The sequence below is a fragment of the Lycorma delicatula genome, chromosome 4, assembly GCF_047948215.1.
Source record: "Lycorma delicatula isolate Av1 chromosome 4, ASM4794821v1, whole genome shotgun sequence".
NCBI lineage: Eukaryota > Metazoa > Arthropoda > Insecta > Hemiptera > Fulgoridae > Lycorma > Lycorma delicatula.
The window spans coordinates 68,090,174-68,162,262 of record NC_134458.1 but is presented as its reverse complement, the minus strand read 5'-3'; the positions used below and the strand labels follow the sequence as shown (position 1 = coordinate 68,162,262).

The 72,089-nt window shown below is 30.3% G+C and overlaps 1 protein-coding gene across 2 annotated transcripts; it reads left to right on the top strand.

Moving 5' to 3' along the window:
• The first annotated feature begins 20,956 nt into the window (after positions 1-20,956).
• LOC142323502 (uncharacterized) lies at positions 20,957-58,831 on the top strand. Of its 2 annotated transcripts, none has more exons than XM_075363240.1 (4): positions 20,957-21,096; positions 34,090-34,308; positions 45,350-45,624; positions 54,011-58,831. In XM_075363240.1, exons 2-4 carry the CDS (start codon positions 34,095-34,097, stop codon positions 54,242-54,244), a joined length of 723 nt encoding a protein of 240 aa, XP_075219355.1. In that variant the 5' UTR covers positions 20,957-21,096; positions 34,090-34,094; the 3' UTR covers positions 54,245-58,831. The 2 variants fall into 2 exon arrangements, with proteins under 2 accessions (XP_075219355.1, XP_075219354.1); XM_075363239.1 differs by having other exon boundaries at positions 20,982-21,024.
• Positions 58,832-72,089: the final 13,258 nt, after the last annotated feature.

Genomic DNA, 72,089 nt, shown 5'->3' with positions numbered 1-72,089 from the left:
TTCAAAAAGGATTGTTTAAAAATATTGAAAAAAGTATAACTTTTATGAAAGTAATGAAAAAAAATTGTTTCTCATTTTGGATCGGGAATATAATATGGGTCCAAAAGCTGATTTAAATATTAATAGCTCTTTAAGTGACAAAAATTAAAAAAAAAAATTGGTTAAAAGTTAAGACCTTCGCCAAAAAAAAGAGTATATATTTATTTCTTTATGGTGGGGAATGAATTTAAAAAAAATGTTTTCTAAAAATATCCATTCATAGGTTAATGAAAAATTTGCTAAAGTTTTCTTTAAAACTTCACCCTTTCTATAAAAGCTAAAATAAGAAAAGAAAAGTTTCAAAAAAATATTTTTTGCATTTTATGTTCGGAGTATGTAAAAAGATTGTTGACATTTCTTCATAGCTCTATAAGTATATAAACTTTCAAAAACTGTTTGAAAAACAACCAAAGGGAGATAGAATAAAAAAAAAAAATATATATAAATTACAATTTTTGTGGGGTGATATATATGCATTGTAAGTAAAAAATTTGTTTTAATAAAGTTTTCTCTAAAATGGCTTTGAAGAAAAATCAAAATCGATATTTTCACGATATCTCCCACTCCCTTAACGAATTGTGAAAAAAGATGTAATTAATGTCCTATGTAGAGAAATATTTGAGCCAGAATTGAAGAAAATCGGTTCGGTCAATCCTGAGATAGGATAAAAGCAGTGCGACACATATACGTCCATACGTACGCAAGTACGCAAATACTTAGGTACGTACATATGTTAAAGATGTGAAAACTTCTTTAGGCGCGTTGTGTCAGAATTTTTTGTACATACGAATTACAAGGGAACAAAGGAAAAAAATCGCTGACTCTTAATAAAAATCTGTAACGTAATGCAAGACGCCATTATATATATGAAAAATTTTTCCAATCGAATTAATATTTAACGATAAAAATCGAGAGTTACACTTACAAAGTAATAAGTGCAATATTACATCACGGAGTTTTGATTCGTAAAGGTACTAGTTTTATTATTACTAGTTTTTATTATTTATACTAGTTTTATTAAAGAAGGAAAAATATGGTATGAAGTGAATATCAACAAAAATCAATTCAATTTGAAATACAATTATAAGACTCTTACTGGTCCTAATTCATTTATTTGTAATACATATCACATTTACAGAAATAATACAATTCTTATGATTATTCGATATTTACTAAATGAAGTTAGGCCGGTAAGATTTTTGTAACAAATTAAAATTGCTTATTATATGAAACGCTTAAACATTGTTTATCTATTATTACACGTATTTTGAAGTGAAAACTTAATAATAAACTCAATAATATTTATTGAGTTTGGATAACATATGTGAAGATTTTCAACACCTAATTTATATGCATTAAAAAGTCATTTACCTTGAAAATATTGTCGGTAAAGATTTCTGTTTATTGTTAAAAAATTACTTTATACAAAATATTTTGGTCCTGCAATTCTGTGGGGGCGAATTTCGCTCGCGCTAGTATCTCGAGAATGGTGGCATCTAGACGCATGGAACTAGGACCTATCGTTCCGGGTGATCGCAAAGTTAAGCCTTTCGAAATCACGTTAAAAATGCCCAAGGACGCACCGTTTTCGAGATACCTTTTTTTATTTAACGAAAAATATGTCTGAGAAATCCCGTTTCTTATGTAAAATATGAATAAAATAACATCGGCTGTCAATAATTAGCTATCACAACTATAAAAAATTAAAAATCCACAACACCCGCTTTCGCTGAAAGTAATGATATGACTGATTGATGCAGAAAATCATAAATTTTGAACAATAATTTTGAAGTTTTAATCGTAGATAATGATCATTGCATATATTAAATAATGATCAATAATATACACACATATCGCTGAAAGTAATGATGACCTACATCATCATCATCATACATTTTAAATTAATCATGCTTGCAGTTAAAAATGTTTTACTATGAATTTTTCAGTAAATCAACTGTTTCAACATGTGAATACACATTCATCGTTGAAAGTAGCCGTTCTTTAATGCATTCGAATAAACCCGTGAAAAGAGACGTGGAGGTTTAATAGCCAATTTCTTTGTTGGTTCTTTGTCGTAAGTTTGGGGGCATCTCAAACCCGTGTTTTACTACGCATTTTGTAGTAAATCCACTCTTTCAGCGTGAAAATTTAACTACAAAAAGGGGATAATCGTGGAAAATACACGTTGAAATTGTGCGTCAAATTGGTTGTAGGGGTCAAAGGTTGAAGTGGCTATTAAATGTAAACATTATATGCTACTTACAATATATATTAATTCGAAACGATTGCAATCTCGAACAAGTTATCAATTCGACCGTGCGGTCTTAAGCACACATCTTTTTTTTATCTAAAAGTAGTTGGTCCCTAAAACGTAAAAATTTTCAAAAAACTGATACCCCATTTTTAACATGATCACCGTACTTTAATATATTAATATTAAAGTAATATACTAATATTCTAATATAGTAATATACTAATATTCCCCTTTAATATACTAATATTAATATACTAATATTCGCCGGGAAAGTAAAGACAATTTAGACATTGTTTTATTCAATCCAGGACCTGTTTTACTTAAATTCTTCGGATCAAAACCACATAAAATTATCAAATTTAAGTTCCAAGAATTTCAGTATGGATTTATTTTACCCTTGGAACAAAAATTAAGGAAAATTTTTTGTAAGCTGTAACTCGAAAAAATAACGATTCCGGATCAGTTTTTATATACAATGATTTTTTGATTTTTTTATTTTCTCTTGTAGAATATGTATTGAAATATTTTCAGTTTCTTCGTAAAATACTTTGTACTTACTTTTTTATTGTTGAACTAGAATTTTTTCCCTTTATTATCCGTTAACAAAAGTTTAGAAGTAGAATATTGAGACACAAAACTTTCCATTATAACATAGAACAAACTACTGAAAATAATTTCAGTTAATTCACTAAAACATTCAATAACAACAATTCACTGTGTGTGTAAATACACACTCAGTTACACTAATTACTTTCATTTTAATTGAATAATGTTATTTAAAACATAAATTTAGTTAATCCACCGAAATTACGTTTTCTTTCATTAGCAAATAACACTTAAAGAAGAAACCACCACCATGACTTATGCTGTTACTTTAATGAAGCCTTGTAATAAATTAATACAGTTGTAATTTGTCTCACTAGGTAGCTCTAGTGTACATGTACACAAAAAAAAACAATTTATGACAATGACCATTTCTTGCTAATGTGCACCACTCCTACCTTCCTAACATACGAATATCAGTTATAGACTTACACTGGGGTTGTTAAATGTTTATTTTAATCTTTATAACTTGTCCTCGAAAACTAAAGAAAAGAATTATAAACGTTCCTTCTCTTGTTTCGAATTGTCACTATACTATTTTTTTCTATAAACACTGGTGAGGACTAACAAACTGTCAGTCGGTACAACGTCACATTACAGCACTAACACAATCGCACATGCTGCAGTAAAATCTCATTACTACAAACAACAGCTACAAGTAGGATAGCTCTTACGTTGAATATATTATAAATATCTTAACTTTTTTTTTATTTGTGACCGATTAAAGATTCTAGCTTTCGTAAATAACGCTTCTCTCTTCTTTATGCCTTTTTTAGGTAGATTTCACAAGAAAACTACCGATTGTAATGCGTAACATGATACGACTTCCAGAAAATTTCGACATATCTTCGCGTTTCACATCCCGCAAACCCCAAAACCACCGTCAGCTCAAACGTTTATATATAAATAAACTATATATATACAAAATTAAATATGCAAAAGTTAATTAAACTTTAGTATATACAAAGTTTTTATATAAATATTTCTCTTTTTTTGTATTTTTTTTTTTTTGTTTGTTATTGGTTCTTTTATATTTTTATTATTTGAGAATGATTTTTTTTATTTTGTCTTTTGATTTTAAAATTATTGCTTTATTTTTGTTTTTATTATTTTCTTTTTGGTTTTTTTTTTTATTTGTTTATATTTTTATTTTGGGTTGGTTTATTTTTATTTTTTTAGTTCGATGTGATTTTTAAATTGTTATTCTTCATGGTTTTTTTGAATCGATTTTTTAGATTTTGTTATTATAATTATAGTATATTGGATAGTGTATTTGAATATTTTATTTCTGGAGGTTTATTAGGTTTTTTAAGGTGACTTGGTTTTTTTTATAAGTATACTTTAAGTATCCTTTGCAAATTTTTTTTTTTGTTCAGGTAGCTTAATTTTAAAGCTTAACATTAAACATGCTACTATGATTTTTTTCACTTTCTTGTGGACAAGATAACTGCAGTAATTTTGTGCAAATCACTTTCAAATTTTCGTTAACGGCCAAAATCGGACCATGGAAATGGAAATGGCGTGGGTTTTTCGAAAAAATAAAATATCCCTAAACTTTTTTTATTAGTAAATATTGAATTCGTTTAAAGTTTTTACTTTTCCTTGAATAAGGGCCTAAAATTTATCTAAGTAAGGTTTTTTGATATCACCAACCATTGGCCCAGGGGGTGGAAAAAATGGGGTTTTGAAAACAAAATTTTTACCTCCCTTAATAGGCACAGTATCGAATCGGTTTAAAGTGGTCGTTAGTTCTATAAACATTACTTTTGTTTGAAACAATTTTCGATATAACCAACTCTTACGGCAAGGGATGACGAAAATGTTGCTGGATTGTAAGATGGGGCTTGTCGTATGCTAAATATCTGAAACTTTTTTTCACATGCAAACATTGTCGTATGATGTAAATATGAAGTTTTTCTTAACTTTAAGGTGGACATTTTTTTTATCCCCTCCAAAAAACCCAAATGTTTTGGATTTTGGGCTTTTTTGAACACTTTTGGTCAAGTCGATTGCAATCAAAAGGGGAGGTGCACAATTAGATGTTTACAACAGTCCTAAATCTAAAATTTCAACATTCTACATCTAATCGTTTTTGAGTTATGCGAGATACACTCGCACATACGTACGTACAGACGTTACGCCGAAAATAGTCAAAATGGATTCAAGGATGGTCAAATAGAAATTTCAGTTGAAATCTGAAAACTGAAATTTTTCGCGTTCACAATTCTTCCTTTACTTCGTACAAGGATACAAAACTCGAGATTTATAAATAACAGTTAATTATTTTAATTGACCCCAAATTATCTTTATTGGTAACTGGTCCCTCGTTATTGAATTCACTACTGTAACAATTCGATTTCGCAGATCTTGAAGAGTAGCAGGCTTAATTGGTACACCCCCCCGGATTAGTTTAGTGGTTAACTCGTCATCGCAAATCAGCTGATTTCGAAGTAGAGAGTTCTAGGGCTCAAATTCTAGCAAAGGCACCTTTTGACGGATTTGAATACTAGATAGTGGATACCAGTGTTCTTTGGTGGTTGTGATTCAATTAACCACACATCTCAGGAATGATCGACCTGAGACTGTACAAGACTACACTTCATTTACATTCATACATATCATCCTCATTCATCTACTGAGGTAATACCTTACGGTAGTTCCGGAGGCTAAACAGAAAAAAGTTATTAACCCTGAAGTAAAAGGTTTTATATATATAAATATTTTTTGCTTATATTGCAATGTATATATATATATTTTTTTTTGACATATTACAAAATAGAATTATAAACGAGTGTTCAGGTTTAAAGTAATAAAAAATATTATTACATTTGCTATTTAAAAATGAAAGAGATAAAATATTTAATTTAATAGAACGTAATAACATTAAAAATGCCTATCTTATAAAAATAAAATTTATAAAAAAATCTTTGGAAACCTATTTTTTAAGTAAGTGAATCCAAGCCCACTTCGATTCATTGCTGTCATGAAGTTTTTCATAAGCCCTAGCTTTATATGGAGTGGAGGAAAATAAGCTTTTTTTGAATTAACAAGTGATGCATTAACAACATTATTCTTTTCCTGTTTGGTTTGACCACGTTTTCTGTATATAATGATTTTTTTGGTCTCTGCTGTCTTACTCGCAAAGAAAACAACAGTATTTGATATTATCAAATTGAAGACCTAGCAACAGAGCAGTTACTTTCAAGACAGATATTCCACTGAAATTCTTCATACTTTATTTAGAAGAAGTTTCATGTTCACATAAGTTTCTTCTAGATAAATAGTGTAAGCTAGAGGTACTGATGGAAACTCATTCCCAGTGTGCAGAAGCACGGTTTTCAGACTGGTTTCAGACGAATCTATAAACAAACACCAGTTCCCCATTTTGTACTCATGACCATATGATTTCATTAGACAAAACATTATCGCAAAAAAACAAATCCTTCTTCAAATTCAAAACAATTCTTGAAGTCATTATACCTATTTCTAGCAGCATATTTTGTTTTGTGGTGGAGGAGGTTTCAACCTTTAATCATGAACCAAAATGTTCTACCTCATTTTTGATAAATTCAGATCTCATGCAAGGTCATTGAAGTCCTTTTGTGTTAATAAGTGGTTCACCAGACAAACATGAAGCTTCATAGTTTGGATCATCCCAACCCTGTAAGGGAATACCCACCTTGTGGCGCTTTGTTTCAAAATTTGAGGCAATTTAACAACATACCACCAAAAATATTGTTCGCAACAACAAAATTTAGTCCTAGTTCCCTTAATGAACTCAACTGAGCCCTTACATCATCATTACACTCTGCTAGATCTTTATGTTGTTGATCATTGATATGTATGATAATTTCTGGTAGTTTAGGCACAAGCCATTGTACACTGTGAGCCACAGGCCTCATGGCAGATGATAAATTTGGGTATGAAATAGTGTGTTTTGATTTTGAATTAATGCCCAGAATATTATTAGTCAGATAAAAGTAACAACTGGTGGCATGATTTTTTGGTTCCCACCAAATCATTAAAACAGCAAAATTCATGTACTGAGAACCCTTTGACCAGCTTGTAAGAAGCCACAAATAATACAGCAAATTTGAGGGGCCCATTGTTTGTCTTGGTCACCCACCAACTTTGCAGCCAAAATAACGTTCATAAAATTTTTGATGGGAGGAGTATAACTATGTTTCTGAAATTTAAGTGTTACCCCACTACAAATGCAGCAAAACCTGTCTGGGAGTTTAACCAATTTCTAGGCATTTTGCAAAAGACAATTTTACAAACACTACAAAAAATATTCACTACACATCTTGAATTCAAAAGATATGTAAATTAGAATACGTCATAACTGATCTTTATAACGTCATAACACATCTTTATACGGAACTATATTATATCAGCACATATACATGAAAGATGTGCAGATGTCAACAGAATGAACACTGAACACAGACTGGCTATGGCTTGAACCAGTAACTCATACATTATAATCAAAACAGATGTTGCTTGTGACTTCACTTTGACCACTAAGTCTGTAAGAAAGCCATCTTCTGACTCATTTTAGAATTGCATCATTCAGCAGTTATGACTAATTGTATTGTTCTATGCCATTGCACACCTTTTTTAATAACAAACTAATCATTTTTAAATGCTTAAATAACAAATTTTTTTTATTTATTTACATATTATAAATGCGTAATACCATAACATAATTACAGGGTGTAACTTGAAAACTAAGGGTGATAGAAAATTCTGTTAACATTTTTAAATTCATTGATAAAAATACATATAGAAAAACCCCTTCTACTTGCTCTGGGACAAAATTTTATATACCAGTGTTTTTAAACTATAAATTAGGTTAAATTTATTAAATGTTTGTAATTAGTAGAATGTTTATAATTTGAGTAGTAAATCTGATTCTAAACTGATTTAATTATTATTTGCTTATGTATTGTAAGTAAAAATGATCTGTAATAATGGTCTATGTAATTGTACTATATAAAGGAATTGAGGACAAAATGTTTCAAATTTTGTGATATGATGCGGGTCCTTAGTAACACCAACTGGGGGGCCGATCGGTCATGTCTGTTACGTTTTTACTACCCCCTTGTTCGTTCCCGTTTGGATTATGGTTGTGTCGCCTATTCTTCAGCTCGTCAAACCGTACTTAAAATGCTGGACGGTGTGCATCATGCTTTTCTTCGGCTTGCCACAGGTGCGTTTAGATCGAACCCTATCGCAAGCTTACTTGTAGACAGTGGCGAGCCATCACTTTGGGATAGACGAGACCAGCTTTTGTTGTCTTATTTTGCCGTCTCAGCGGCAGCCGCATCATCCAGCTTTCAACCCAGTTCTTAAGAATGCTAATTTGAGGAAGTATGAGGACCGTCCACGTTGTACTGCGCCTGTGGGTGTCCGTACACGACGTCTGCTACAGCGTATGAGTGTTGACACTCCTTCGTTCTTTCCATCACGTCCGTGCTCGAACCCCCCGTGGAGAATAAACCATGTAAATTTTACGTTTGATCTTACAACGTACGATAAACGTTCCACGCCAGCTATTATTTTCCGGCAGATGTTTCAGTTTCTCCTCGCCAAGTCGAACCCAGGCGTGGTGGTATACACTGATGGGTCGAAGCATGACGGTAACGTTGGTTGTGCTTTTGTTGCCAATGAACAGACTTATATGTTTGGCCAAACAAGTACTTGACAAGGTAGGCCTTTAAATGTATTCATTTAAATATAGTATTTTTTATTTAATTAAATGATTCTAACTAAAACGCGCGCGCATACCTTATTTCATTCGCACGGGTGTGGCGGTACTAGCGGCGACTTAAAATATCATTTATTTAATTCTACCGCTCACCTGTGACGTTACAACATAGTTAGTGCCAGAGCTAAACAGAAAAAGACTTCAGTACGACTACACTAGTTGTACATCAGTGGTACACTAGCAGTTCTTGTGGTGAGAAGGGATACTAATGACACACTAACCCGCTTAGTCACTAGTTTATTTAGAATATATTTTAGAGTGGGGTGCGATTTTGCATACATTTTTTTGGAAATATTATTTTTTTAAGTAGCAAATGCGCCTAAGAAAAATAAGACCTTAATTAGGCGAAATCTCGAGATACTGAGTGTGACCTAGTTGTACAGCCTTACCCCCTTGACATTTTAAGTTGAAAATTGAACGGCATCAGTGCCCCATATATAGAAGTAAACCAAACACATACAAGTACATTCGAAGATCCGGAAAATTTCCACCCGGTTTTTTGGGTTCCTTAGGTGTCAAAACGTAAAAATCCGGTGAAAACCGCATATGCCCAAATTGGACAGATTGCCATACTTTCCCTCTATAGTATAGGTCTACTGCAGCGCTAGGCAGGAAAGTAAAAGTACATGTAAACATACCTCCGGAAACGCTGCGTTAACGAGTTAACGGCTAGCAAAAAATTTCGCTCATATTTCATCTCCTCCAGTGAAATGAAGCCATACATTAATTCTTGGGACGCAAAAATGTAAGCTATTTGATGGTTTCATATGAAATTCAATCTGAAAAATTGAAAAAAATGAGTCCGAGAACTGTAACTTCTGTAGTTATTTTTAGAAAAACGCAAAAAAAGGTAGTTGAAGAACGGACTTTCTTAGTCTAACTTTTAACATCTTTTTTAAATTGCCAATAAAACTTGTACGAAATTTAATTCTAAAGAGAATAGTATAAATAAAGCAAACAGAAAGCGAGCAACAGTTAAATAACATTAACTTTTATTTAGAGCAATACAAAGCTAAATTTAACGGAAAAATGATTTTTAACGTAAAAAATTGATAAAATCCTCACGTTTGTGGATTGCTCGTGTTGCTTTAGTTCATCGGGGCTGTTCTTTAACGGCACAAAAGCATCAGTAATACGGTCAAGTAACTTCTATCGGGTATTTACTTTCAATTTATAAACATTACACTTCATCCAACCCCATACTCAAAACTCCATTGGCGTAAGATCTGGTGATCTGGGTGGCGAGGGTTGTGTACTGTCTCGATCAATCAATTTATCTGGGAATTGCTGATTTAAGTAGGCGGAAAAAATACGAGAGAAATGTGGAGACGATTTGAAAAAAGTCACGCGTTCAGATGAATTATTAACATATAATCAATTTCACAAACAATCTCCGAATGAAAAAAGGCTTTAAAGCGGGTGATAAGGTTACAATAAGAATAAATCAACCGGATGAGTATACTGTTCCGGGTGATAGTTTTTTACGTGTTTGTGGGAAGATTGTAGGCGAAAACGGTAAAAGTTAACAACATCAGAATTGGTTAATTTTGCGGGCGTCTTTCTATTTGACGAGTCACAAAATATAATAAACGGGAAAGAAGTGGCCAGAACGGAAAATGTAGGTGTGACCTCTAAAATGAAAAACGCAATTTCAATGACAAATTCTTTAATTCCATTACCTGAATTAGCTGGATGGGTTAAGGGTACAAATAAACTTGATACGAACTATGATAGTAATTTTAGTTTTTGTATACCATTATCGATGTTGATCGGTTTCGCTGAAGCCTGTAAAAAAATAATCGTAAACAATAGGCAGGAGTTTTATTCTTGAAACGTAGTTGAGATGATGTGAAACCGATACTGGCTAGAGTTTCATATCATAAATCTACGCTAGAAATTACAGAAATCGCACGGGTTATACCGTATTTAAAGGCGGGGTCTCAATATCTATTGGATTGCTCGAGAAAGAGAAAGGAAAAGTTGCGTATGCCGTTTAGAATTTAGGAACTTTCTCGAAAATCCAACAGTTCCTCAAACAAATTTTTGTGGCGTGGAACGTGAAAACATCATCAAAATTAGACAAACCGCGTTACGTTACTGTGGGTTTTCAAACCGATAGGATAAATAAAGCTACGAGGGACGCGTCAGAATTTGATTCGTGTAATGTAAACAAATATTGAAGTATTCATAAATTCAAATCATTATCCGTACAAAGATTTAGAAGGGAATCGAACGATGATGTATAAGATGTTTATAGACTTTCAAAAATCATATTATAAAAAGATCGATTCGACGTACACGTTTTCAGATTATAAAAATAAATATCCGTTGTTCGTGATTGATTGTTTGAGACAAGATGAATCGGTTAAAATAGGCGTTATTGTTTTGAAAATTAAAACTGAAACAGAAAGAGAACTTTACACCTAATACAATAGCGGATTGTTTATTAATTTATGAAAATATAGTTTCTTACTCACCATTAACAGTGACAAAGTAGTAAAATACGAGACAAACGAAGAGTCATAGGCTGTAACCTGAGTAGCTGTTAGATAATTTTAACATATTTTTTTGCGTTTGCAGTTAAATTTCACGACGAAAGAGTAGATTCAATGAAAATATAATAGTAAAACACCGCTGATTTTTTTGATGAGAAATTATTATTTAATATACCGAAAATCCCTGAAAAAAATACGTCCACATACGACATCATTTTGACCTTTGATCCCTTGACAAAATTTATTGTTCTTTGTTGTAATTTTTGGGGTCATTTCAAACCCGTGTTTTACTATATATTTTACAGTGAATGCACTCTTTCAGCGTGAAAATTTAACGAAAAACAGGAAGTAATAGGGGAGGGGTGGTCTCCCTTTAATTTTTCAGCTTTCTGATGACGGGGGTGAAGGTCGAATTGATGCCTTATGTGGACATATTATACTACTGCTACAATCTTCGCTGATGCAGCTTTGAAACCCCGGGTCAAAGAAATATTTTCATCTTCTGATAAGATAAATAATTTAATCCTTCACCCTTTTCTTTATTTACATCAAGCAGAAAACCGATTACATAAATATTTAAATGATTTCGTTGAAAAAAATTAAGTTTTTTATACGTAGCGCTGATAGACCTATGCTCTACATAATTTTTGTGATTACGCATATTCATTAACTCAGCGATTTTACAACGCGCAGCACTTGATTCTACTTTTCAGGTTGCTCTGAGGTAGCATTAAAATTTCTGTAGTAATTATTAGAAGAAAAAAGAAGCTTTTTATTCACTTCATTTAAGTATTTACAGATACTAAAAAATATTTATGTATATTTTACAGAAAATACTCTTCGGGACGATAAGTACTCCGAACGTTGTAAACACCAAAAAATTTTAATTTTTTTTTCACAAGAAGCGAATTTTTTTACTAAAAAACGGCGAGAAAAAGTAAATATTTTTTTTTATTCACTTCACCCATTAAGCGTAATAAATTCCAACATACACACTTATGTAAGCGATTTTCCCGGAATCGATATTCTGTTGAGTTAGAAAAATAAATGTGTCTAGAAAAATAAATGTGTCTAAACGGGTCACTTTTAGAACGATAGTAATTCTTTTCCAGTATTATTAAGCTTTTCATTGCAATTTTCATCTCAACCACTTCTTATGCAATCAATTTAACTAAAATTCAAGATCACAACTACATAACCCACCAACCAGAGTTTTTTAAATTTAAATTTGAATTTTTATTTAAATTTTTCTCAGAAATTACGTTTTTATCATGAATATTAAAAAAAGCATGGAGCGCCCTTCATTGTATTACATAGAAAATTATGAATAGAATGATTATAAAATATAATGAAATACAATAAAGGGCGCCCCATGCGCCGTTTTATTATTCGTGATATAAATGGAAAAGAAATTTTGGATCTCATAGGTTATACGACCTTCCATGGGTTATCTGTCCAAGATAACCAAATAACTATATATATATATATATATATATATATATAATAAATAAATCTAAAAGTATAAATATAATCTAACCAAACTTACCTACGCTCGCTTCGCTCGATAGTCATGGTTAGCAAGAGAAGCAAGCGTAGTTTGGTGGGTTTTATTATATATATATATTATTTGGTTATCTCATAACCGTACTTGGACAAATATTTATGGACAGATAAATATTGGATATTTATAGCGGGGATAGTATAACTCATGAGACCCGAAATTTTGTTAATAAATTCCTTCAATATGCATTATTATAAATAAATGTTCACATAAAAGTACAATCACTACAGTCAGTAGAAAACAGATGTAAAGATCATCATTATCAACAAAAAACGTTATTTGAATTTATTCAAAGAGTTTATTATAAATATTTATTCTTGATTTAATATGAAAGTAAAATAATTTTTATTTTCTTTATGCATCTTTAAACAAAAGCGCATTTTAAATTTAAAATAATTTTTTTTTTTTTTTTTTTTTTGAGAACACTATTTGAGATTTGCTGTAGATGTATTATAACAAATTGTGAAAATATTTAATGGCCACCATTTTGACAGGGTTGTCGTAGTCCGAAATTTTTACCCCAAAATTCTTGTTTTTTTTAGAGCATGGGTGTTTGGTAATCTAATACCGAAATATAAATCGTTTTGAGGTTGGAGCATTTGCTAAATTTTATTTTATACGAGTATATTTATTTTTTAGTTTTGATTGTTGAACAGTTATGTAAGAGGTACTGTAGATTATTTCTTTAATTATCTCTAAAAAAAAGCATTAAATGACCGCCATTTTAATTAGACTTCACGTAGCCTGATTGCTTTACATCAACATTTTTGTTTTTCAATCCCCTGTAAAATTATGTGTCATAATCCTATTGCTGAATTTAACTTTTCTATGTTTAACTGCTGAAAGGTTATTTCAGGATTGCCGTATTTTGTTAAGATTATGTATAATAGTCCCCATAGAATTAACAATATATTTTATGGAAAGGTTACTTTTATACGAATGTGATTGCTGCAGCGATTTTTTAATTTCTTAAATGAGTAAAGATTTAAAATTTTATAATTAATCGATTTCATATAATTTGTTTTATAAAAACACAAATGTTAAAAGACAGACTCGATAGAAGCATGCTCGGCTATTAAACCGAAAGGTCTTTGGTTTGATTCCCGGCTAGGTTTTAAAGAAAATTTAAAATAAATAAATTTGTTGTATGTAAGTTGTGAAATTACAATACTTTAGTTAGGCCCGACTGATGACGCCTCTGAGTAGGATCCTGGTGCGTTAAGCCTCGCGGCTACACTAGTATTCCAACCATACAAGTGAAATTTGTTCTATGTAAGTTGGGAAATTACAATAGTTTATTTAGGCTCGACTGTCGACGCTACCACTGCTACACCTTTGACTATGTTCCTGGTGCGTTAAGCCTCGCGGCTACACGCGTGACACAGAGGGTAGAATTTCTCCGTTGTGTCATATTTTTAAGCGACGACGTGCAGCAACTCCTTGTTCCTGAAGTTCATCTTCAATTTCCTCTTACGTGCAGTTTAAACAACCCTGCAAACTACTAAACTCCTTGAAGTATTCAGGGAATTATGAAGAGCAACTTTAATGTCCAAGACTCCGATCTTCTTGGCTTTGAGTAGCCGTAACGATTGAACGTCGTTGACAGTTTCTACAAACAGTCACACAGCAGTTTTTCTTGTCTCTTAAACCGGTCCTCCAGCAGCTTTGTAATGCCACGAGCTATCACGAAAGGGCTGACTTCGAGAAATCGCCGTATTTTCTCGTGGTAACTAAATATTTTGGTATTGATCCGCTATTATTCGGCCAAAACTTAATAGTTTCCTTTTTTCCAGATCTCTGCACTTTTCCGTATCATTGAACTTTAGCTCTTCCTATTCGCTTGCGAACACAGAGGCTCTTCAAGATAAGGGTTTTTACGTGGCCCTCTGCCACGGAAGTTGTGGAACTAGAAGATTCCATTAAGCTATATTTTGTCAATCAATCGCAAGGTGAGAGAGGACAGACGGTTGAGCGTGCCCCAGATTATTGATCCTGCCAGGGTTCTCCCAGTCAGCCGCCTCCCACAGATTTACCCCTGGCCGGGAGTCAGTTACTGCCCGACCCGCGATACTGACATCCCACGCTCGCACGAAGCAGTAACGGCTCCGATACTCTTACCTATGGGATAATCTCTGCCAAGGGCCAAAGTAACTGACTCAGACTGGGCGGCACAAGACTTTGGCTGAGCAAGAAGCCCACCCTCGATCCGGCTTCAGAACCGGAAAGAGGAATGAGAACTTCGCCCAGCATCGGTAAAAACAGATTACGATCATGCCTCCCGCCACCGCTGCAAGCAGCAAAAACGAGAAGTGCAACCGCAACCTGGTTGGACAGCTCGAAACCACTGATCCCGTATTCCACTGGGAGCTCCTAAGAAAACTATTGCCCCGTTGGCCTACATAGTGAAAGTACCAAAGTATCATGTCGTTGCCCTCCCTTGACATGAGCGTAGATGTTACTGTACGGACGTGGGACTGGAAATTATCCGAAGCATTATTATTATTTGTTTATTTTTATTGTATTTTAGGGGCAATGACTACTGTTGTCATTATACCCTTTCTACATCAAAAAAAATAAAAATAAAATATTACTTTCACACCTGGATAAAAACTAATAGTGAGACTTAAGTCAGAAGATTATCTTGTCAAAATAAATCAGCTAAAAAAAACTTGTTGAAGGTTATAAAACCCCTAAATATACACAAGATGACAAGGATGTAAAGGGACCTTACCACTTAAAAACTAACACACTAAAAACACTCTAAAAAAGCTTTTTAAACACTTGAAACACACAAGCTGTTTCTAATGGAATGTTTTCAAAACTTTCAAATGTTGCAATGTCAAACGAATATTAAAAAATCATATTTTCATTATAAAATTTCTAAAAGCTCATAGAAAGGATCTTATTCTTTAATGCTCGCCTAGGTTTACCTTTAGGCTATCTCTTTTACTTTGTGCTATGGCAGACCATGGAGAAATTCTATGAACACAATGTAAGTTTACATTTGTTATTTATTGACTTTAGACAAGCCTTTGACAGGCTGAGTAAAGTTAAAATATTAAATGCCCTACAGAGTTACTGTATTCCCAAAAGATTGGTGAAGCTGGTGAGAATGATCATGTCCAGTAGCGTAGCTGTGGTATTGAGCAATGGAAGAATGAGTACAGAGTTGGACATAGTGAAGGAAGTCAGGCAGGGGTTGTGCTCTCAGTTATGCTCTTTAACCTCGTGTTTCAGAAGGCAGTGGAGAACATTGATATCAGAGGAAGTATCATAAACACAATGATACAAGTACAGGTGTATGCAAATGATGTTGTCCTGGTAGCAAGAAATGAAGGAACCTTGAAGGAGATATTTGTACAAATAGAGGAGACAGAAAAATTGGCTGGAAATAAAGGAAGGAAAAAACTAAATATCTGAAGATGAACAGTGCAAGAACAGGAGATGAGGGAAATGAAATGAAAATTGGAACATGCACCTTCAAAAACGTCAGAAATTTCAAGTACCTGGGAATGGAAATTATAGTAACAATAAAGTACCCATGAAAATTAAAAGAAAAATTATGCATGGCAACTGTGCAAACTTCACCAATTCTAATAAGATCTAAAATTATCACACAAGGTAATAAAATGAAAATCTATAATACATTAATTCTACCAATTGTGACCTATGGCTGCAAAGCATGGCCTAAAACATGGGAGACATTAAGGCTTTGAAGGTGTTCAAATGGAAAATAATAAGGAGAATATATGGACTTGCTTTTGAAGAAAGAACATGGAGGATAAGAAGGAATGAGAAGATAGAGGGAATACCGCAAAGAAAATATAGAGTAAGGGTAATAAAGTCACGAAGAATTGGTTGGCTGGATCACTTGGAAAGAATAACAGAATAGAGATTGCAATGAGGAATAATGCATGGAGGAACAGACAGGACTAGGAGAAGAGGCGAGCCAAGAACACACTGGGTCCAGGCTCTGACATCAATGGGGATGAGACAATGGAAAGAGGCACTGAGAGATAGGGAAAATTGGAGGCAAATTGAGAAGGAGGCCAAAGCCCACGCCGAATTGTAGTGCCAGGATAAGAAGAATAGAAATTATATGAGTTTCTATTGCTTAATATTATATAATTATGTACTACATTTAAGCAAAAAATTATTAATATATAGAATAACCAATAAATCTGAAATAGAACACAGCAAGAAAAATTATAAATTTAACCTATTGTGACAGGGCCATGTAAATGTCACAATTGGTTAAAATTAATTTATCAATATATAAATTATATAATGGCATAATGATATTGAACCTGAAATAAACAATATATGATATATGAAAACACAACCAATTAGGGAACCTAATGGGTTGTTTTATCTTAATATAAAATTTATGATACAGAAACATACACAAAAGTCCCTTCAGGGAATCCCTATTAACTGACTCAATTGGAGCCAAGAACTCTACTGCAATTTTATCTTAATGCAGCTTAAACAGTTGCCATTAATAATGATAATAAAATAAGGAAAATGTAGTAAATATTTACAATTATTATTTTTAAGACCTTGCAATGTATAAAATCAAACAGAACCTACAATGTATCTGTAAAGAATCCTTAATTAGCTTTGTAAATATCCACTAATTAAAATAAAATACTTAGGTAGAGAGCATTAATTTGGAAAAAAATTTTATACAATCACTAAGTGAGATACATATTTAGAGATAATAATTTTCTATCGTATGAAAAAAACAAAATTATGATGTACTAATTAAAATAAAATGAAAATTGAATAAGATACTTCCTAGACACCTGTGCATTGATGAAATACAGTTCAATTAACAAAACAACCTGTTAACTGATATTCTAAAACAGCAAGAAGATTGCAGTACTAACATGGTAAGAATATAACTTTATTGTATAAATAACAAACATTTATCATAACATACATCTTTGTACAGGGTATGCTTAAACCTCATAACTATCCCAGATGGAAAGAAAATCACTGTTTCCATACAAAAGGAATTATTATAAAGTGATACAAGGGCTTATTGACATTGATATTTCTAGTACTGATATCAGGATTACATATATGTGACTAATAGAAGCTGTAAACTATTTGAATATTGTCAACCATGCATGCTGTTACCAACAGCTAAATGTATAAAAAACTCACTAATGAAATTGGAGTAGATATATTCAATGAGAATCTTTTTTTATAATAAAATAAATGTTAAGGAATTTACAAATGCTTTTATTGAATTGTGGTTGTAATACACGATAATCATTTTGAATCTAATTTACAAACATTCTAATTTCTTTATAGAAATCTTATTTATATCACATCTGACATTAGATTTAAGAATAAATGTAGTACAGTTATTATTATTTTAGATTTTGTTATTTTTATTTTAGATTATTTTTTCACTATGTTCATTAGTTCCGTACTATTTAGGACTGACACATACATTCCTCTATATTTTGTTTTAATTTTTTGATATAGCAGAATTTCTTAGTTTTGCTAGGTTCCCTTACATTACACGTTTCATGATAGGTTAATGCAGCATATGAAGGTTTTCATGTACTAGTCTACTGCACTTGTCTTCCATTAGACAGGACTTTCCCGCTTCCCTGTTTAGATTAGGTATCTTCAAGGAAGCTGGGGGTGGCTGTAATAAGGGGTGAGAAGAGGCCATTGAAAAAATTATCAATAATAAAAATCCCTAGTTTAGAAATTTTATAGCTTCATGTAGGCTGGCAAAGGCTATAAGAAGAGGCTATCCCCCTCCCAAAAAATGATTATTTTTAATAATTACTTGGTGGAAAAAAAAATGTAAATAACAAGGCAACAAAGTTAATAAAAGCTAAAAATTAAATTAAATTTATAATAATAAAAGTAAATGAAAATTTATTAATAAAATATAAGGTTTTAATTATAAATAACAAAACAAAATAGTTTAATTTTACTCTTAATGTTAAATTCAATTCAATGTTAAAAATTAATTTTAGTTAATAGCAAAAATAGTTTAAAAAAATTAAACTACTACAAAAAAAAAGTTGTAGAGATGCAAAAAAAGATTGATATCAATATGAAGCATTATTATTTGTTAAATAATATGAAATTAAAAATAATAACATCCAATAAATATATAAAAAAAACAAAAAAACACACAAATTGTGATTCATAAGTCAATTTATATTTGACACTTGGTTTTAACAAAATAAATTGTTTCATTCATTGAAAATAATCTGCCCAGCCTGTATTCCATTACATAATCCTTTAAAATTGGCTTTGCACAGTTTGCTCAACACCTGTTCGTGTGGTAATTTGCTTAGGATAAAAATAGACACCTCCCATTTTTCTAATGGTTTTGGTTCAAGCACACAGTCACTTGGATCTACAAATCTAGAGACCCAAGGGGATAAGGGAAAAATGTGATAAAATCTAGAACAGAACAGCTCAGTAAAATACAAATTAATAGAATTAAAAAATATTAATATTTACAGTATATTTTAACACAAGAAAATAATAGTTATATGAAATAACAGTGTATCAAATATATCGTTTGAAATAAACTAATAAAATCAGTGCAAAACATAATAATAATAATTTTGCAGAATTTAAATTATTTATTTGCCTATGGCAAAGTTTTAATGGTTACACTTTTGTTGGGGTAGTCATCCTGGAGGGTACTCCTGAATTTTTCACTGTTGAATGGTAGGAAAGAGGGAAGGACAGTACTTGCTTGAAATGAGGTCATGACAATGCACATTTGAATAAATAATAAAATTTTTATTCTGACTGGAACATAAGAGATACATTACTTAGATCATGTCAGTATAAAATAAATTATAAGATAAAAAAAAAACATCTTTTTAAAGTTCATATTAATTAATTATTTAAATATAAACAAATGAAATAATATTAAGACATATGATATCTCTTCATCTATGAAAGTGAATGAAAGTGCAAGAGTGCCAAATGACTAGCCAAACAGGCTAAGTTATGAATTGTGATTTGGCAATGTTATGCCTAGTTGAGTGGTAGTGGTGACTAATTGTGACTGCAGTTGATGCCTGCAACAAAGTTAGATTCTCTCCTATCAAAAGTTAGCGTTAAACTCCAAAAAAAGATAGTGCCCATTTAATTTAGAATATTGTTTTTTTTTTATGAACATTTTTTTCCATATTTTACACCACATTTATTTACAAGTTGAGCTTCAGCAAAAGACACATCATAGTCAAATGCAAGTGGTTAGTTAGGTTTATGACTTACTGAATAGGTATTGTATATCTGATCTTTCGTATCAATAAACATTTTAAAATAATAGGAAAGGTAATTAAAAAAGCTGATAATGTTTGTCTTTAGTGTTTTACCAGTTGTAAGCTCAATATCAATACTGAAAAGTTATTGTGAACATAAAGATGTATTTGATTTTTTGGGGTATTCATGAAAGTCACTAAGGATAAATTCTCTGGAACATACCAGCTTACTTATTACTTTCACTGATGCAGATACTGTTGTTTCTTGATAAATTAATGGTAGTAAACTTTGTTATCATCTCATCAGTAACAAACAAGCTCAAAGTATCTATAGTATTTCTAACATTTCTTACTGCTTATTTTACTCAAAATTACTTTGTTTACCTTTTTGCACATGTAAATTTTGAATATTTCTAATCTTATTTCATCTTCCTTCTTTAATGTTCATTTTTCACATCACATAATTTTTTACTCATACCACAGGACAGAAGGAATTAATTTTTTCTACCTACTGAAATTCTGCTTAGGATTACTCTATAAAATTTTATACAGCTATATAAAGTAAAATTTTTAGTATAGTTATGTGCTCATTTTTATGTTTTTTTAATGGCTAACATTTCTTAAAGAACTTTGAAAAGTAAATTATAGTGTTTATACAAAGAAAATTTACGCCGTAACAAATTTAAATCGTAACATAATAAAATTTCCAAGTAGTACGTGCTTGCAAAAACAGTTTTTGAAAGGTGACGTGTGATGCTTTTGTATTTCTAATCGTGATTTTATGCTGTCTTCCGTAATCTAACTCTATGGAATAATTTTGAAACACGCAGTTGTTTATCGATTGATTTCATTTAAATGAATGAACAAATTTTCATTTTTTCATACTGTGTTTTTTTTTTAATAATGAGTTAAATGTAGGTAATAAGTAATTGAACTTTTTATTCATTTCATTGTCATTTATACGTTGAAATTTTGTTTGTTAACATTTTCGTGTTGGCTACATTGATACTTTTCACTGATGTGGTTCTTCTGCTTGTATCTATTAGGTATGTTATTATGAAATGTGTATTGTTGTGAGTTGTTCCTCTTGGTTATTTTTGAGGAAAGTGTTATTTATGGTGAGTATGTTTTATTACACTTTAAAAGAATATAAATTGTGTTGTGGTTATTGTCTAAAATTAAAACATTATTTTCGACTTGTCAGCAAATTGGTTTTGTAAATTTTTATTTTTATAGATTTTTCAGGTTAAAAAACTTTTCTACTGTTTTTTCACATCTGTAGGTAATTATGGTGTACTAGTTAAATTGTGTATGTATTATATTGCTTTAGTAGTATATTATATGCTTTAATATTGATAGAATTGCTATAGTTAGAAAGGCCATTTTCTGCATACATTCTTTGAAATTTGATTTTGTTTAGGGTATTATATCTGTTATCTATTTTTATAGATTTATTAAGAGTTTTATTAACTTTTCAGTTTTGTTAGTTATACAATGTATAAAAACTGTAGAAGCAAGTTTTTTATTGTGATTGCAGTGTCAGGTTATTTTGAGTATGAAGTCATATGAATTGGCTGTGTTACCAGCCCTAGCTGTAGGCTTTTTCCTTTTGAAGTGTAATGAATAAACATCTGTAGTGTAACAAATTGAATAGTAAATAGCTCATTAACTTAGCTATAGTTAACTAATTGTGCATGTGTTTTATTATTTAATGGCCAAATCTATGTATGCATAATTTATTGAACTAATTTGCAGTCGTAGAAATATTGAAATTGTGAGGAAACACATACAGCATGCATTTGTGCATGATTATTGATATTTTCCAGTGATACTGTTTGGCCCATACATTGCTGGAAAAACTATAACTACCCATCTAAAGACATATTTACATAATATTTCTCATGGCTTTCTATTTTTGAAAACAGATTTTGACCAATTTTTTTTTATAACTGTCATTTTGATGCTGTTCTGTTGAAGAAGAAAACTTTCTTAATTTTTTTTCATTATCCATTATCCATCTTTGCATGTGTAGTGATAATTTTATTTTTTAGAAACATCTTTTCTGCTTACAATAACAACCTCTTTTCCCAAAATCTTAATTTAAGTAAAAGATTTTATTTATTAGTTTTTCATTTAATTGATTTTTGATTTGTTATGTATTTGGATTGTACAAAATATAGCTGCTTACTACTGGGGGAAAAGAAATATATTATTTAATTCTGTTTTATGGAAATGGAAACTGGGCAAAATGTTTTTGAGTTAAAGATGCGTAAATTAGAGATGTTATAAAATTTAAATCCTGTTAGTCTGATATTGTATGTTCAGATAACAGATAACAAATTCAGCAAGATGACAAATTTTAATCTCTCTGTTCACAGACTTGACTTCAAATTATTATTTTTTTCTATATTTGCAACTTTATTGGGAATTAGGCTACCATAAGTGATTAGGGGGAAAAAGCTGTTCAGGCCTGTAGATTCTCAGTCTGCTCTGGAGGTGGGCCACTGCTGCAGATCAATTGGGTTAACACTGGCCAGTTTCCTATCTTGCATCTTAGCTACTGAACAGTAAAGTTTTAAGTCTTAGCTTAAACTCAGCTTAAATTGTCTTAGTTAAGTATTTTTGCAAGTGTAAAGTTAGGCTTTTGTATGTAGATGCACCCCCTCTAATTTGTTAATATTTTTTTATTAAGTTTTATTATAACTGCAATAGTATCCTAAGAATGCAGGCAGCTGTCACTTTTTTTCAGTTAACTGTTGTGTTCATTGTAATTTGTTTATTTCTTTATCACTGTCAATGCTGCATTCAGTTAAATAATTCCTGCACTTGTGATTGTTGTTGTAATCGTATTTTAGATGTTGAATTTAACGTTGTTGATGCTAAATTAGCATCCTGTGTATTAATATCTAATAAGTCTTTTTCTTTTAAATATATTCAATCTGTTTATTGTATTAATAAGATAATTTAAAAGTAATTATTATGTTAAAACACTTTTTGAGTGCAATTACGTCATCTGTGAATTTGTCCAAAAAATGCTGGGCATCATTCAAACAAATAGTTCAGTTTGTCTGAAAACATTGTGTTATGTTAAAACTATATTCTTCGCTTACTTTATTATGGTTAATAATTCTTTTTTGTCAAAAATTAAAATATTTTTTATGTGACTCCTGTCTCATTAAGAATTTAATTAAATGTAGTTTTTGTTAATAAATGTGACTCCTTACTTGGGCAAATAAATTTTTGAAAATTTGTAGGTATTTTTTTTGGACAGAATCATATACTTCTTAACAATGCACTAATGTAGCCAGCTTAACATGTAAAATATAGTGGAACATCATTTTTACTTATGTAATGGTTAACATTCATCTGTGTAATTTTAGTCTTTATACGAGGGTAAGTCAATTATTATCTCCAGTGTAGTTATAAATTTTATTGTAATACAAGTAGGAAACTTAGATGTACATAATTTTTCAGCATTTTCCCCCTTGGATTTCAACGCACTTGGTCCATCATTGCACAAGCTTCCTGATGCCTTCATAAAAGAAGGTTTTCAGTTAAGCTGCGAGCCAGGAATGCACCGCTTCTTTCACTGTTTCGTCCGAAGTAAATCGACAGCCCCTTAATGCCTCTGAGTGGACCAAACAAGTGGTAGTCAGAAGGGGCAAGATCAGGACGATACGGAAGATGAACCAGTACTTCAAAGCTTAGTTTCTGGAGTGTTTCAGCAGTGTGGCCAACAGTATGTGGACGGGCATTTTCGTGCAACAACACACCTTTCGACAGCAGTCCTCAGCGTTTGCTTCAAATTGCAGGCTTCAGCTTGGCAGTAAGCATCTCACTGTAATGCGCACTGTTTATTGTCGTGCCCCTTTCCTCATAATGTTCCAGTACTGGGCCTTGTGAGTCTCAAAGAACCGTAAGCATCAGTTTTCCTGCAGACGGTTGGGTCTTGAACTTTTTTTTTCAGGGCAAATTTGGACGTTTCCATTCCATACTTGGCCGCTTACTCTCCGGCTCGTAATGATGGATCCATGTTTAGTTATCGGTGATGATTCTGTTCAAGAAGATGTCCCGTTTGTTACCATAGCGATCCAAATATTTTTGGCAGATGTCCAAAGGCGTTTGTTTATGTAACTGTGCAAGATGTTTTGGGACCCATCTTGCACAGACTTTGTGAAACCCAAGTCTGTTGTGGATGATTTTGTTGGCAAAACCGTGAATAATTTGCAGACGATGTGCTACTTCATCAATAGTTACTCATCTGTCTGAGAAAACCATGTTATGTGCACGCTCAGTGTTTTCCTCATTTGGGGCGGTAAATGGTTGTCTGGCTCCTTCGTAATGCATAACACTTGTGCGACCATTTTTGATTTTTCAATCCATTCGTAGATGCTTCGTTGCAGCAACACACTGTTCCCGTACTGTACCGAAAGTCTTCCATGAATTTTGTCCCCTGATACACCTTCCGACTACAAAAAACAGATCACTGAATGTTGCTCTTTTTTGGTACAAACAATAGTACTTTATAGTACTAATGGCTGCTATTGGTAGCCATCGCATACAAGCAGTTAGGGGTTAGCACCTTAGCATTTATAAAATTTCATTAATATCATCTAATACTCTAAATATGTTTATATCATATAGATCTAGTAGGATCCTTTACAAGACTAAACTATCATAATATACCCTGATGTGTAGACCATTCTTATTCATTACCATTCATTGTGTACTTTGAATACCTGGCAGGCTTTATAGGGTTGAAGCCACTTTTACCTCATTTCATAGCCATCACTATACAAAGACATGATGTGTGTAGTATCCTGCTTGGCTGTCATTCATTGTGGTCATGTCAGCTGGGAAGTCTTTCATTAGTCTAGTAATAGTTATGAGTTAGAACTAGACCTACTTATCTTGTTTGAAGATCTTTGTTAGAGAGATGTTACTTACTCTGCTTAGCAGTTTTAAAATTACTTCACCCAAAAAAGATATTTTTTAAGAAAAAAAAATCACTTATAAAATTTCAAGTATTATTAACTGTTATTGCCACCTATCTTTAACAAAACTCCTTATTTTTCTCAACGTTTACTGACGAAGTTATTTTATTTGCCCACTGCTTTTATTCATCACGCTCAGTGTTTTGTTATGAAATCAGGTCAGTACTCAGTACAGCCGCTGTGGTCTGCGATGTATAATTTTTATTGTGTAGCATATATTTGCTGAGTAGTTAGATTTTTTTTATGAATTTCAGTGGAAGTATTGTCAAATTTATAAAAAATTGTTTCAAATTTTTTTTTTACATACAAAACAATATAATATTTATCATTTTTACTTCTTAATTTCATTTGTTAAATAATTCTTAACTTATACATGTCATTCATTACAGTGATAGTGAGTCGTGCACCAATTCAGAAGTCCCCCAGGACTTCTGGTAAAACTTAATTTTAGTAGTACTCATAGCATAGGGGTCCCATCCTTTTTTTATATGGTAGGTTCATTAGTATAGGATGTACCGTTTATTTGAACCAAACTACAGATGGTGGTCAGGAGAAATGAGAAGCTGAAAGTATTAAAATTTTACTTGTTTAGCGAAGTCTTGAAAACCTTCTGTGTAAAAAAATAAGTCATTTAACTTCTGTACTACAGTGATACATATCATTGCATATGTGATATAATGGTACATTGATAGGTGCATTTCTTAGTTGCGGTATATTGTATATTTCTTTTTGTTGAGCTTTTCATATTATTTAATTTTATTGGCCCATATTTTATTAATACTATTAAGAAGTGTAATGTAAACAGCTGGGTTAATGTAATAATTTTTATTCATTATTTAGATGTTTATGTGTACAATTAATTAAACATTTTTTATTAAAATTTAATTATTTAAAATTAAATAATTTTTATTTAATTCCATTTTTTATTAAAAAATACCTGATATCCACGCTATGTTTGCCGTTATCAACTAGTCTTATAAAATTGATTATATATAAATAAGGAAATTTTGTAATTGTCATCAAAGGTGAACATACCATCATCAAAAGGTGAACCTGAACATACCAAACATTGTGCAGCTACTAATTAAAAAACGTTTATAACTTGCATTCATTTCTTTAAAACAGTCTGTTTTAAAGTAATGTAAATTTAATTTGTTTACATGTTGCCATTATTTAAGACTACTATACATAAAGATTAATTGCCTGTATCAGTTCAAATATTGGTGCTTTTAAAAAATCTAAGTGTTCTGAAATAATTGCATTTAGTAATATGAAAAATATTTTTCCCCCTAATATGATAAAAAATGTGACCAAAAAAAATTTTTTTTTCTGTTAATACCACGTCTAAAATTCTTGAAACTGGTAGATGCTTTGAGGTGTAATATCAGTGTTTCGAATCGGATGTCATTTCATTGTTTTGAGTACAAACTGTTAAACTGTATGTAATATTGCTATAAACTTGAATATTAAATGTGTTAAAATTCAAGGGATTATTGAGATGCTTAATTTTTAAATAAAATTTTAACGATAATTTTGATTTTTAACTTCTTATTTTGACGTTACACTTTGTTGAAATTTTGAAAAAAATATGTAAAAGAATCTCCTGTTGTCGTTTGACATTATTTAAATTGCAAGTTTGTGGAGTCATTGATTTTTAAATAAATTTAACTGTGTATGACTTAAAATTTGTTATATCCTATAATTAATTATTTATATACTTTTGTCAAAAAATAGCTGCAAGGTACTAATTTAAGTACTTTCTAATTAGTAAGGAAATAAAAATAACTGAAGGAAAATTACACAATTTGGGACCCTAAATATTGCTGTTACATCATTTGAAAAGTAGTATCTGGGAGAGTACACCAATTTACTGATGGTTGATTTGGATCAAGAACTGAATCGATTTGATTCAGCACTTAATCCTATTGTTTGACCTAACTGACCGATCATTGACAAATAAAACATAAAAATATAATGCTCAACGATTCATCTCTACCATATTTTTTATAGAAAAAAAAGCTTTTTCTCACAGGAGATCAGAGGAATATCAGATTATAATTTCTTCTACTCAAAATGGTTTATATTTTCATATTTTTATTGATAAACCAACCCTATGAGATGTATCTGAGACAAACAAACTGAACTGTAGGCATTTAACCCATCTAGTTTCACGTTTAAGTGTTTGTTAAACAATAAAATAGCTAACATAATTGAAAGCCCTCAACAGCTGTAACTGAGAATTACAGCTGCTCTGTATGAGCCTTTCAAAGCCTCCGTAATTATTCAAAGATTATTATATCAGTAGATCTTAATTTCTAAAATTATACAGATCTTTATTAAAAAAGGAATTATTCTCAAAATAATTCAATAACTCGGTCATGGCAACCTAACCCACCGGGTTGGTCTATTGGTGAACGCGTCTTCCCAAATCAGCTGATTTGGAAGTCGAGAGTTCCAGCGTTCAAGTCCTAGTAAAGCCAGTTATTTTTACGCGGACGAATACTAGATCGTGGGTATCGGTGTTCTTTGGTGGTTGGGTTTCAATTAAACACACATCTCAGAAATGGTCGAACTGAGAATGTAGAAGACTACACTTCATTCACACTCATGCATATCATTCTCATTCATCCTCTGAAGTATTATCTGAAAAAAAGAAAGTCATGGCAACCTGTATTTGTTTCGATTAGGATGATTTGATCTTTAGTGCTGCTTTATGTATATCAGAACTCCCAAAACTATAAAATTGCTTAGGTTTCGGCGAGAGCTTGCCGTCAATTGAAAACATCGAAAATCAAAATTCAACAATTTATTTATATTTCTCTAAAAAGACTGTCCGAATCCAAAAAGTACAGATATGTATGGAACACGAGATAATAATTGTTATATATTTTTCCTACTTCATTTTCTCAACACAAAAGTATACACCGTTAAATATTTTCTTCCTGCTCTATTAATATTGTAACTAAATGATAGAAATTTTGTAATATAAAACAATTACGAAATCGTCGAGAAATAATTGGAGATAAACAATGTTTTTATGTACTTGTAAATATTCTTAATAACACAAATCATATAATAAAAAATTCATCAAATTTTCTCAAATATTTTGATTGAAAATGCAAAAAATCTTGCTGGTTCGTTTTCATTCTTTAAACAACTTCATAAATCCTAATAATTCATGCATAAGTGAGTGTTCTACTTCTTGACTGGCTTTTGAAAGACGATAATTCACAATGCAAATCGTATGAGTGATCATTCTCTGGTTCTAAATTCATGACAGTATCAAATGATTCAATCATTGAAAATAATTAATTAACAGAAAAAATATTAACGGTTTGTAGTTTTCTTTGTTTCAAAAATTAATTCAATTCTAGAAAAGAATGTTGTATAATTTCAAAATAACAAAATAAAACGTAAATTTCGTTCACAAAATTGAAATATGTTTTAATAATTTTTTTATTCAATAAGTTATTTTTTTCGAAGTTAATTAATACCGTAATACTTTATTAATACTGGTAGTTTAGAGTGAAGATGACATTAGAAATGATTTCGTCACTTTGAATTTTCAAAATATCGAGGAAACATCTTATTAAAGATAAAATTACATATGATTAATATTGTGTGACTTTTTAACCGTTAGGAACATATGATAAATATATCAATAGAAACCTACGAAAGATAATTAGTTAACACAATGTGTGTAACATTCACTTTAAATTGTTACAACAACCTGTACTGCCCCTAAAATGTTGATCTTTCATCAACACTTGATCTATTCATTAAGTGATCTTCTTATTGAAATCAGAAATTGATTATTCTCTATAAAAATTTTTTCGCCGTAACGGACAAAGTTGAACTTATTGTTGAGATCGTAATGCATTTGCGTAGAACAATAAATAATAATGTTAAGCGTAAAATATTGAAGTTTCGTCCAAATTCGTTCGTAAAAGTATGAAATCGGGCCGGCAAAAGTTTTCTGCATTTTCAGTCAACAACATATTTGAGAAAATTTGACGATATTTTTAATTATATGATTTGTATTATTAAGTATAAAAAGTATATAAAAAAATTGTTTATCCTCAATTATTTCTCGATGATTTCGAATTTGTTTTATATTAAAAAAGTTCTGTTATTTAGTTACCATATTAGTAGAGCAGGAAGACAATATTTAACGATGCATATTTTTGTGTTTGAGAAAATGAAGTAGGAAAAATAATAAGTAGGCGAGATGTTAATTGTTTATATATAACAATTATTATCAATTAACATCTCGCCTTTCATACATATCTGTAATGTCTTCTTGAGGAACTATAAATTAATAAATTGTTAAATTTTGATTTTCGATGTTTTCGATTGACGGCAAACTCTCGCAGAAACCTTAACAATTTTATTGTTTTGGGAGTTTTGATACCATCTGTTTTTTGTTTTCTGTTCATTCGTTAAATTCTTTGAAATTTTAGACCATATATCAAGTCTGTTCAATAACTACGTCATCTATTAATAATAATATTCTTCTTATTTTTATGGATATACAACTTCAAAATTCTCATCAAATAAAGCACTCGATCTTCATGAAATAAAATAACTTTTTTACTGCAGTAAAAATGAAATTAATACTAATCTTGTTCATATCAGTCAATTTTTCTAGTCGATCGATTTTCTATTAGTATTTGAGCTTTTATTTTCATTGATTTGAGCAGTTGCAATATTGATGTGAAAACGGTTCAGCATTATTAAAAAAAAAAAAAATGTTTTAATAGTGTTGACACAAAATTATCAAAAAATACAGGTTTTAAAACTGTAAAAAAGTTGAATATTAATTCTAAATAAATATAAAGCAATGAATAAATAATATATATGTTTGTGAATATATATATTTTTTTTTTTTTTTGTCTTCAGTCATTTGACTGGTTTGATGCAGCTCTCCAAGATTCCCTATCTAGTGCTAGTCGTTTCATTTCAGTATACCCTCTACATCCTACATCCCTAACAATTTGTTTTACATATTCCAAACGTGGCCTGCCTACACAATTTTTCCCTTCTACCTGTCCTTCCAAAATTAAAGCGACTATTCCAGGATGCCTTAGTATGTGGCCTATAAGTCTGTCTCTTCTTTTAACTATATTTTTCCAAATGCTTCTTTCTTCACCTATTTGCCGCAATACCTCTTCATTTGTCACTTTATCCACCCATCTGATTTTTAACATTCTCCTATATCACCACATTTCAAAAGCTTCTAACCTTTTCTTCTCAGATACTCCGATTGTCCAAGTTTCACTTCCATATAAAGCGACACTCCAAATCCACTTTCAAAAATCTTTTCCTGACATTTAAATTAATTTTTGATGTAAACAACTTATATTTCTTACTGAAGGCTCGTTTAGCTTGTGCTATTCGGGATTTTATATCGCTCATGCTTCGTCCATCTTTAGTAATTCTACTTCCCAAATAACAAAATTCTTCTACCTCCATAATCTTTTCTCCTCCTATTTTCACATTCAGTGGTCCATCTTTGTTATTTCTACTACATTTCATTACTTTTGTTTTGTTCTTGTTTATTTTCATGCGATAGTTCTTGCGTAGGACTTCATCTATGCCGTTCATTGTTTCTTCTAAATCCTTTTTATTCTCGGCTAGAATTACTATATCATCAGCAAATCGTAGCATCTTTATCTTTTCACCTTGTACTGTTACTCCGAATCTAAATTGTTCTTTAACATCATTAACTGCTAGTTCCATGTAAAGATTAAAAAGTAACGGAGATAGAGAACATCCTTGTCGGACTCCCTTTCTTATTATGGCTTCTTTCTTATGTTCTTCAATTGCTACTGTTGCTGTTTGGTTCCTGTACATGTTAGCAATTGTTCTTCTATCTCTGTATTTGAACCCTAATTTTTTTAAAATGCTGAACATTTTATTCCAGTCTACGTTATCGAATGCCTTTTCTAGGTCTATAAACGCCAAGTATGTTGGTTTGTTTTTCTTTAATCTTCCTTCTACTATTAATCTGAGGCCTAAAATTGCTTGTATTATAAAATTACCTTTCGTATTATATATAGGTGTACCATCTTTGTTTAACACATTATTAGATTTTAATTTATGTACCCCAAAATTTTCCTTAACTTTCCTGTATGCTCCGTCTATTTTACCAATATTCATTTCTCTTTCCACTTCTGAACACTTTTCTTTAATCCACTCTTCTTTCGCCAGTTTGCACTTCCTGTTTATAGCATTTCTTAATTGCCGATAGTTCCTTTTACTTTCTTCATCATTAGCATTCTTATATTTTCTATGTTCATCCATCAGCTGCAATATATCGTCTGAAACCCAAGGTTTTCTACCAGTTCTCTTTATTCCGCCTAAGTTTGCTTCTGCTGATTTAAGAATTTCCTTTTTAACATTCTCCCATTCTTCTTCTACATTTTCTATCTTATCTTTTTTACTCAGACCTCTTGCGATGTCCTCCTCAAAAATCTTCTTTACCTCCTCTTCCTCAAGCTTCTCTAAATTCCACCGATTCATCTGACACCTTTTCTTCAGGTTTTTAAACCCCAATCTATATTTCATTATCACCAAATTATGGTCGCTATCAATGTCTGCTCCAGGGTAAGTTTTGCAGTCCACGAGTTGATTTCTAAATCTTTGCTTAACCATGATATAATCTATCTGATACCTTGCAGTATCGCCTGGCTTTTTCCAAGTGTATATTCTTCTATTATGATTTTTAAATTGGGTGTTGGCAATTACTAAATTATACTTCGTGCAAAACTCTATAAGTCGGTCCCCTCTTTCATTCCTTTTGCCCAGCCCGTATTCACCCACTATATTTCCTTCCTTGCCTTTTCCAATGCTTGCATTCCAATCTCCAACTATTATTAAATTTTCATCTCCTTTTACGTGTTTAATTGCTTCATCAATCTCTTCGTATACACATTCTACCTCATCATCATCATGGGCGCTTGTAGGCATATAGACGTTAACAATCGTTGTCGGTTTAGGTTTTGAATTTATCCTTATTACAATGACTCTATCGCTATGCGTCTTGAAATACTCCACTCTCCTCCCTATTTTCTTGTTCATCACGAAACCTACTCCTGCCTGCCCATTATTTGACGCTGAGTTAATTACTCTAAAGTCACCCGACCAAAAGTCGCCTTCCTCTTCCCACCGAACCTCACTAATTCCTACTATATCCACGTTTACCCTATCCATTTCCCTTTTTAAATTCTCTAGCCTACCAACCTTTTTTAAGCTTCTAACATTCCATGCTCCGACTCGTAGAATGTTATTTTTTACTTTTCTGGTGACCCCTTCCTTAGTAGTCCCCACCCGGAGATCCGAACGGGGGACTATTTTACCTCCGGAATATTTTACCAAGGAAGGCGCCTCCATTATTGCTTTTGAAAATGCAGAGCCACATTTTCTTGGAAAAAAAAACAGCTGTAGTTTTCCATTGCTTTCAGCTGCGCAGTACTCAGAGGACTGAGTAATGTTGATATGGCCGTTTAAGTCATTGTGACTTACGCCCCTAACAACTACTGAAAGAGCTGCTGCCCTCTTTCAGGAATCATTCCTTAGTCTGGCTCTCAACAGATACCTCTCCGATATGGTTGCACCTTCGGTCCAGCTACTCTGTATCCCTGAGCACTCAAGCCCCCTCACCAACGGCAAGGTCTCATGATTCATAGAGGAGGTATATATATATACATATATATGTGTGTGTGTGTGTGTGTGTACCTATACATGTGTATGTATAGGTAATAAAAAAATTATATATAATAAAATGTATATATATACATATAAATATTCATTTTATGTACAATCTTTCGAAATATCAGGACCCCAGCGCCACCAAATAGTTCTAATTGTAGAGTAAAAATTTTACCAATTTATTTCTGTTTTATTTATTCCTTTTTTAATGAAACTAGTATAATCTCTTGTAAACTAATACTTTTATTTATTTTTTAATGAAGTGTTGGAGCTTAAAAAATTGTTTCATCTTCTGTACTTTTATTTACATAAGAGTATTTACTATTAAAACAAGCTGTAGTATATTTTCTTTTAAATTTTATTATTTCGAGTATACATTATCAAGTTTTTGTACGCTACTTAGTAATATCGATACTGCTATCTAGCTGCACGATTCGTAAACGGGTTAGGAGAAAAAAATCGCGGTTGGAAGAACAAAAATTTCACATTTTCAAATTAAAAAACATGAAATTACAAAGATCGTCACATATTTATTAAAAAAAAAAAAAAAACTATATGTATAAAGAACATATATTTCTGCGATGATATGTAGCTTTATTTAATCAAAATTTTTATTTTTTTAAATATTTTAAACAATTTTGAAATGTCAATTTGCGAGTTTGTCAGAGTAAATAAGTCTTTAGGTGTGGACAAACTCTCGCCAGCATCATTCTACCGAACGACTTGATAAGTAAATAGTTTCTAATACATTATATTTAATATAAGTATAATGAAGTTAAATTAATGTACTGCATGCATTATGTCATTAAAAATTGCACTCGTAATATGCACCGTTACGATTTGATATTAATATTATACATTTAATTTTTGTTTTTGGCATATATATTTATGTTTACTTTATATTCCTATTATATTATAAAAATAATGAAGTCTAATGAGTAGATTTTTCCTTATATAGATAGTTTTACTTTCAAACAATGAATATGCCAAACAGTTATTTAAATACAGTACTGGTTTGAAACATTCAAGAAGTAATTGCTTTTATAATCTTACTTTGGCCTATCCAAAGTGAGATTGTAGATTATTGTTATTTTTTTTTAACCCAGGGTAGAAATAACTTTTTTATGATCATTTAATAATCAAAATTTGCATCTAGTTTTGGATTTTTATTGTTTGTATATGGTTCTACGGGTTTCTCTTTGCTAGTTTTATTTTATTTTGACTATTGTTTTAAGAGTTGCTTGTACTATTTCATGATTTAGAATGACATTGTTAAACCGATAAAAGTAACTTAAGCCGATACGAGTGATTTTGTGTGTCTGCATGCTTGTGCCCACATTTATGTTATATAATTTTACTTAGTAACTTACCATTGCTAATTTTGTTGGCATTTCTTTTTTATTACAGGGAAAATGAGACTGCTGACAAGTTTTTTTATTTTCTTTGTTGTTGCTTGTATCGATCCAAGCTTAGCAGTTAAAGAATATTATAAGGTCTTAGGTGTGAATGAAGATGCAACTGGTGATGAAATAAAGAAAGCATATAAGAAATTAGCTCTTAAATATCATCCTGACAAAAATCAAAATGACAAGGAAGCTCAAGAAAAGTTTGTACAAATTAATAAAGGTATGTTAATTTTTTATTTAAGCTTAAAAGGCACATAAAAATGAATGTAAAAGAATTTATAGTCTTTTGTATCTGACCTACACAAGAGATTAGTCCCAAAAGAATTAGCAGTGGAAATAATATGTAAAGCAAAAACTCCCTGTACAGAAACTGAAGTCACTTTTGAATCATTTTCTACATGAAAAATCTATTGATGAAACAGGAAAAAATTTCATCAATTCCTTTCCGAAATGATCAAGATGTGAATTTCCCCTGAGTCAGTAGATCTGAAATAGTACCTGTATGTATAGTGCCTTTTTCTTTTCTGAATTTTACATTGCTTTATGAAAGTGCAGCATATTACTTTCATTTCATGCTTTTGCTGTTATTGGGGGATGGAGAGGCATTTAGCAGCAGTTTTCTATCCTTGTCTATGATCAGATTTTTTTTTTTTGATTTTGTAATGGGAATTAATTAATGAGTGAGATAGTTGGGACTATATAGTTTTTTTATAGATTGGTAAGAGAAAAGGTTTGCTTCGCTTAGCTTTGTGATTTTTTTTGTATTTCTGACTTCTTCTCCCCCATCTTTATTGTTGGCAGTAGGGGTTTCAATTAACTCAGTATTTTATATATATATATATATATATATATATATATATATCAATAGCAGAGCCTCTAACTATAGCTACTCTGTTAATACACTTGCAATCTCCTATTTTACAAATTGGCTAGTGGTTTTTTTTTTGGCAGAGTTAACATTAGTTTAGTTTTAAAATACACACGATTACTCTTTTAGAAAAAGAATTAATTGAAAAAATAATGATTAGGATAAAAACATGTTTATATGAATTTGCTTACGTTGTAGTCTCAGTCTTTCTAGGAACAGTGATAATTCATAAAGATTTACTAATATAGGCTTGATTAATTTCAGAGTAAGAAAATAATTGAAATATTTCAAAAATGTAAAAAAAAATCACTTGTTTTTTCTTATTTTAACTAGAATAACATTTTGTTAGATTAGTGTACACATTTAAATATTTAAACAAAAATTATAAAAATAATACATCATATGGGTTATTTTTGTTATTAATCGAGAATATAGTAAGTATAATCTATTGTAAGTGATAATTTTATGTTCATGATACAAAACCAGTAATTAAAATAAAGTATGTTAATAAAAAAAAGGGAAAAAATATAGCTATACAAAATAAAACAGACTATTTGAGTTAGGAATTACCCTTTTTTTTTCGTGTAGAATGAAATTGGATATTAGGAAGAGAGTAAAAAGTTTTAATTTATTAAAAAAACTGAAAGGAAGAGAAATTAAACTGAGTAAAATTTTATAAAATGAGAATCATTTCTTATTAATAGAATTGATTTACATGTATAATTTATGGCTTGTGTCTTCAGGATAGTGAAGATAAAAAATTTAAGTAGTACTCTCAGAAGTTATGAAATCTGAAAAACTGTGATTATAAAAATAAATCCTAATAATAGAACCTCAACTGCAGCTGGGATTAAAATCTGAAAATTTTTAGAGGCAAATAAAATCTAAAAATTCTATGAGGTCTTAATAAAATGACTGTTAATGAATTTCCATTAAATGACTTCCTGTTAAATGATTTTCTTTGTCTATTCACTTTTTCAGCATTATTTCTTTTAAATTTGGTTGCTGAAAAATTCAAAATTTTTAGAGTATAATATATACATATATACTAACACTACTTAAAAAAATTGTTGATGTACTCTAAATTTGTTGAATAACTCTACAGATATTAAAACGTTTTGTTTAATTTTATATTTAGGTAGAGTAAGTTTCTACGCAGTCAATTTCATTATATCTTGACTGTACATAACATGACATTTTTTAAAGATTTATACTATTTTGTTGCTCATTATTAGTTGCTGTCTTGTTTTAATGATACCTACATTCAGTCATCAGTATAAAAAAAGTTCTAATCTGTTATAAATGCAACTGCCATTAGAAAATGTAGCTATTGCAGTATCAAAATACAAGTATTAAACCAAAATTATTCCTTATTTTGAGAAAAAAAAACCAGATATAGTACAGTAGGAAGTTCTAAAGAGGATGTGGAAGAGACAAAAAATAAAATTCAATCTTAACAAAACTAAAGTTGTGAAATGTTTACCACAGATATAGTTAATGAACAAAATTATATATACTTTTTTCTGTATACCACTGAACATTCTCATTTTCAACACATTTTCACACAAACTTAAACATAGTACAAACATAAACATAAATATATATATATATATATATATATATATATATATATATATATATATATATATATATATAGTATATATGAGTAACAGAAAAGATCTTTTGTTATAAAGCTGAATTTTTTTTTAATTTATAAAAAAATCAGCTAAGTTATTGTGTTTATAAAAATGAAATTAAAACGTGAATTTACTCAGCTAACATACACACAATTAAAAATACATTGGGAAGATACTAATGTTTGCTGTAGATTTATGCTATTTATTATGCAAATTTCCGGTTAAACTAAAAACATATGTCAAAACATGTACAGCAAGTAACATGACTACACTTTTCAATAGTTAATAAAGCTGAAATATATAATAAAGTGCTGATGGTTTATTCAAGCTAAATTTACATTGTAAAAACATTTGAAATAAAAGATGAATAATTCATAATTAAAATAAACATTAGGGATGAATTATTACTGTGAATTGATAATCATAATGATTTAAAATATGTCATACGTAATAAGACAAATGTCACATTATTACACCACATGTTTTAACATTGTACCTATAAGTTTTAACTGCAAACACACATATAAGAAATATGCATGTTGATTATAATCAGATTAAAAATTAAAAAATGAAAAAAAGATATATTAACTAAACATAAGTTTTCTAAATATAACAGAAATAATCTAATAATCTAACATGAGTATCACAAATTTATAACCAATTTCTAGGTCTAATTCCTTGTAGTGAGCTGGTGTTAGTAGTCATTTCACTCATAAACAGTTCTTTGAAAAAAAAAGCAACTTAGTGTCCAAATTAGTAAAAAGTTATTTTAAAAATATTTTCTTAATTTAATTTTTGTAAATCCTTTCTTACTTATAAATTTCATAATAAGTAGTTACAAATAAAAAAAATTATTGCTTAAAAGATAATGATTTCTATTTCAAAATTTACAAAAACTAGAGCTCAATGCTTATATATTACATGGATTGTCATCTAGCACTTCACTTTCTTTACGTTCTCAGTATATATTGCTGTTATCTTAGCTATGAAATGAAATTATTCTTGTTTCTTACTGACATAATTTAAAATATGATATTTTAATTTCTGGCAACTAGGAATGTATGACCATACCTCCAGTCATATACGTATATAGTCTGTTGGATCCCATAATCTGATGGATATAAGTAACCTAAAATAAAAAAAAAATAAGTTACAAAAAGTAGCCTATGATGATAGGATCATAATGAAATCCCAATTTTGATCCCCCCTCTTAATTATAAGCAAATTCTTCATTATGTTCATTTGAGTAAACTCTCACAAAAATTTTCACATTTTGAGATTCCTTTAAAAAAACTCCTGGCCAATATTGTTTGTGTGGTCCAAAAAATGAGTAGTTTTTTATCACATTCACAACACATTGGTCTTTCTTCGCCGGAAAGACAGTTGTCTCATCACCATTTTTGTTCCGGACAAGTCAGTTTTGCAATGCTCCTCCATTTATATGAAATAATTTTGATTGCAATTAATTTAGCATTTAATCTTTTCTATTTATTGATCCAACTGTTTACTGATAATGTTGGTTAGATGATTTTTAATATATGCCACTTGAATGGGGATTATATCCTTATTCTCACTGTTTATTGACACTGTGGTAGCTTTATCTCTTCTTTTATTTCTTGAGATACCAGCATGCCTTGGGAACTGTAGAAATACACATCACTGTCTCATTTGGTGTAAAACATAAAAAAAGTGGACAGGATGTTTGCAACAACAGCATCTTCAATGCTTTTGTTCAGAACAGCAGTTAATGTGCATCAGGAGTCAGAACAAATTAGTACTATTTCTTCACATAAATGTTTAGTACAGCGAAGAATTTGCTGTTATCGTAATATTAGAATTTCTTCTATAATATAATGGCATGATGTCGCTTCAAATATTAGACTAGTCGCTGTGCTTGTACGGAAAGTGCCTGTGGCATAAATTATTCCATTATTGTGTATGACTTCCAACCATCCTAGAAGCGATTTCCTAGTGGGTGAATAAGCAGTTCACCAGTAATCAAGCGTTGATTGAACCAATGCTTTATATAACAGTAATTTTATTTGAGCTCCAGTTGATATTTGATAAACACATAATGGGGGCTTTCTTGCATCTATTACTCAAATCCTGTATGTGAAATCCTCAGGTAAGGGATTTGTCTAATAATTGGCCTAAAAAGCGTAGTTGTCTTTGTACTGAATTAAATGGCCATCAGTAGCCAAAACAGGACTAGGATGTGTGTTTCTCTTCCTACAGAAGTGTACACAGTATGTTTTCTGTGGTGCAAAATTTAATTCCATTACTCTTTGCAACTTCATTGAGGGTGTTTAAAGCTTTTTGCAATTTAAACTTCACCATATTTCTATTGTTATTGGCATATACAATTGCCAGATCATTAGTATAAATCCTTTTGCTGATTTCCCCTGAAGCGGCGATTATCAGTTTATAACAGCAATCTTCAACAAGGTTGTTCAAGACAGCAGTAAACCTTGTGGAATGTGAATGTGATGATTAGTATGGTCCTTTCCATATTGAATTGATCAAATTGGGTAGGTGGGACATTGATCAATTCAGAAGGTGATTGCTGTTCTTCCATCTCAGTATGGGTGGGTGGAGTAGAAATCTTGAAAGGATATCACCCACTTGTTTAAAAGGAGGAGGAGGAGGAGAGTATGTTTAGACCCCTTGAGAACATCTTCAGAACTCTTTATCTTCCTTTGTAGTATTGGTAATTATTACTACCCTCCAAAGTTTCTCCAGGTTTATTGAATGCTTATTTGGAAGACCTCCAGAATTATAACGACTTATTTAGCAGTAGTATTTTTGTTATCATAGATTTTGGTGTTAGTTGTGTAAGCTGGAATGTCATTTGTGTAGCTGTAGAAATATATTTCTAGAGCTATATTATATACAAGACAAAATTTTAAATTTAAATTTTTAGATCATTGAATTTTGAGCAAATAAGCATAATATAAATAAGCATAAGATAATAACTATTTGGACTAGGTTATTATGAATCTGTCAGAGGATGTTATTGATGATCAATGTATACATTTATTAACTAAAGAAAAAACCATCCCTTGTTTACATTGACTATTTGTCAATGCTTGACACTTCACTAAGCATGAGAATAAAAGAGAGTAGAAGCTTTCTTCTATTTAGCTGGTGATTTCATTGGTGTTTACAATCAGTTGGATGAAAATTTTAACCTTAAAAGCTTCAGTATCTTCATGATTCAGTGAATAATTTAACTGAGGAGCTTAAGAAATGCATGTTGAACAATATCCCTTTGAAAAACCTCCTTTTGCAGACATATGTATCATAGTTTTCAACTTGTTTAATTAAGACTCTTCAAAAGAAGAAAAGAGCTCGTGTGAAATATCTTGTCTGGAGATTTGTTATAGAATTTTTATTAGATTATGAAAAATAGTCAAGCATTTAATGATCAGTAATAAAAAGCATTATCTTTTGAAAGTTGAGAGTGATATTATAGTTGGGCTATCTAAATTTTAGAAATACATAAAGGAATATCAAGCACCTTGTGAACACCATAGCATTGATGACAGTTGATGATGCACTTACTTGGAATCCTGCTGAAACTTGCCATAAATTTGGGGTGTATTTCCAGTTTTTTCATCAAGTACTAGCTAATGATTTAAATGGATGTTGTGTATTGAATTATATTGAGCCAAAATTACCTAAAATTACAACAGAAGTTGTCAAACTAGCAAATTAAAGAAATATTTAGTGCTAGTCTAAAGTTTGGAATTTTTCCTTTAAATTGGAAAAGAACCAGAGTTTGTCTGATTTCCAAAGAAGCATAGTGATGCAATTGTAAAACTTTCGATCAGTTTCTGTTCCCAAAGTACTTTCCAAAGTAATGTAGATTGTTGTTTGTAAAATCTTTTTTTTCATATATTGAACTTCTCGTAGCTGAAGAGGTACTTGTTTTATAAGTCTGTCAATTTACGATAACTAATTTTTCCACTTTTCTTAAGATTATGGGTCCGATTGTGGAAAAGCAGCATTTCTAGCAGAATTTCAGTTGTGATGTATTTCTAGATTTTGAAAAGGCTTTTGATAAGGTACTACATCATATGTTACTTGGAAAAAAATGGAGAACATTGGATTTCCATTGAAATTGGTCCACTGGACAGAATCTTACCTTGCTAATCAAAGTTTTTGTATGAGCTATGGAGGTGCAACAGAATTTAAATTAGCTTCTGGTGTTCCACTGGATTCAAATATTGAACTGCTTTTTATATTAATGACATTGTCAAGTCTGTTAGCTGTCCATTATTAATGTTTTTGATGATGTAAAAATCTATCAGTCGATATCTGGTAAAGTGAATCATATGATATGGCAGAAAGCTTTAACAAAAATGAAAAATTGAATTAAAACTTTAAAAATGAGGCTTGGATTTGGTTTGTTAGAAGTGGCCTTACTTAAATTTGGATAAATGAAGATTATGATGTTGACAAGGAAAACTAACTGGTCATGTTTTTGATACATTATGTCCAATATTCCAATTACAAGAATTTATGAGGTTAAATACCTGCTAGTGCTTTTAGATCTCAAATGTTTGTTTGTGCAGCACTAAAATCATATTCTCAATAGTTAGAAAAAACTTTTAAGTTTAACAAGATGGCTGTGTAGATATTTTAGAAATATAGACGGATCCTTTTGTATAAGGCATTAGTATGTCTGCAGATTTTGAATACTGTACGACATTCTGAAATCATGAAAAATTATTTACATCTGATGTAGTAGAAACTGCCTAGAAATATTTTTTGTGGCTGTTGAGATGGATTCCGTGATTTGTTTGACAGCGGATCATGTTACTCAATGTACACAGCTAGCCATCAAATCACTTGTGGATTGATGAACTTTCATGGATTGGAAATTTATAAAAGATTACCAACATGGAAGTTTACTGTCTAATCAGGAGATTGAGTTAAGGATTCTTATGAGAAATGTAAGAGTTTTCTGACAATTTTATATAAGAAGACCTTCCGAATGTTCTTCTATCACAAAGTGCCTGAGTTTAGCAAATAGATATGCTGATTCAATCAGTCTTTTTGAGAGAAAAGTCAACAGAGTAATTTGTCAAGTAATAAGCAATAAAGAAGAACCGGGTTGTCTGTATGATCCAAGTCGTTCAGTCATTTTAAACTACAACACTGTTTTGTTTTTTCTTCTGTCAATAATTCTGCTGGATAGTTTCAACTTTTATGTTATTTATGTATTTAGATCGACACAGTGGCATACGAGTGGTTTTTGCTGTTCTGTCAGTTATCCCCATTTGACATTCTTCTTCTCGGCCCCTTACTGTTGGTCCCTATGGAGGTTGTAGTTGTCTGTAAGAAGTGTGAGAAGGCAAAAAAAAAAATTTCTGTCACTATAAGTGACAGTGACACTGTCGGTGTCAACTTTTCTTTTTTCAGTATACAGCTGTCAACCCACCGGGTTGGTCTAGTGGTTAACGCGTCTTCCCAAATCAGCTGATTTGGAAGTCGAGAGTTACAGCGTTCAACTCCTAGTAAAGCCAGTTATTTTTCCACGGATTTGAATACTAGATCGTGGATACCGGTGTTCTTTGGTGGTTGGGTTTCAATTAACCACACATCTCAGGAATGGTCGAACTGAGAATGTACAAGACTACACTTCATTTACACTCATATATATCATCCTCATTCATCCTCTGAAGAATTATCTAAACGTTAGTTACCGGAGGCTAATCAGGAAAAAGAAAGAAAGTATACAGCTGTCACAGAGTTTGATAGATGGTAGTTATGAGCAAATGAAAAACTACTGTTAGGACAATACTGTTTTTTTTTTTTTTTTTTTTTTTTTTTATTAATTTATGCCAGTTTGGTACTAATTTATGCCATTGTTTGAAAAATAATATAAATATCAGTTAGAAGACTGATATTTTAAAGAGTTTACTTTTGTCATATTGATTGGAAATTGGGCTGATGCAACAAAACCTATTCTTATATAATTCCTTTAAAAACATCATTAAAAGATAAAAAAAAAAAAAAAAATCACTGTTCTTTTCTAACTGACTATTTAGACTGACATATTATTAAAGGAACATCTGTTTGTGGTTATTTAAGTTTACTCATTGCTTCAGAGGATGTCTCCAGTTTTGTATTAAGTGTAATAAGATTGTAAAACAATTATTTTATAGAAGTTTTTAATAAAACTAAACATAATAAACGATTATTATAAATTATAAAAGATACTTATTTATTATTATAGCTATAAAAGATTTGTTAATCAGTTTAAAAATAAAGATTCTAAAGAATTAATAGGTTTTGTTACATTTTCTCAAATTTGAGGAGATGCAAAAAGACCAAGTGGTTTGAATTATCTGTTTTTGAGAAAACTGGATGTATTATAAATTGTGAAATGATAAGGGAATATCCAGTGTGGTGGTGGAGGTCAAAGGTTATGGTTGAGAACACAACCTGCATTCCTTACTATTTATAAAACAGGATTTTGTTGCTGGAATTATACAATTAGAAAAAAAATTAAAGTAAACAAAAAAAATAAATAAAAATAACTTTTGTTGTTGGCAGTCACAAAGTGTAAACTTACTTTAAGAGCACTCAGGATAGGAGGTTAAATGGTTTATGTAATTAAAAAAAAATAATTTTTATTCTTATTCTAAAGTACTGGCCAAAAACGCATGTTTATAATATTTTATTGTGTATTTGTCAATTAATATTGTGTATTACATCGTTGTTTTTATTTTATATTTTATATTCTTTTCCTTGGTGAATACTGTTTGGGATTGTTTGATGATCAAAATAGTCATTTAGTTGTAGATTTTAAGTTAAAAATGTTATAAATGGTTTTAGAACATAATTTATTTCAATAACCTTTTAGCTTAGATCTTTATTATATCTAATCTCTAAAGTTTTTGCGTACCAAAATTACATCTGTTGCGTAATTTCACTGATCTGTGATAACTAATTTATTGATGTGATTTAGCAGTTGGGATTTTTTTTCTACTTAATTTTTAATTTTCATTATGCTACTCCTGGAGAGGTTCCAGTTGTTGCTAAACCAAGTTTTTTTTTAAGAGACGCGATTTGCTATCTTACCCAGGAATTACATTTCTAATTTATTTATTCACTGTGGTGTTTTATTAATAGTTACTATAGCATAACATTCTTAGAAACTCTTTAGTTGTGAATGATGGAGTTGCTCAGCTCATTCTTGGTTCAGTTTACTAAGTAAAATACTGCATGTCAGTTTGGCTGAATAGATATACTACTAGATTTATTGAAGTACAGCGGTTCGACATAACTGGAACAATTAAATCCATATCTGTTTCCTGGTTACATGTTTTCAAAAATCCTGTTACCACATATGTGAAGAGAAAACATGCGCCTTTTGCCTGTTTATCTTGATGTAAATAACCTTAAAAGGAACTGGATTCGTCCAGAGATCCATTATTCACCAAATGAAAAACACTATCACAAAATAGTTTTGATCTGATCAACTCTTGGAAAAGAGAGGAGTAAAAGCAGAGCCTTAAGAAGCTTGTAGTACTGTATTGATTGTCTGTTACTGGGTTTCTGTATGCCATAAAGTATGAGCTACATCAAATAGAAACCAAATAAATATTATTAATTGTACAAATTTATTTTTCAAATGAGGAAGACCTCTACTCCCAAGTGTGATTGCATTGTAATGAGACAGACCATTTTCCACATTGTGAAATATTGCACCTTTTGAGGTTTTATAGTGGGATTTTATACCTTATTAATATCACAGAAAACTTTATTTAAATATCATACTGGTTTAAATCAAATGGTTTAAATTGTTTACAAATTGTCTTTTAGTTTGAGATGTGTCTAATGGTAGCTGTACACTACTTATACCAATTATACCTAACAGGATTTTTCTTATTTTCTTACTTAAGTTTAAATTTGTGTTCAGTAATTGCCTTCTAATTTCAAGAAAAATTGTATATTGCAATTATTGTATCAGTAACGTATATTTGTCATATGTAAGTTAAATCTGAAGTTTTCTATTGTTAATCTCAACTGAGTAACTGGCTGTAGGTCATAAAATATATGTGTATATTTTTTAATGTATTTTGACTCTCTGTTAGTGTAAGTTATTGATCGACACAAATAATATTCAATTACTTATGTTGTAAAAGGGTATTTAATACAATTACTGAATATGTTTATGGTTTTTATAATCTTTGTGCTTTACTACTTATGGCATTCATTCTCATTACATTCTCTTACCACAAGTGACATTACTATACTTAAACTTATTTACCCCTACAATTTATTTTTCACATCTGTGTTCTTATTGCCACTGTAACCTAGAAAAATATGACCGCATGGGAGCAAAATCATTTGCTCTGTATATCATGTGTGTTACTGTGGCAGCACAATGTGAAAATCATTCCTACTATTTATGTCTTGGGGTGGCAGCATTATAATTCTTACATTTAAATGATTCTTTTTTAGCACTGTCAAAACCGTAAGAGTGTTTTATTTGTAAACCCTTCAGAAATTTTGTCTATCAATGACACCCCCAGTAATAATTGTAATTCTCATGGTAGTGATATAAAAAAAATGTCAACTTGAGAAACATTTATTTAATGAACTTGTAGATAGTACTTTCATTACTACTAATTGATGAATTAATGGATTAGATTGATTGTTCTTCATTTAATTCTCTTTTTTGTTTATTATTTTTATTTGAATCCTCTATGGTGAGTAAATTCTATTGATTTATGTTTTTACAGCGTATGAAGTACTGAAAGATCCAAACCAGAGAAGAATGTATGATACTGATAGTGGTGAATTTGGAGGTCATGGTGGATTTGGTGATTTCAGTGGGTTTGGTGGTGGCTTTAGAGGAGAAAGTTACAATTTTAAGTTTCCTGACATGGGAGACTTCGATTTTGAAGATTTACATAAAACATTCCAACATGTAAATAGTCACTTTCACAGTCAGCGAACAGGTCAGCGTAAAGCCAGAAGTGCTCATAACTCCCACTTTGATAATTTTTTCCAGGATGTAAGTTTATTCAGTTTTATTAGTAATTCTAGACTTCATTATTAATAATTTTGCTTACTGAAATATCTCATCCATTGATTTAGTATGAAAATTGGAGTCAAAGTATCCCAGTATAATTTATTTTTTCTGCTATGAATAAGTTTCCCAGTCCTGAAGAAAAAAGAAAACATCCCTGCTAAGTCCAAATTGACTTTTTACTAAAAAGAGCTTTTGTATAGTGATAGAATCACAGACTAGCCAATAAAAAAAAAATTAGACATTGAGAAGTAAGTATTATTTTTGTGAAACTCATCGTTCATGTGTGTCCGGAGAGTTTTTTATTTGCACACCCGTGGACCACAATTTTCACAGTGTTTTTCATATTTTTTTGAAACATAAGTAAAATACAATAAAAGATTTTTCTTGTCTAAAATATTGTCTTTCATGTTCGTTATTTTTCTCAAGGAATAAAGATGTTTTTTCAGATTGTATTTCTGAATTCCATAATTATCCCAATAAATTGAAGGGCCAAAACTGTAGTCCATGCAAGTTCCATAAAATTATTTGCTTTAGAAGCTGTACATGGCTGTGAGCAACATGTGTTTCATGGGACTGGGAACGTGTTAAAATTAGAAGTAGTCACTAAATATATAGATTATAAAGTAAGGTGTGGTCAGCAGAGCTTAAAAGCTTTGTTCGCTGTCATCCAATGACTCTACTGTTTTTAAAATGCTTCCACCACATGTATGTTGTAGTACGAGATATGGCTTCTTCACTGAATGGTTACTGTATCATGGAATAAGTTTCAACAAAAAAATTTTGAAGTTGAACACAAAATTTTATTGCTCTTCTCTGTTCCATGTCGCGAGCTCACACAAGGTCACATGAACACAATGTACCCAGCCAAATGTAACTTGAGACTGGAGTGTCGAAACATTATGAAATTTTGTATACACACCCGTCAGACATCGTACTATATAGTCCTTGATTGTCCGAGTGATGGCACTACTTGTATTGACTACAGAAATGTAATTTGGGAACTTTCCAGACCTACTATGTGTATATATATAATTTGGTAGCAGAGATTTGCCGGTTGAAGCACAAACTTTAAGAATTGAAGTAATGAATTGTGAACTATGATTGTCTATCGCTGTGTGAGCTAGCTTTGAATTGATTTATTATGAACATCTAAAAACCAATCTATAGATGTTTTTTTTAGTTTCATTCTGAGTTTCAAGGGTTAAAATTGATTTTTGATTCTTTTTTGAAACCCTGGTTTTTTAATTTCTTGGTAACAAATGAAGAAATCAACCTGATTTTTGGAGAGTGTAATCTTCATGTCAATAAACCAATTTCTAGATTTTTTAAATTCAACCTTGAAAGAGGATGAAGAAAGGTAAAAAAATGTTAGAATAATGATTGTAAATTTTCCCAATCCCAAATATAGTAAATCAGTAGATTATAGTATTGTAAATTCAGTAGATTTGGGTTTGCAAATACTCTTCAGACAAATATTTAAAAACCATTTTTGGGTTTTTCTTTAATTCCAATTTTTATAAGGGATGCGAAGGTATATGATGGCTCAACCAACACAGCCACTGCCATTGTATGTATGACTAGCTGCATATGCCTTCAATTGCTTGTCTAATAAACATAAAATAAAAAGATTGACCGTTATGGGGAATGCAAGTAACCATATAGCACAGGCGAAGCTGTGATTGGGCTTTAGTTTTGTTATGAATCTACTGTAATTATTCCTTTTTTTGCCTAGTATTTATAAAATTGATTTTTTATTAACCTACTAATGAATTGTTATTATCATTTTAAATATGTAATAATACTCTTCATAACTTACTCTTTTTTAAATGCTCAAAAAAATTACCATTTAAAGGAGTTATCATATTATATGATGGATCATCAAGTGAATTTATGGAATTTAGGGTAAATTAGAGAAAAATAAAAAATTAAAGAAAAACAAAATACTGTTAAAAGCAATAATGTCCTTAAAAATTAATTATTAACAAGTGGAAAAAATTAAATTAATAAATATGAATTTTAATATGCAATGGTGAATTTTTAGGTACATTAATTTTAAATTCATGAATAAATGAGTAGTTCTGTTTTAAAACTCTTTCTACATTATAAGAAAATTTAGAAAACTGTGATGTCCAAGAAGTTTTGATCCATTTCCTCCATAGGCATCTAGCCCCTGGTCATAAATTAACAAATTGAAGTATTGTGATAAACAAACTATTCAATTTTGGATTGTTTTGACGATTTTAAAAAAGTATAAAAAAACATATTTTTATCAAAAAGGTTTCATCTTTTTCATCAGTCCCTTTGGCGCCCATGGGTTTCTCACTGTAGTCCCTTCCATTAGCAAAAATTTAAACATTGTAATTTTAGAATCATTCTTTTTAAAAATCTGTTCTGCCTTCAGAGAAAATTAGTAGTTGACAATATTTACTACAACAGTAAAACCTCTCAAAAATGGAATCTGACGGAACCGAGTAAGAGTTCCATTTTGAAGAAGTTTATGTCTTGCAGAGTTTTTAAAAATTGAGCTAATTTATTGTGAGGTCCTGTGTTATGAATTAAATGTAAAATGAAGTTAGACAAGGATAAACGTTTGGAATAATCCGGAAATTATACTGCATATAGAAAACATTAACTAATAATTTTCAAAAGTTTTTCAGTTACACTAAAAGAGGGTATTTTTTATTTTTACAAGTTAGTAATTTTTCATTTAAAAATTACGTTTAATTAGAAGAAATATACTTAACCTAAAACACAACATGATCTAACACTAATTCTAAAATAAAATATTTTCTAAAATAATGAAGTACAGTTTTGTTTCAGTAATTTACTCTTGGAACTTTCATTTTCAATAATATTTCTAGCAATTAACATATTCTGTCACAAATCATTGCTGTTTATTAGAATCATGAATTCTTCCAGCTGCAATCGTACTTAATTCTTCTCTAAAACTGTTTATTTTGTTTTCTGTGTCCTTATCCTTCTTCTTCTTCTGAGCTTTCATTAATTTTGCTAGTTTCAGACAAAATAAATTCATCTACAGTCTGAAATCCTTCTTCAGTTACCAAATCACTATGAATACCCACGTAATCTTCAGCATGGACCAATGTTTGACTGCTTTCTTGCAACAAAAATTCAACTTTACACAATATTGTTGTATTGCACAAAGTACATGCATCATGAAAATAACCATTGATTTCTGTGCAGAAACCAGCTTCTTTAAACGCATTTTTAAACAGTTATTTGTAATTTGTTTGTATGTCAAAGAGAGCCACCTTAGTGCATCCAGAACGGTAATTTTATGCATCAGTTCTTGAACAGACGAACATGAATCCATACTGGCGACTAGCAACTGCAGAATGTATTTCTGATATTGAGTTTTTATGTTTTTAATAACTGCCTGATCCATCGGTTAAGTTACACTAATTGTATTAGGAGGAAAGAACACAACCTTTATGTTAGACTAATTTCCATGAGGGTGACATGAAGCATTGACTATAAACAGTAGATTATTTCTATTTTCACTAACCATTTTTTCATTTAAATTATATAGCCATTTTTACATTATGTTAGATGCCATCCAAGACTTTTTATTTACATACCATTCCATTGGTAACTGACGGACGACATTTTTGAAACAGCGAGGATTTCAAGATTTACCTATCACCAGTGGTTTAATTAATGTGCCATCCCCAAAACCGTATTCCAGAACAGTCACTCTTTCTTTGGATTGTTTGCCTCCAACACACTTCTCATTTTTGAAACACACTATTTTTTTCAGTAAACATCAAAAAATAAACTTGTTTCATTGCAGTTACCGATATTTTTTGGTTTGTAACCTGTGGTTATTTCTTTACTTTTATTTTTCCAGTCGATAACTATTTCTTTGTCTACATCTTTAGCTTCAACTGAAATTTGATTGTAAGAAATATAATGCTTCATACGAAATCTTTCTAGCCATCCATTAGAAGTGCTAAATGTAGTAACTCCTAACTTAGCTGCAATTTCTTATGCCTGTTGTTGCAGGATAGGTCCCGAAACAGGAAGATTTTTTGATCTTGTTTGTATGAACCATGTAAATAAAATTGAATTTATTTCTCCATTTTTGCCTTTAGTCTGACGTCTACAATTAGCATTCCTTTCACCCTTCGACCATTCTTCCTTGATTTTATCTTTATTTTTTAAAATATCGTAAATTTGTATTTTTCCACAATTAAACTTTTCACTAAGTTCTTTGATGTTCGTTTTAGAAATTAGATTAATTACCTATATTTTGTCCTTTAAACATAAAGTATTTTTTCTTGGCATAATTATGAGCAAAAGAAGAAAAACGCACACAATTTAAACTAAAATAAATACGGTTTTTAAAGTGTTAGATTAAACTAAACATAAGGGAACATATGATAGATTAAACCAAAAATAAGGGAACATATGAACTGCATTTAAACTCTCAACAGATAACAAACGAACAAACAACACAAAACTATATCAATTTACTTCTGCAACAAACTGAAAACTATACTGCTGCATACCGCGGTGTTCAAGGCACTGAATAAAATTATTCTCAGAACTGTGTGTGGATTTTTACATGAGCTGCTGTCCTGTATCAAAATTATTTAATTTATTAATGACCGTCGGGTTATGTTCCAAAAGTTTAGAACCAAGAATGTGACTGCATATAATTAAATAAACGTTATAGTACTATATTATAATAATAATCACCTACTGGATTTATAATTTGCAAATCGTGGGAGTATACTATCTTTTTTTTTAATTTCCTTGCCGTTGTATGGGACAAGATTAATATGCAAAATTAAAAGTAAAATCTATATTTCCCTTCCATTTCTGAATTGCGGAGTTTTGCATCTTGAAGAAATTAATTTCTATAAAAATATATCGGGACTTGGGAAACTGTATGTTTTGAGGAGGTTCTGTTTTGTAGAAGTTTCACTGTATTATTATTATTATTATTTAGTCAAAAGTAAATTTTTGTAAATATTTGTCCTTATGCATCTAATCAAAATAATCTACCAGTTGTGTTCTTTTAAAGTTGCCTATTTATTTAATCATGTTAAAATCCAGATGATTTTTCTCTTTGCGAGATACCTGAAACTGTATCATGTCAATTAACTGAAATCAACTTGTTGACTTTAAATTTATGTATTTAACTTAAAAATTTACAAAAGGTGGAAAGTTTACTTTTTACTATAATATACAGATATAAAGAAGGAAAAACTATCAGTTGACTGTGGAGAAGATGGTAAACTCCAACTGCTTAAAAACGAATGATTCCATTACTACTGGTATGTATGAATGTGTATGTATATATTTTCAGGTGTATGTGCGTCTTGAGCGGCAGGAACATAAAATGTCAGTAATCAAGGCCATGTTTAATTAGCTGATTCCCATAGATCACTACTTGATTAATGCTATTTTTAAATAGCACCAATAATATTTAATTATAAGGAAATAATTAATATATTTATACTTATTAATATATTAATTATATATAATTAATATATATTATATATATATATATGTATATATATATATATATATATATATATATATAATTTAATTATACCCAGTAAATTCATCCTTTGGGGATGGTTGCCTAATTGTATTGTCATCACTAATTGGAACTGAATGGTGTACCTTTACAGTCAGTAAAGTACATTTATTTATTCATTATTGCTTTCTCTTTGCATTATGTTATTCTCTTTTCATATCAAATTTGTGCAGTTATTTATACTTGGTTTAGTACCCTTCATAAAAATGTAATTCCTATGTAAATTTAATTATTTTATGCGTAAAGGAATTATACATACAAAGAAAGAAAAAAAAACATTAAAATATTTATAACTAGCTGACCCAACAATGCTTCTCCATTGCTAGATTTGAGTATATATAGATTAAATGAACACAAATGAAAGTTTGATAAAACACTAAGAAACCGAACATTATGGAACAAAATTTACCCTTTCCCTTTTTCCCATCTCTTCTTCCCTTTCTCCGTATATACCATTCCCTTATTTCCCTTTTTCCACTTTTCAAAAAATATTCCTTTTCATGTAACTAATATATTCTGAATATGAGCCAAATCGGACCATAAATGCAATTTTTCCAAATATCTCAACTCCAGTGCCATCTAGTGGGTCCATTTTTTTCAGAGGTATTTCTTTCCATGTAACACATATTCTGAATATGAGCCAAAATCAGACCATAAATAGAATTTTTCAAAGTATTTCGACCCACAGCGCCACGTAGCGGGTCAAAATTAATTCAGAAACCTTCATGGGCTTGCGCACAACTCACCAAAGTTTCATCGCAGTCGAATGAATGGTATAGTAACGCATATGGGACAAACAAACATTCATTTTTGTATATATACTAGCTGATCTGGCAATGCTTTGCTGTTGCTAGACTTGAGTATGTGTATAGATTAAATGAACGCAAATGAAAGTTTGAAAACATTAAAAAACTGAACATTACGGAACATCACAAAATTTAACCTTTCCCTCTTCCCCTCTTCAACACTTCCATTCTTTACCTTTTTCGCAAAAATATTTATTTTCACATAGCTAATATATATTCTGAATATGAGCCAAATTGGACCACAAATGCAGTTTTTCAAAATACTTCAACCCCAGCACCACCTAGTGAGTCCATTTTTTGCAAAATTATTTTTTTTTCACGTAACTAATATATATTCTGAATATGAGCCAAATTGGGCCATAAATATAATTTTTTGAAATATCTTGACCACAGCACCACCTAGTGGGTCCAAACTAATTTAGAAACCTTCTTGGGCGTGTGCACAACAACTCACGAAAGTTTCATCCCAATCAGATGAATGGTATAGGAATGCATTTGGGACAAACAAACAAACAAACATTTATTTTTATATATATATAAAACATAAGATTTATTGATACATGTAAAATGATTATAAAATAACATCATTAAATTCTGAAAAATATAGTACTAATAATTTTATTATAGTAAATCAGAATGTTGGATTTAAGGGCACAAAATAATCCTGATTGCTGAAATGGTTGATACTTGAACATAAAAAACTGTAATAATATTTTTAGCTTCAGGTCTATTACTGTGTACAAAATATATAGTTTCAGTAGTGATAGCACAGTTTACTTTCCTGGCATCATAGCTTTAGAGCTAGCTGCAAGAAGGAAAGAATGATAATCAGTCAAAAACGGTGTTGTGTTATTTTTTTTAATTTCTCAACGTTTCATGATCCAGAGACCCCAGAAAACAAAAAAACGTGGTGGGTAGTGTTTGTAAGTATGTTCTTGTATTGGTGTGTTTGAAGCTTTTGACTGGATAAACCAATTTTTATGAAACTTTGCAGAAACTTGTATATTTGAGGCATATAGCCTGATATACACGACCATATAAGATTCTAGTAAAACTTTGGTGGTCAATATTTCCAAGAGGGGTGAGGGGGTTTGGAGGTCAGTTTTTCAAAATTTTGTAAACATAATCCCACTTTATATTGAACTTAATTTAATGAATACATACGTGCATGCTTATCTTATCATTTTTTTAAAAAGATTTTTCCCAAATTGCTACATATTTTTTAACCAAATTTTTTAAAATATCTTCCTAGGTATAGTAGTGCAAGCAACACCAAAAAATACTTTGGAGGCAATATTATGGGTGAGAAAGCAAATCAAAGTTTAAAAATAATGATTTTTTGAATTTTTCAAAACTTTTTTGGGTTTATTTAAAAATTGAATATTATTAAAAGTTTAAAAATAAACTTTTAGTAATAATATTACAATAAAATTTCATCATAATTCATCCCCCACTACCAAAAAAAGAAATCTTAGATAGCTTTTTATTATTGGTTGTTCATTTATCAGTGGAATGTTTTTTAGTTTCTTCCATTTTTTTCATAGTAAATGATGAAAAATCAAAAGGTATTCTTGAAAGATGATTTTGGGAGTAGAAAAAAATACAAATTTTTTTCTTTTAAAATTTCTTTCGGTTTGTTTAAACATGTGTTAATTTTGCACTAAAACTTCATCATAAATTATCCCCACCCCAAAAAATAAATCTTGGGTAACTTTTTTTGTTATCTTTTTGCATTGTATAATAATAAATAACCAATTCCAGGTGAGTATTACAACTTTGTTAACATTTTTTTTGATCATTCATGAAATTCAGTTTGTCATACCTGCCCTGTTGATCTGGCATAATTTTTTTCAGCACTTTGAAATGTATCAGATGAAAAGAAATCATCGCAGTTGAACAACCGGTATCTTGCCAAGTGATTCTTTTACTTAATTTGGTGTTATTTTAATTTGGCTGTATTTATTTCATTTGGAATAAGTTTATTTTTTCCGTTTAGGATATGTTATTTGTCTTCGATAACGAACCTCATGGATTTGGTGGAGGCGATTCATTTTTTGGAAGCCATTTCGGTCATCATGGAAATGAGAACCATCGTGATAATTATGAAAATGTTCAGGGTTATTCGGGACGATATCAGCAGCAGCAGCAGCAGCAGCAGCAGGGAAGGCAGTGTCGTACTGTAACACAAAAAGTTAATAATATTGTTACTACCTACACTGAATGTTTCTGAATGACTTTTTCTTTAATTTTTTCAGTATGTTTTTATTTATTTTTCATTCTTCATATTTGTTTTTATTATCAAATTAAATTATATATAATGTAGTTGTGATTTTACACTTCATTTTTGCTTTCAGTGTTTTAAAATTACTTTTTCTTTTAGTTTAATATCAAAATTTTGTTACAGAAGAATATAATGCATTCATAATTTGTCCCAGAAATTGCCTTAAAAAATAGCATTTGTTTGTTTATATATTTATTTACTTAATAATAATGATATTGTATTATTATCGATAAATAAATATTTATCCTAATAATTTGGTAAATACCAGTTTATTCCATATCTAATCATTTTAACATTTAAGTCATAATGTTCAATTCATGTTAAATATTGATTTATTTGTTAAACGAGTAAAAAACTTTTATGCATGCTCAGTCTGTAATTATTCTTCCTTTTCTGATTCATAGTTATACAAATTTCATGTTGGTTTTTTTTTTTAGGTAAATAGTTAAGTCATCAATTCTAAATTCACCTTTTCTTGCTCTAATTAAAATTAGTCTTTTATTTTTAATTCATAAAAACAATCGCAGAAAATTGTAACTAAAAATTTAAATCGTAAATTAATCAGAATAATATATTTATTTATTGTAGCCTTGTTTTATTTTAATTTAATAGGTTTAATATAGGTTTTTAAAATTATCTGTCGGACAGTTTTAAACATTCATTACCAAAGTTTAATTACCGTTTAATAAAAATGAAATGTACATGATTGATTATTTCATATATTTTTATACAAATAAAGGTCATCCAGAAAGTAAAGAATGCAGTTAATAGAAGATAATTATCAGGTAATTTACTAAGTATTGGACCATAATTATTTTTCAACCTGTTCACCATTGATATTGAGGTTTAAGAGCTTATCATATCAAAACATGATTTAATGGAATTGAAAAAGATTGTATTTTTTAACAGTGCTTATTTTCAGAGATTTTGTAAACGATATTTGTGAGACGCTTATTTTTTTACTTTTTTTGTTCTTTTGCCAAAAAAAAATACACAAATTCCAAGTTTCTCTATACGAATTTTGTGATGGAGAAATCTTGAAATTTGAGAAAATGAATCTTGCTGTTTGTCATAGTAAATTGTCTGTATGAATTTTATATAACTATTTTTTATTTCAGTTCATAATTCACAAGAGAGAAGTGTCAAGAAGATGTGATTTTTGAATTAACATTAAATAAAATTATCTTCATTTTGTTCACCATACAATATCTCCCTTTTAATTCTTGCAATAAAAATTTATTTGAATTTAGGTACCTAAACACAAATAGATTTTTTGACATGTATTTTAATTTACATGGTTGAATTAAGATTAATTCAATTTTAACTTATGTCAAAATTGAAACAATGAAATTTACTATTATATAAACCCAGTTGCCACAGAGTAAGAATGCAAGAGAATTAGATGACTGAATTAACTTCAACTATTTGCTATTGCGTATATTAAAATATTCTTTACTTTCTGGATTGAACAATAACTTTTAAAAAATGTATTATCGTAAAAACAAAATAATAGTAAATATCTTTCTGGTTGATAAATCACATATACTTTTGTAGTGTTTAGTTTGCTGTTAGTAAGCAAAGGATTTATGATCTATATGTATGTGTGTGTGTATATATTATATATATATCTATAGCTGTTTGCACACATAAGGAACACTAAATTAAATGTATATCCAACGTTTTTCTATTTTATTATTGAAGAGGATTGTCGTAGGTTGTTATATGAATTTTTGGTTGTCATTGTGGTTGTATATAGGCCTTCCACTAATTTAATATGAGGCAGTTATTTTTTTATGTCTTTTGTATTAATTTGAAAAAATCTAGTCAGCAAATATTTTTACACAATTATCTCTTATTGTTTTAGGAAAAAAACTATATTCTTTTCCTTTCATCAGCTTATGTATTTACTTTCTTCTTTTTTTTTTTTTTTTTGAGGGAAGATATCATTTGGAAAACGTAGGTATGATGACTACACATAATTTTTGTTTATTTCTGAGTTTTTTTTTAACAAAACTGAGATGCAGCTACATTCAGAAATCAAAGTAAAATGTGGCAATAATATTAAAAATAAGTAAACCGAAAGGTTTCTTTTCATTTACAAAAATGTTGTATATAAATTTCTCTTGATCTGAATTGATTACTTTTGTTAATTTTCATCGCTTGAATTCAGATAGAACTTTTAACTATTATTATTTAAATTTTATTTTTAAGAATTGCTCCTGGTTTTTAATACTACATCCTCACTTTAGAATTTTAGCATTATGGATAATTTGTCATCACCCTCTTCTATTCCATAAAAATAGTGATTGTTAAAAATTCTTATGTTGACATATTTATTATGCTGTGACCAAAGAGAAAACTGGCATAATGGTACTTTTCTCTAAAGTCTGATAATAAGATTTAAGTATTAATGTCCTATCATTGGGTCCGTTGTATCAGTTTACTGTGTGTGTGTGTGTGTGTGTGTGTGTGTGTGTGTGTGTGTGTGTGTGTGTGTGCGTGCGTGCGCATGCGAGTGCGCACAAGCACACTTATTTTAAAAAATGTTAGGATATGGTTGTGTTGCCTTTATTATAGAGTATTAATTAAAAGGTATTGTAATTAAATTTAAATAATTTTAATAGTGTAAATTATGTACAGTCAATAATGTTTAATGGTTAATAAAAATATTTGTAAATAATGTACATTGAGAATGTGTCGACTAAAATATATTGATTAAATTAAAAATTTAGTAAGAAAAAGAAATATTTATTGATTAATTATTTAAGAAACTAAAATTTAAAAGAAATATTTTGTAAGTTATTTTTATAAGGCTGTGGCATAAATTAATGTAAAATCAATGTAATCAATTATATTTCAAATAAATTTGTATTGTTTAGGCTAGCAGTTTATTTAAGAGAGCTTTTCACTGGTATTTTCAAGATTGATATATTTAGTATATATCCAATGCCTATTAATTTATATTCTTTTGCGAATCTGTGTTTATAATAATGTGCAGCTTAAGAAAGAAGTACTTTTATGCTTCTGAAAGTTATTTTTAATTATTATGCTAAAAGCTGTATTATTTTATTAAAGTAGAAAATATGATTAGATAAATATTTATTTTAGAGTGACAGTTTGATTGTAAGGAGGAGATATAATAATATTAAGGAGAAAACAGAAATGCAAGTCACATAGTGTTTTCATCTTATATTATTTTGCATTTCATATTTTACACATGTTATATTGTGTAATATTTTTTGCTTCATGGAGTATATTTATTCTTATTTTTCTTCTAATTTAAATAGTAGTTAATGTTCCTTTATATACTAAAGTGTTATATCTGTTATTGTCCAATTTACTTCACCTAACATAAACGTGTAAAACAATTTCTTTTATGTTTTCATTTAGTTAAAAAGAGAAGTAATTTAACACTTCCTTTTTACCTAAAATTATAGCTCAGTTTTTCCGTTTTAGACAATAAATAATAATCACAGGCTATTTATGAGAAAATAAAATTATTTTTTTATTTTTTACAATTAAAATTATCATTGGAAGAAAATTGTTTTATTTGTGCCAGAAATAAATCGTACTTTAGTTTCGGTAATGCTAGAAAATGATCAATAATTACTTAATAGATGGTATTAAATTGCATTTTTGGATATTTGTTTCAACATTCTGAATACAAAATCTTTCTTTATCTTCTCTATTAGTGGAAGTATATATTCTAGTTGTTTTATTCTAGGTCAACTAAGAAAAATATTGATTTCATATTGAATCCATATTGATTTTTTTAATAATGGAGTAGTGGTGAAGTTTGGACTGCTTTTCATATCTGGCTTGCAGGTAGAGAGTTACTGGATTTCCTTAATTGTTACAGCAACATATAAGAATTTGACGTAATAAAAATGAACATTATTAGTGATAGAAAGGCAAAGTATTTTTATTATATCTAATAATCACTACTGTCATTCAGAAAGTATGTTCATAGCCTGAAACTTAATATTATGTTTAAAAGTTACGACAGTTTAGTGATGGGTTGTAGTCATTCATTAATGACTATAAGTATCTCACAGTCAAAATTACAGATTCTTAATCGTCAGTATTCTTTAGAATTATATTTTAATTTAGATAATTAAACTGTTTGTAAAGAAGTTTAAAAGAAATTACTAAAGTTAATTTTTTTATATGTTAGAAGGAAAAATGGAACTGTAAATTGTGAAACCTTGATGCTATCACTAGTCTTTAGCGCTTATGTTTTAACAGTTATAGTTAGACTTTTTGACGTGTCAGAATAGTCATTTTTTTTTTAATACTTTCTGATAACGCTTTAATGTTCCTTGTAAACAAAAGGATTTGAAATGAAGGTACATGAGCTAAATGAAATATATATAAGATGATCTTGCTAGGTAAATTTATTGTAATTTTTGCATATTGGCTTTCCATTTTTTCCCCTAGGTATTTGGTACATGCTTGTAAAAAAATTATATTTAATATATAAAAAATGTATTGAAGTGTGGTGCTAAGTCTGGGAAAATAAATTGTTTTTTGTAATTATTTTAGTACAGTTAATTTTTCAATTACCAATATCAAATATCATAACCAATATTTTCATTTAATGCATAGTGTTTATAAATTAAATACCGTTCAGATGTGTTGAGTTGGTGACATACGCGCAATATCCTTGTATCCATCTAGTTTTTAAATTATAGATGTGTGGGAGAAATCATTAAATGAAAAATTAATTTCTCATTAATGAAAAATTTATAGAAGTCTATCCTGTAGCTTTACATTAAATTTATACATAAATAATAAATACACAGGCCTGCAATTTAATGATCAAAAAATTATTTTTAATTAGATAGCTGATTCTTATGTATTTGTGGGTGCTGAATCCAAATATCACCTCAATTTTTCTCGTACGGATTTTTTTACAAAAAGGCTTCAAAATGGTTTTTAAAAGTATAAAAACCAATTTTTAATTAAATTAAAAATTTATTTACAAGTGATACAAAAAAAACAAAATTATTTTAAAATATAATCATTAACCCTTTCCAATCCTATTTAGCGTGCACATGCGTTTTCCACAACTATTAGTTAATTTGTGGAATATAAGAGCAACTTGCATCTTACCTTTATTTTATTTCCAATTTTCTGTTGTTGTTACTGTTATATCCTAAAACTTAACTTAACTAAATATACATTATTGTTTTTGGTTAAATAAACTGCCAAAAATTTTTGTATTTTTTATGGTGTGGTACTTTTTGAAGTACTTACCCAGGTAAAGACCCAGTTTTCTATCACATGCTTCACAAAACAAAATTTAACTTCCTTTTACCCCCTTCACTGCTTTGTTGATGCATACAGCCCAATTTTCTAAAAAAAACTCTTTATCAGTTTTTTTTTTTTTTTTTAATAAAATGAGGTTCCCCATCCAGTCTTTGTTCATCAAAAGATGAAGTCCTGCCTCATTTTTAACCAGTTTTATTTTTTATGTCTCCCATGATAATCTAATTTATGTAATATGACACTATTTACAAATACCTCAACAAGCCAAAAAAATGTTTGCACCACCACTTTACAGTTTTTCACATAAAGGCATATGACCACAGTACTGATCAGAACAATCTACAACTCCCAATATATTTTGTATAATGGGATATGCATAAAGGTTTATTAAAAATGATTCTTTTCCCCCTTTTTACTACTAGCTAAACTTCTGGGCTGAAATACGTTGACAGTATAAACACATTTCTTTTGTCACAAAAACACAAAGCCATTATTTCAAATTTTTTTGTAATGATAGGACTTGATGCACTTGTGATTTAGTTTTTTTTATTTGAGTTGGTAGACCTTGCCTACTGGTTTGCACAGTACCAGTGGCATGAACTTTCAGTTTTCGTGATTCTGAAGCTGAATTGGAACTGTATAGAAACAATCATTAAAGCCATGAACGTCAGTGCCTTCTGAATTTTTTTTTTTTAGTAAGGTCTGAGGTAGCTGTGTAACTATTGTGACAGTGAAAGGAAGATCTTAACTAAACTTTCTGTTGTACATTTACCATAATAATAAGGGATGTAACAGCATACATATCCAGTAGCTGAATCAGAAACGCAGTAAATATGAAGCCCCCATTTTGTTGTAGGCTTCATCAGATTGGAACACTTCCAGTGCACTCTTTCCTTGTACCTTATAGTGCTTCCATCAACAGCCATTTCCTGGGATAGTATGGATAGCTGTCCATGTTTATTATCAATGTATTAACTAATATTTCTTATTTTACTACCCCTAAGTCTTTTACACGGGACTAGACCCAGGAAAAGGCAAGCTGTAGACACTAGAATAATTGTAAAAATCTTTCTCTACTGAATACATCTTTAAATAATGGATGTCCAGTCTAACCAGTCTTCAGAAAAATAATCAGATTTCAAATAGACTTACATTTAATAATTGAGGATTGGAAGAATATTATTTTGGAAGCTGTGAATATAATGAATATCTGTGATAGTATGGTAATATTTATTAATCTATTAACCATATCACTTGCATTATGTAAGAATGACTTCATGAAATACCCGGATCATTTGTAAACATCAAAATGATGAATCTTTTATACTACTCGTTACTTACGTCCAGTCGAATTCATATGGGCTGTGTAGGATCCTATTATTTAGTTTCATAACGACTATCAAAAGTATACAAAAGCAGTTTTTAAGATCTATAGGTTTGCAAAGATTTGTTGTACAGCTACTTGATATGATTATTTGGTAAGTTTATTTAAATTCAGAATTCTTAGGCATATTAAAAACACATTCATCATTGTCCCATGAATCCTTACTGATGATAATTACTTTTGAGTTAAGCTTTAATTTTTACACATTAACTTTCAGATATACTCTTGTTGCTAGGTTTAGGTGTTTGACCATTGCACAGGGGTGCTCCTGTGAGCATCGATAATTAATCTAATTAATTATGACATAGGTATTCGCTTCACATATAGTTATGTGGGCGAGTTAAAAAGTATTCACATATATTGAGTTTTGTCCATAATGGTGATTGTGAATTGGCAAGTCGCTTATGCTAAGTGGCATGTAAAGCTATGAAGATTATATATTTTTAGATTAGTTGAGCTGCAGTACTGAACTTGGCTGCTCTGTTTTACGTTCACTTCAAAGATCAGAATGAAGTGACAAATTTTATGTGATGTAAAGGTACTAAAATTCATCAAGACTATCAGTGTAATATAGGAACAATATTTTTCCTGTAGGAAATGTCTACAAATGAATTAAAAAAATGGTCTTAACACGTGTTATGGCATGATACATGGGTCTGCTGTTATGAAAATATGTAATGTAAACCCGCAAAAACTGACCAAGAGATTGTTCAAAACCCTGTCATCAGCAGGAACATTTATGCTCATCTATAGTTAAAACTCCGAAAGCTCAATACTGTTACGATATCAGGAAAGGAATTAAAACATAAACAGTACTTATTACAGTAAAATGTTTTTTTGAATTGTTAGAGCAATCCAAAGCAAACGTCGAGAACTAGTATCGAAAACTGTTGTGTTGTTGCATGCCAGGATTTGTCTGCTGCCGGCCATGCTGTTGAAATGCCCCAGAAAAAAATTTAAGGTTTTGGCTCATCCCCTGTAGAGTACTGGATATCATCCCTTCAGACTACTCTTTATTTATTCCACTCAAGACATTAACAAGCCGTCAACTCACCCAGATTGGAAATCGGATATGGCGAATGGCTGTTTGGCCAAAAGATTTTTTTTTGAGAGCATAAAGAAGTTTGTGCGATGATGGAGATATTCATTGAAAATCTAGGAAATTCATTGTTTAAAAATCATATAGTAATTACTCTACACGAAGTTTATGACTGTAATGGAGGATAATTTTCTATTTATCGTAGTACATGAATTAAGGGTATTGACTAAAATTATTACTGACGAAATTGTTTTAAAAATGTTTAAATTTTGATCATTTATTACAGCAGTTAGTTTAATCTTAGTAATTATAGTGAAAAATGAACTGTCATAAGTAATTTTAGATTCTTATAGAACAAAACACACAAATTGATTGTAGTACTCATTTCTTCTATCAAATCTCATAATAGAAGGATTCTAACCGATTAGAATTCATTAAATAATCAACGATTGTAATCTGACAAAATGCTATATTGTATTGCTGACAAATTAGAATAACCGTAATCTGCCTGATGAAAGTATAATATATAAGTGAAAGAGATAATGTACTAAATTTCATTCATAAATTGTTAGGGTAGTTTTATTTGTGAACAGTAGAGGTATTTGCCCGTAAAAGAACTTTATACTTGTCTTACATGTTGTTAATACAAGACTAGTGCAAGTAGTCCGAAGTTAGCGGTTAAAAGTGTTAAGACGGCGGTCACGCTAATGTCTTTTGTCAATGAGACTGAATTCTGGTTTCCAATATTATTTATCTACCTGTAAATAAATCCTAATGATTACTTTAAATTCTGTTTTGTGTGTAATCACTGTCTGTTTTTATTATTATTATTATTATTATTATTATTGATGTGGTTGTGATTCCTACGATTATCACTTTATTATTATTATTATTATTGTTTTCTGTTGTCATTATTCTAATTATTATTACGAGTCATTTATTATTGTCACTTATTATTACTATTGTCATTATTATTGATTTATGTTCTTTAACTAAGAAATTGTAATTCTGTAAACATTTTCAATTGTCACTCTCTCAATATCCTGATCGAGCCGCGAACACGCGACAATATAAAATACCCGTTACATGCAGTCAACTGATATTTGAAATATAATGTACTACATTTAAATAATTAACGGTCAACCGACGAGCAATGAAGATTACAAACGACATTTATTATTTCCAAACTATTCATTCTACAAAAGCTGGAAAAAATTATAAATTTTATTGAAATGTACGAACCCTGAAACGAGGGAGAAATTTTGCAAATACAGTAATCGCATCGCGGCGGAAATTATGTAGTTAAGCGATTATGAAAGGAATATATTGAAAACTAAAAAAAAAAAAAAATAAACTAATCCCAAAACTAAAATAATTATTTTTTTAAATATTATTAAATTAAGTAGGTAATTTCTTGGAAATATATATATATAAACCTTTTCGAATTTAAAAATAATAAAGTATGAATTATTTTTAAAATAATTGAAAAAGTTCAAATAAACATATGTTCTAAAATGCTTCGTTTGTGAATTACGGCTAGTAAAAGATTTCGCTCGGATTTCTAAAATGAGGTCGTTCTGAAACTTTCTAATATGTTTATTAAAGGGCAAAATTAGTGATCTCTTGTGGTATTTGATCTAAAAAATTGAATTAAATAGGTCCCAGAACTGTATCTGCAGTAAGTTTTGAGAAATTTGGGGCGAAAACCAATAAATTGGGGTAAAAACCCCTGTTTTTTTATGTTTAACGTACAATAACTTTGTTAAATGGGTAAAAAACACATAACAATTTTAAAGAAAACCGGTTGAGAATTTAATTCTCAACAAAATAGTGTAAGATAGATAAGTTGAATAAAACAAAGAAAAGTTAGAAAAATTTCAATATTATTATTAGAAAGAGTACGCTAGGTCAAAGTACCAATTTATAATAAATGTTAAAAAATTATCCCCCATTTTCAGCACATTTCTTGGCACATTTCCGTACTGCTTTTGTTGGTCTTTTTAGTTCTTTAGGATTGTCCTTAAGTTGCTCAGCCGCATCCATACTGCGGACAATTAATTCACGAGAATGTATTTTTGTTTTATGTAAAATCCTTTCCAACTATTTTCAGACGCAAAAATCTAAAGTTATTAAATCAGGCTATCTTGGCGGCTAGGATTTTAGATCTCCACGATCAGTCAAGTAAATGATTTAAGTGAGTGGAGACGGCATGAGAGAAGTTGTGAGGCGCGCCACTGTGCTGGAAGTATACGTTGCATCTCGGCGCTAGAAGAACATCTTCAAGCAGCTGCGGCGATTTTTCTTGAAGAAAGTGCGAGTAGACTAAAACATTTAATCAGCCAGGTAATATTAACGGTTCAAACAGCTGATTGTGAAGAAGGCCGAACGATACATTGACGCTAAATCGGTGTTGAAAATTACTTTCCACCATTTCATGGGGATTTCCCCCTGCCCATGTATGCTTATTGCGTAAGTTGTTGACGCCATCTCGAATGAAGTTTTCCTCGTCGGTAAACAAAACATACGTAAAGTTGTCAATTTGTATTCCTCCACTTGCAGAACTCAGAGTGAAGCGGACCGTTTCCTGGGTGTAGATGTTGAACTGGCTGTTTACGATAAGGATAAAACTAGTTTTGTTAAGTGTTCTTCAAACCATCGAATGCGAAGCTCCGATCTGCTTAGAAAGACGTCGTGTGGTGACGCTTGAACTGCATAGATAATTATTTCGTCTATAACAGCATCGTGCTGGACAGATCGTTTGCAGCTGGTACGAATACTAGGTAGTGAACCTGTTTCCCACGATTGCGAAAAGTCGCGCTAATTTTTTTAGGATCTGGAATCCTCGATTCAGAAAAGGTATTTCATATTCCACCGCAGCAGCTGTAGCATTACACCACCCAAAATGAATGAATATCTTAGCGAATTCCTCTGTTATCAAATAAGTACGGTATTACTTCGATGGTAAACCGATCACGTTCAAACTAAAATTTACAGAAAGCCTTTGCTAACGACAGTACCCAGTTCACTGTTCACATATAATTTATTGTATTTCTGACAGTAATAAAGAAATTATCTAAATAATTTTTTTTTACTTTTGTAATTTCAAGTTTTTAAAAAAACTTTTAACAGAAAATTTTGTTTTTACAAATTTTTCACATCAAGAAAAAATATTTTTTGCTTTTGTTTACCGTTAAATAAATAACTTCTGACAAATGTAATGTGCCGTTTTTAAATAAAATTCGAATTTTTCCTGTTTTTCTTTGTTGTATTCAAATTATCTTACACCATTTTGTTCAGAATTAAATTCTTTACAAGTTTGGTTTAAAGTTTTTGTGTGTGTATACCCATTTAACAATATTATTTTAGGGCAAACATAAAAAAACAGGGTTTTTTATCTGAATTTATTCGTTTTCACCCCAAATTTCTGGAAAACTACTGGCGAAACTGTTATGGGACCTATTTTAATCAATTTTTCAGGTCAAGGATCATAATAACTCACTAATTTTGTTCCTAATTAATGTGCTACAAATTTCAGTACGACCTCATTTCATCGGGTAGCTAAAATCCGAGCGAAACTTTTCACTAGCTATATCTCGCAAACGAAGCATTTTAGGACGTTTGTATGAACTTTTTCTAGTATTTTCACGAGTAGAATAGGTTATAAAATCCCAGAAGAAGACTTTGAGATACATTCTGTATATATATATATATATATATATTACAGTAATTGAAGTAATGACAATATCAAAAGATTTATGTTTATTTCAGGCGAATTTTCTATAATTCGTCTCTTCCTATCAATTCCTCACCTGTAAGTCCCAGGTGTGACGAATTATTAAATTTATAGCGTATATAATTAATTCATTTTAATTAATATACAGAGCTAAGATTTATTTTAATTATATTTACAATTATGTACATTTATAATTTTACGAGACAAAAGAAAAATCCCAGATAGATATAAACGCACAAAAAAATATTTGTACCCCCATTGTTACTTAACATATTTTAATAATTAAACTGCTTATTTAGGGGATACTTTTTAGGCGTTTACAACCCCTAATAATTAAATATCCGGCATTATAATATCCTACGTTTCAAATAAATAAAATCTTTAATTCCGATAAGACCTTGAGAAATAAATAAATTTGTATACAGGTTGTATTTTCTAACGGATTAGATTATTTGAAAGTGAAACGGTAATTCTAATTTATTTTTATAATAACGCATATTTCTAAGCATACAGTTAGTTAATACCACCACTTGCGATTTAGAAGTTGAAATATTGCGACAGTTGAAAAGAACGTTCGTCTAATAACAGCAAGTAAGCGAGTGTGTCCGCGTGTTCGATACTGGTTTTCCTTAACCTTTCAATTCTATCTGTGAAAACCTTGAGATTAGCTGCGCCATTTATTTATTTTTTCCCCCGTTTTCATATAAATATTTCATTTCAGAGGCAAGGTGTTAAAAACACTTAACGCTTTATAGCCCTACGCTAAGAAATATAATTTAATCGTATTTCCGTCGTCGTTCTTCGATAAAATTATTAATGTAAATATTAAAATCTAGATAGTTTTATTCATTAAGTATATGAAAATATAAGAATTTTTTAAAAATATCTTCGGTAGAGGTCTATTGAAAATTAATGTAATATAATGTGAATTATAAAATGTTTAAGTCCGATAAATCACATTTATAAATATACGACCTTTCAGTGATACTTACATATCAAACATTAACATAAAAATGAAAGGAAAAATTCCTATCGTATAACCGACAAAGTAAGTATTAAGCCGCCACACCTGTTCCGCGTTTAAATAAAATAAATCTTGCAAAAACACAAAAAAAAACTTAAAAGTAACTTTTGTCCTACCTATTGTTTGCAAACTATCCGTAGTATTTTAACGACTATCAGAACGCTGTCGGTTGAAGCCCCAAGGATCAAGGTCTTCTAAAATCCAGTGAAGATTATAGCCGCTGTATATAACTACATTTTTAAAATTCAACTTTGTCTGTACACGAACAGGCGTGTACAAATTACCAGATAATTTGTGCGAGCCAAACTATCCAGTAAAAATCTGGTATTTATTCAACACTCGGGTTTTGTTTTTTATCGATTATCAGATAGGTTTGATTCACTTATCCGTTAGTATTAATACTGTGCTTTTAATCTAATTTTTTGCTATATCTTACATCGTGTATTATCCTTCATTTTGTACCGTTAAATCTGGTAAACATTTCTTTTTTCCTTTTCGTCTTAAATTCATCTGATATTTTATTATATTATAACTTAAAATATATTTAATTTTTAATGAACGGAGATGGGGCAAGTTTGATGCAGTACTAGATTGCTTTCAATTTTCCACTTATCTTCTGATGATATGTAATGTATATGTTGCCGTGAGAGACCGATATCTGGCAAATGTCGATATTCTCCGGTGAATGTCGACACATACAAATACGTCTGTGAAAGACCAAAATATTTGCATGTATTATTTATTATACATTCGGACTTTCGTCGGTTTATGTCGACAAACACAGATAAGCTCTGGTGGGAGTCGAAACGATAACTAGAAATTTAAAAAAAATCACCCGATACCAATCTCAAGGTAAACAGATTACGAGAAACCCTCGTAAAAAAAATGAAGTTTAAATTTAAGCCAAACGTAACCTGTGCTCGCTAACCTCATCTAATTAACGTTAGACATACAAATTATATATGTTATTCTCCAACACTGGAAGCGATTAATCAAATTCACCGCATTTATAAAAAAGAAATGAATCAAATTTTCAGCATTTTATAAATTGAAAGAGCCAATCAGGATATACAGAATATGTTAACTGCGCAGATGAACAATAACGATACAGATAAGTAGTCAGATGGTTTGCCGTTTGTTCCCTTTTTAAATAAAAATATCTTATTCAACTTTCATCATCAGTGCATGCTGAATTCGGTGAAGATTCTTATTTCTGTTTACTGTTGTGTAGTTTTTCATGTTATTTTTTGTTCCATTTTTCCTGGATACTTTTTAGTTTTTAACTTTCAAACTGTAATTAAAAGTCAACAAAACGATAGAAAAAAATGAATTATTTGATTATGAAACGTTCAAACCGATATCTACCATCGATCATGACTACAGCCAATTTTCCACGAAGAGTATACGAAGATATATCACCGATACTGCAATTGTCTTTTAAACTTCTAGAAACGATCCAAATGTAATCAGTAAAATTTAACCTATAGTACTTAATTTTTGAGTTTGCCTTAATTTCTACGAGTCGTATAAGAAGAATTTTGTAAATGTATAAGAATTTTACAAATTTCTAAATGAACACAAATTTAAAAAGTAGTGTTCGAAGGATACGCTGGATATATCAAATAAAAAAATCCGACAAAGTTCGAAATTTTTATGGAAGTTTTCTCAAACATAAGGAATTTTAAAGTATAATATCCTTGTTTAAGATTACATAACGTAAGATTACGTTATGTAATCTAATGTCTAATTTTACTTTTGTACGATAATAACTTACTATACTTATGTATGCGCGTTAATTTAATTTAATATTTATTTATGTAAAAACATGCCAAAAAAAAATTGCATTATATTGATTGCTTTCATTATCTGAAAAATAACAATCAATTTTTATAATAATTTTTATCGTAAAACAAATAAATAAATAAAGCCGCTACACAGATACCGTTTTCCTAATTTGTATAACCGTATGGATTCTTTAATAGAATCGTATAGGAGGTATTCCTGGTAGTTTGCTTTTAAAGCACAAATTCCAGTATACTCTTAATTTGGTTATATCGTTCGTATGAATGCTGTTACTGTAGCTCTAGCGGTCAGGTAATGTAACGACCATGACAGGTGGATGTAAAGCCCATTTTACACGACGCGAAGAAACCTTCACTGAAGTCACAAAACGCGTATAGGTTAGTCGACTACCAGCTGTTTCTCTCTATACCACCACAAATTAATCGCTTCTATAAAATATTTTTCAATGCTTTATGATAATCTCATATAAAATAAATGCCGAATATTTTTCTCTAACTGAAAATGTTAAAAAAGTTTTAAATATTGCCATTTTTATTAAAGGGCTAGTGTGAATGTAAGATGAAGGTTTTTTTATTTGTTCGACGATACCTCAGAACTTAACTATGGAACCTGTTAAAAAAAATTACGTAATGTATTTCGTAGCGGAAACTAAATAATTTATTCCGATAAAATTCGATTTAAATATCTAAAAATTACACGAGTTATGTGTTATGTTATTCTAATATAACCATTTATTACCGATATAGTAAAACGGCGAAGCGGTAGCGACTTCGCCTTTCATCCAGAAAGTCCCGGATTGAATTCCGGTCGTGCTTGGAATTTTTGATAAACTACAAAGTTTCTGTTTTGTATTTCTATGTTCGAGCTTCTGGCTGTTGCGATAGATTAAACGTTTTAAAATAGTCCTTGCAGTTGTTATACTTAGGAAGGTAATCCGGAATTATTTTTTAGACCTTTAAACATATAACGACTTATAAACCATACCCGCCTATATTCTGAAGGTTATTTCAAGGGATACAGCCTTTCTTCTACGTTTAATTAGGTTTTATATAATGGTGAGGTTAAATTAATATCGGTTAATATCAGTGTGAAAGTTAGAACGGTGAAAAGGTCTACGACCTATTTCCGAATTTGAACTGCGGGTCCGAACTGAAGATGGAAATAGGTAATTCTCATACGCACCCGAGGAAAACTAATATTTAAGGAAGCCGAACTTTTGTAATATATGCCGTAACATCAGTAAATCGATTGCATTAAAAAAAAAAAAAAATATTCACACGTAAAGCTTTTTTAAGAGGCGTAAAAATTTTTTCAATAATACTTTAAGTTTAATTAATTTTACATCTAATATAGTGAAAAAGGTTTTATGATAAATGATCGGACAGGGTACACCTTTATTTAAACATCGACGATTTATTTCTAGAAAATCCCACACTAATAACGATATATTTTCTCTGAGAAACGAACGAAAGTGCGTAATTAAGCTGGGAAAATTATTTCTGACATAAAATCTAAACCTACGTGAAAAACTTTAAGTTCGAGTTCGTATACGGCCCGAGTAAACGAGGACCGAATGACAGTGATTCCATTGGGCGTAAGATACGCGTCGCTACTGAAACTAACGATTTATATCCTTTAATAATGCCGAAATAGAACTTAATCTTACCAATAACGTAGTTATGTTAGGGAAATTACTAAAACGTTTCATCACAATTGATTTTTGTGTAGATTGCTATTTCAGGTAGGCTTCCGTTCGCTTCAGTCGCTCTAGTGCTAACGAATATCTCTCGCGGTCTCCGATTCGATATTGTAATAATTCGATTTATCCACAACATTTTGTCTGCAACCGGCACAGCTTAACGGAAAACCGTTAAATCGTATTATTTCTCTCGTATACCTTTATTAATATCTCGCTAAAATACTGGTTTAAGATTAATTAAAGGTAAAAAAAAAACAAAAAAAACGGGGAAATAAAATTTCACTTGTACGCCGTAACTTTATCATAATAAAGATTCTCTGATCGTGTGGCTGTAGTGCTTTTTATCTACGATAATCGACCGGTGCGTTTCCACGATGACATAATATATATATAGCTTATCTAAAATTCTATCGTGCTCTTTGTGGAAGAAAGGTACGTAAATTATGTCAAACATGACTCCTTGAACGTACAGTCAGAAGTTTATCCCCGAAACTTCCTTTATCCTATCTTCCCAAAACACAAAAATATTCGAAACCGCATTCATTTTTCACTAAACCATCTAATTTTTTCAGAACTTACTTAAAAATAATTTAAATACATATTAAATAAGTCTGCATCTTCTATATTATATTGTCGCTGTTTAGTCCTAAAATAAACGTAAAAAGTGATACTAGTACATTAACGAAACAAAATAATTTCTAACTTTTGTAGGTAAATTTATAATTTTTCATTGTTCCATTTCTTAAAAAATATTTCTCCTTACGATTTCTGTTTCAACATTTTTCTAAATTTTTAAACTCACTGACTATTTAACGACCGCTTCAGTGAACACAAAATATTTTTTTTAGGTATTGTTTGTAAAACAAGGGTTAAATATTAAAAATTTAAAAACACGACTGTCAAAAAATACATTGCTCTTTTTGTTCTGGTTTGATCCGATCATGATTTTGTATTATACTAGCAAGTACTCCGTTTGAATTTTAAAAATCGAAAGATTGATTGCGAAGATATAACATTTCCGCATAACATTTTTCCTGTTTCGCCTCCGGTGATTACCGTTCAGATAATTCTTCAGAGGATGAATGAGGATGATATGTATGAGTGTAGTCTTGTACAGAGTCAGTTCGACCGTTCCTGAGATATGTGCTTAATTGAAACCCAACCATCAAAGAACACCGGTATCCACGATCTAGTATTCAAATCCGTGTAAAAATAACTGACTTTACTAGGACTTGAACGCTGGAATTCTCGACTTCCAAATCAACTGCTTTGGGAAGACACGTTCACCACTAGACCAACCCGATGGGTGAATATCTGTTGGATCGAAAGTGTACCTGATGTATGCAAAAGTTAGCCTTCAATGTACTAACAAACATCCCGTTTGAATTTTGAAAAATCGGACGATTGTTTGTAGAGATATTATAAGAACACCCCATTGCACCTGCCAAACAGCGCCCCAGGAACACCATGTTTGTTACCAATTGATGATGATTGGTCTAGCCTCGCACGAGGTGTTTGCCACACCTCACCACTCTATGTTCACATGCAGTCCTGCGTGTATGTTCTTATTAAACAGAGATCTCTATTAAACAGATTTTTTTAAATTTATCTAATATTACTCTATTTTATGTAACGTAAATTTAATTCTATTATTTTTTTAATATTATTCATTTGATTGATTCGAATAATTCATTTCAAACCCCAGCTCACACAGTAATAGACTCACAGTTCAGAGTTCATTAATTCAATTCATTAAAGTTTGTGCTTCAACTGGTAAATCTCCACTACTACATATATATTTATATAAATATATATACATATTTATATAGTCTATGACACTCCCG

Coding starts and splice junctions, on each gene's coding strand:
- LOC142323502 (XM_075363239.1), top strand. CDS start 20,997: ATGTGGTTCTTCTGCTTGTATCTATTAG. Junction 21,025..34,089: donor CTTCTGCTTGTATCTATTAG/GTATGTTATTAT, acceptor TTTTTATTACAG/GGAAAATGAGACTGCTGACA. Junction 34,309..45,349: donor GTTTGTACAAATTAATAAAG/GTATGTTAATTT, acceptor ATGTTTTTACAG/CGTATGAAGTACTGAAAGAT.